The following is a 60,948-nucleotide window of genomic DNA, read 5'->3' on the forward strand; positions in this document are numbered from 1 at the left end:
GGGAGTTCAGAGGGAGATATGGACCAGCAGATAGGGAGGAGAAGCAGGAATAACTTACATTGCATAGGAGGGACAAAGCAGACTTCAAATGTATCAGGAGCGAGTCATCGACCATGTACGGTCACATCTGGCGCTCCCAGGACACCGGCACATGGCTCCGCAGTGTGGGCTTTTTTTAACGTGTCCGCTGCTGACAATAGCGTTGCCATCTGCAATCTTTGCAGTCAACGCATTAGTCGCGGTAAGCCCAACACTCACCTAGGGACGACCTCCTTAAGAAGGCACATGAGCAGTCATCACCGAGCCGAGTGGGAGCAACGGAACACACAAAGCGACACTCCAGGCTCTCACCGTCCAGCCTCGTCTTCTACTTCTCCTTCTCCTCTCTCCTCACAATTGTCCTCCACTCCACCTTCCATCACGCCAAGCTCACGTTTTTCTGCAAAAAGGCAGGCTTCCGTGGGCCTAATGTTCGAGCGTAAAAAAATGATGACGCCGGATAACCCTCTTGCCCAGCGGTTGACGGCTGGCTTGTCAGAACTCATAGCCCGCCAACTACTGCCATATAAACTGGTGGACTCGGAGGCCTTTCGCAAATTTGTGGCCATTGGAACAACACAATGGAAGGTCCCAGGAAGGAAGTATTTCTCAGAGAAGGGCATCCCAGAGCTATATGGCCATGTTCAGCGGCAAGTGAATGTATCTCTGGCACACAGTGTCGGTGCCAAGATACATCTGACCACAGACACGTGGTCTAGCAAACACGGGCAGGGAAGGTATATCACTTTTACTGCCCACTGGGTGAACCTTCTGACGGCTGTCAAGCATGTAACCCGTGGCACCCGTGTAGATTTGGTTTTACCACCACGGATTGCATGCAGGCCTGGCCCTTCTTCTCCTCCTCCTCCTACTCCATCCTCCTCCCTCTCCTCCTCGGCTGACTCCTCCTTTTCCGCTGCTAGCGTCTCTTCAGCTGCGCCGCCCAAGCTCCCCAGAACCTATTCGACATGCCAGGTGAGACGTTGCCATGCCGTGCTGCGTCTGTTGTGCCTGGAAGCCAAGAGCCACACTGGCCCGGCACTCCTTTCAGCTTTGCGTTCACAGGCAGATCAGTGGCTAACACCGCTCAATTTGACAGTTGGTAAAGTGGTGTGTGACAACGGTGCCAATCTGCTTAGTGCATTGAAACAGGGCAAAATCACGCACGTGCCATGCATGGCACACGTCTTAAACTTGGTCGTGCAGCGATTCGTTGTCAAATACCCTGGGGTCCAGGACATTTGCGGCAGGCAAGGAAAATCTCGGCCCATTTCAGAAGATCTTACAGGGCCATGGCTCACCTTGCTGACATTCAGCGGCGACACAATCTGCCGGTCAGACGTCTTATTTGCGATTGCCCGACGCGATGGAACTCAACCTTCTATATGCTTGATAGGCTGCTCCAGCAGAGATGTGCAGTTAACATCTACCTGTATGAACTCTGCGGCAGAACAGGTTCTGGGGAGCTGGGTTTTTTTTCACCGCGCCAGTGGCTGCTCATGCGCGACACATGCAGACTTTTGCGCCCATTTGAGGAGATTACCAAACTGGTCAGTCGCAGCCATTGCGCCATCAGTGACATGGTACCTTATGCCTTCTTTATGGAGCGTGCATTGCGTCGTGTCATTGATCAAGCTGTGGAGGAGCAGGAGCGGGAAGATGAGGAAGTCGCAATGCTGGATGAATTCCCAGAGGGGGCTACTCTATCTGAGACAAGTGAACAACAGGAGTCTGAAGAGGAGTCAGAGGAGGATGGTGCCGGGGCGGATGAGGATGAGCAAGAAGAGCATGCTTTAAACCTTTCTGGGACCCCTGTTGTTGTGCGTGGATGGGGAGAGGAGAATGAAGAGGACGACATTATCCTGGATGATGAGCAGGAGCCAGGCCACCACACCGCTTCCAGTTTAGTGCAAATGGGGGCCTTCATGCTCCAGTGTTTTAATAGGGACCCCCATATAAAAAGCATAACGGTCAAGGACCAGTACTGGGTGGCAACGTACTTAGACCCCCGGTACAAACACAAAATGGCGGAAATGTTACCGCCGTCACAGAGGGCTGGCAGAATGCAGCACTTCCAGGCCTTGCTTCGAGAAATGCTGCATTCTGCTTTTGCGTGCGCTGGCAGAGGAGCAATTCCCACTCCCAGAGAAGGAGTTGCGGGTACCAATCCAACAGCGCCTGCAAGAAGAGGCCGGTTTGAAGATGTGTTGGTGACTTCGGATATGAGGTCATTCTTTCAGCCGACCCATCGACAGGTGTCATCCGGATCCAGCATCAGGGAACGCCTAGACCGTCAGGTGTCCGACTACATCGGGTTAACGGCTGATGTGGACGCTCTGAGGAGTGATGAACCCCTGGACTACTGGGTGGGCAGGCTTGACCTCTGGCCAGAGCTTGCCCAATTTTCCTCGAACTGTTGGCTTGCCCCTCGTCCAGTGTCCTGTTGGAAAGGACGTTCAGCGCAGCAGGGGGGATCGTGACCGATAAGCGTACTCGCCTAGCTCACGACAGTGTTAACTACCTCACATTTCTAAAAATGAATGAGGCATGGATCTCGGAGGAATTCAACACATGTGACCAGTAGACCATGTATATGTCTATAAACAATTTTTTTAATCGAGCACAGAGACCTTCTTTCTTCATTTGGCTTACTTCCTTGTCCAAAAAAAGCACACCGTACTATATGCCCGTACCCTCCTCTTTGAAGAGGTTGAGCGGTGTCATATTTCTACTGGGGCTGCTTATTATGAGGGGCTGCCACCATCCCTGTGCTGTGCTGACATCCTCCTGGGGCTGTACCTCTGCTGTGCATATTATGAGGGGCTCCCACCATCCCTGTGCTATGCTCATTATGAGGGGCTCCCACCATCCCTGTGCTGGGCTGACTTCCTCCTGGGGCTGCTTATTATGAGGGGCTCCCAGCCTCCCACCATCCCTGTGCTGTGCTGACTTCCTCCTGGGGCTGCTTATTATGAGGGGTTCACACCATCCCTGTGCTGTGCTGACTTCCTCCTGGGGCTGCTTATTATGAGGGGCTCACACCATCCCTGTGCTATGCTCATTATGAGGGGCTCCCACCATCCCTGTGCTATGCTCATTATGAGGGGCTCCCACCATCCCTGTGCTGTGCTGACTTCCTCCTGGGGCTGCTTACGGTGCAGGTGTCAGTGAAGTATATCACGCTGCTGATGTCAGTGCTCTCTATCACGGTGCTGCTGTCAGTGCTGTATATCACAGTGCAGCTGTCATTGCTGTATGTCATGCTGCTGATGTCAGTGCTCTCTATCACGGTGCTGCTGTCAGTGCTGTATATCACGGTGCTGGTGTTAGTGCTTTATGTCACGCTGCTGATGTCAGTGCTCTCTATCACGGTGCTGCTGTCAGTGCTGTATATCACCGTGCTGGTGTTAGTGCTTTATGTCACGCTGCTGATGTCAGTGCTCTCTATCACGGTGCTGCTGTCAGTGCTGTATATCACGGTGCTGGTGTTAGTGCTTTATGTCACGCTGCTGATGTCAGTGCTCTCTATCACGGTGCTGTTGTCAGATCACTCTATCACGGTGCAGGTGTCATTGCTGTATGTCACGCTGCTGATGTCAGTGCTCTCTATCACGGTGCTGGTGTCAGATGACTCTATCACGGTGCAGGTGTCATTGCTGTATGTCACGCTGCTGGCGATCATCTCCTGCACCCTCTTCTTTGCCTACCCTGGTCCCTGACCTTCCCTTTCCTCCATTGCCTTCATGCGCTCCACAGTCCTGAATTGTCACAACAATTTCCCATATAAAAAAGAATGCTTGTAGTTGTTGATCCCAGATTCACCTCATACATGTGTTATGTCATTGGCCATGTGGTGGGACTATGTTTGCACAGCTATTAATTATTTTGTGGCTGCAAATTTGACCTGTAGGTTTGCGAAGTTCGCCTCCTATTGAAGTCAATGGGGCCCGCCGCAAACGGTCCGGTTCGCGAAATATCAGCCGCATTCGCGGTCTGCGTTCGCGAAACGTCCCGTCGGAAGTTCATCCATCACTATATATATATATATAGTGAAAATATTAATATATGATGAAAAATGTTGAATAATAAAACGTGTTTAACAATAGTCCCAATAATCCTCTTCACAAGCTGATTATTCAAATCCCACATGCACAAATTCACATCCGTGGTTTAAAAAATTTTTCACCAATTCGTGAAACACCACCACCTTCTGAAATGGACACTCACAAGAAACCAGAAAACATTTCACCTTTGGTTTTTGTACAGGGTTAACCACTCCACTCTTATGGGTATATCTGGGATTTTCCAAATAGGTTGCCAATAGTTACTCCTTACACCTCCACATTAGTCTTGATATCTCATAAAAAGCAGACATCCATCATTGCGCAACATGTTATAAAATGTATTAAATCAATAAGGTAAATATATAAAATTTGCACTCACAAATCTAGTGTCTTAAGACCAGCACTAAGTCTTTCCAGCAGTGTATTTTTGGGGCTAACTCGCGCCGCTTCATCTCCCGGGATCGGCGTGCGATCCAAGCCTCGATCTAGTGTGGGTTAAGTCAGGAACTGAGGCATTTCCCCAGAAGCCTCTATGCGTTTCGCATACAATCGTGCGTCATCAGGAACCATCAATCAGGATGATGCATGATTGTATGCGAAACTAGATTTGTTAGTGCACATTTTATATATTTACCTTATTGATTTAATTAATACATTTTAAAACATGTTGCACAATGATGGATGTCTGCTTTTTATGAGATATCAAGACTAATGTGGAGGTGTAAGGAGTACCTATTGGCAACCTATTTGGAAAATCCCAGATAAACCCATAGGAGTGGAGTGGTTAAACCAAAAGCGGAATATTTTCGGATTTCTTGTGAGTGTCCATTTCAGAAGGTGGTGGTGTTTCATGAATTGGTGAAAAGTTTTTTAAACCACAGATGTGAATTTGTGCATGTGTGATTCGAATAATAAAAGGAATATTGGGACTATTGTTAATTACTTGCTTACTGGGCACTTAAAGCGGGATTCCGCTCTTTTTTTTTTTTTTCTTACCTGTGTCACAGGTGGGCGACTGCTACCTTCGCTTAGCATCCACGTCCGGCGTTTTTTTGACCCCCGGCGCGACGATTCTTTTCCTCGGGATGACTTTTAAAAAAGTGCTCTGGCGTTTTCCATTTTAAGTGTGGGCGTCTGAAGCCCACAGGCATTTACTTCCTGTATATCGATGACGCTCGGCTCCCAGCATGCTCCGCTCCATCTCGCACATGCTCAGTGATAGCAGTGAGCAGCAATGAAAAAGTGCTGTTTCCTTTGTGTGCTTTGTTTTGCTTCCTCGTGTGCAATGGTGGTAATGGCAGATACAGCTGCCTGCCCACTTTAAAAATGGCAAATTCGGACAAGCCCTCGTCACGTGACCGGCCTCCTAACGAAATCTCGCGAGATTTTGCAATTTCATTGTTCCCCCATGGATTCTTGGGAAATAGCTTAGAAATTTCCCAGGGACCATTGCGAGGACGATAGCCACGCCTACTCCCACGGGAGGACAACCCAGAAGTCAGCAGAAACATCTGAAATAAAAGGTAAGTAAAGAATATTTTTTTTTCAGGGTTCATTTAGGTAAGTATTCTATCTGGGGATTTTAATAACATGAAGTTTCATTTTTAGGTACCAAACCACTTTAAACCCCCCTCCTGTCCAGACCAATTTTCAGCTTTCAGCGCTGACGCACTTTGAATGACAATTGCGCGGACATACAACACTGTACCCAAATGAAATTTTTATAATTTTTTCCACACAAATTGAGCTTTCTTTTGGTGGTGTTTGACCACCTCTGCGGTTTTTCTTTTTTTGTTAAAAAAATTGAAAAATACAGAATTTAAAAAAATATATATATATTTTTTAATATTTTGTCATAAAATTTTGAAAACAGGTAATTTTTCTCCTTCATTGATGTACGCTGATGAAGCGGCATTGATGGGTACTGATAGGTGGCAGTGATGGGCACAGATGGGTGGCAGTGATGGGCACTGATCGGTGGCAGTGATGGGCACTGATTGCTTACACTGATAGGTGGCACTGATTGGCACCACTGGTGAGCAATGATAGGTGGCACTTGTGGGTATTGATAGGTGGCACTGGTGGGCACTGTGGGCACTGGCAGATGGCAATAACAGGTGGCACTGTAAGGGGGTACTGAAAGGCACAGATGAGGTGCCTGTGTTCCTTAATCTTTGGGACCGATGTCCCTTTAACGTAAGCCGGTGATCGGCTTTTTTTTCTCCTTAAGCTGACAGCGTGGAGAGTGCAAAATCAGGTGACAAAACAATCGGCAGTCATGCTTCTTTGAAAGCTTTAATTGACCCAACTGACGTTCTAAGCTGATTGGCTACCATGCATAGCTGGACCTGATTGTGCACTCTCCAGTTTTGGAAAATCAACATCACTGTCTTTATTTTTATTTATTTTTGTCACCGCAGCTTTTCCCCCTACTGCCATTGGAGCAAGACTTCCAAGGTCATAATGTTATGGCTTATCGCTGTGTAGGTGAAATGTTTTCACAAACTTGCATGCAAGTATCTTAAACATTTAGTATATGGCAAAACAAAGCAATGTTAACAATGTGGTGTTTATTTTTTTTTGTTTTTTTTGTTTTTTTACTCTATTTTAACTACTTGCTTACTGGATACTTAAACCCCCCTCCTGTCCAGACCAATTTTGAGCTTTCAGCGCACTCACTCTTTGAATGACAATTGTGAAGTCATGTAACACTGTACCCAAATGAAATGTTTATTATTTTTTTCCACACAAATAGAGCTTTCTTTTGGTGGTGTTTGATCACCTCTGTTTTTTTTTTGTTAAAAAAATGAAAAGATAACGATATTTTTGAAAAGAAAAACAAAACAGTTTTATATTTTGTTATAAAATTTTGGAAACAGGAAATTTTTCTCCTTCATTGATGTACGCTGATGAGGCTGCACTGATGGGCACAAATATGTGGTACTGATAAGGCGGCAATAATGGTCACTGAAAAGGCGGCACTGGTGGGCACTGATCAGTAGGCACTGGTGGGCACTGAGAGGTAGCACTGATGGGTGGCACTGATGGGCACTGATGGACGGCACTGAAGGGCATTGATAGGTGGCACTGATAGGCACTGATGGGTGGCAGTAATGGGCACTGGTAGGTGACACTGATAAGCAGCACTGCTAGATGGCACTGATGAGTCACTGCTTGGCATCACTGGTGGGCATTGATCGGTGGCACTCTTGGGCATTGATAGGTGGCACTGATCGATGACACTGATATTAATTGGTGGGCAGCGATTTATGGCACTGTGGGCACTGGCAGGTGGCACTGGTTGACATAGATGAGGCGGCTATGCCTCTTCCTCTTCGGGACCAATGCCCCTTCAACAGAAGCAGGTGATTGGCTTTTTTTCTCCTCACGCTGACGGTGTGAGGATAAAAAAAAACATTGATTACCAAGCTTCTGTTTACATCACGTGATCAGCTGTCATTGGCTGACAGCTGATCACGTAGTAAGGGGCCAGGAACGGCCCCTTACTCCGATCTGTGATCACTCGAGTATCATTGACTCAGTGATCACAGAGCGCACCGTGTGGGACCCACAGGGTGCATGCAGGGAGCAAGGAAAGGGGAGGATGTCTATTGTAGGTCCACGCTGTAGCCGTCATTCGGCTATAGCGTGAACCGGAGGAGGTTAAATAGAGAAGCTGTTTTCAAAATAACAGGTTATCTTCACAATTTAGCCTTGCACAGGTAAGACACAAACCATTTATCTCACTGGGGGTGCTTACAATATTCACATAAATCTCTTCAAAAAAGTTTTATTACCTGCATTGTGTAGTTCAGCTTCATATTGTATGACTCTGCTAGTGCCTTTCCCCCAAGATTATGCTGCTGTGCAATAGTGTCTCTGTGCTCCTTCAAGCATAGTGCAGACACTCTAAACAGGGTGTATTTTACAGCCTATATACCATTTGATGGCAAACCTTGGCACTCCAGATATTTTGGAACTACATTTCCCATTATGCTCAACTACGCTGCAGAGTGCATAAGCCTCATGGGAAATGTAGTTCCAAAACATCTGGGGTGCCAAGGTTCACCATCACTGGCCTATACCATGCTGATGTCCAATGGTGCCTCTGTTTCCCTTGAAGAGTAGACGCAATCTCAATTGGATGCATTCCATTGAAGAGTTATGTTAATGCCTCCAAAGTTTGCTGTCCAATGGTGCCCCTTGTACTCTCTCTTGAGTTTTGCCACAAGCACAATGTTTTTAGTTGATGTTTTTTGTTTATTGGATGTAGCCTTTGTGGGGATGGCTACCAAAAAAACTGTTATGGCACTCAGCCACTTGGCAGGTTTTAATTGCTGTCTATTGGCCCATTAGGCAGATACACGCTCTCTATTTGTCCTGTTTACCATTAGCATAAAAGGTGATAGTGAAGTTAAATATAAACTTTGGCTTGTCCCAGAAAAGTATAGATATCTTACAATGTAGACACTTGCTCTGGTGACAACTAGGGAAGTCTTGACTTTTTATAGGGACTAAATGCTCTCACCTTCTGTTGTGGCAATGGGACAGGAAGAGATGGTATATCTTCCCAATGGGACTCAGATGTCTATTTGACAAACAGTCATGGAGTCCTGTCCATGAGCCTTTATTTTATTTGCAAAAACATTTCTCAGGACAAGCTTTCAGGCTGTGTCCCCTTCATCAAGGACCCAGATCTACTGTTGGACTTTGAGGAAGGGGACACACCCCAAACGTTTGTACTGACAAATTGTATGGGTGCAAATTTAAAAAAAGTATCCTGGACAGGTCTCAATTGTTTCTCAGAAGTGTTCTTGTCTACAATCACCTCAAGCACAAAAAATGAATAAGGGTTCTAATGCTCTAACCAAATAAAAAAATGCCTGGAGTCATATTGTTATCATATGGTGTTATGCGAATTGTAGGGCTTCCCCTTTGGGGTGCTCAGTGGGTCTTTCTGCTGACTTTCATTTGACTACTATAGCCTACAATGAGTGGAGGTCAACAGTAGGACTTGTAGGCAATCCAGGGGTCACAGAAGATCAACAATCCTAGGAGTTTGTCTCATTATAGAGAATTATTGTAAACTGCATTTGCACTTTTTTGGTTTGTTATGCATACGGGTCTTTACATTAGACCCCTTTCACACTGAGGCGCTTTTCAGGCGCGTTCACGCTAAAAAAAGTGCCTGAAAAGCTCACGAAACCTATTTTCATTAAAATCAATGAATACTATTTTATACAGTTTATAAGCTGTTGCGTTTTGGATATATGTTACTATGTAAAACGTTTTCATGCAAAATTTGCACCTGAAATAAATGAAGAATGTTTCAGTACCATATCTTTATTTGTTTTTCATTTTTAATACATACTTTCCACTGGTAATAAATATGCACTTTTATACACAACCCCTATAGGGTTAAAAAATTTGAACAACGCTTCAACCAGCAAGGAATAACAATTAAAAATTGAGTTTTATTGCATAGCAAACATGCCTCCATTTCATTCAGTGGGAAGAAATTATGTCAGATAGTTGATGTCAGTGGGAGGAATGGTGCGCCAAGGGCAAGCAAAGGGTCACATCCGGTGCCCAGGCAGTAATTTGGAGACTTTTGATGGATATGTGTAGACACACTTTTTTACGCTTTTGAATATTGCCATGGAAGTTCTCCCTCTGCTGACATAAAATAATCAGCAAACTGCTCCCTGTAAGCCCATGTACACACGGTCGGACATTCTGCCAACCAAATCCGTCGGATTTTGTCCGTCGGATTTTGCCTGTCGGATCTTGTCCGAAACTGTTGCATACACACGGTCAGACTAAGTTGTCGAAAAATCCGATCATTCAGAACGTGATGACGTAATTTCGTTACAATGGGACTACATTCAGGCTAGTAGCCAATAGCTTTGATGTAGGAATTTGATCTGAGCATGCGTGGCACTTGGTCCGATCAAAATTCTCTACACATGATCAGAGTATATCCGATCGAACCAGTTGGTCGGAAAATATTTCCAACATGTTGGAAAATTGGGTCCGACGAAATCAGTCCGATGCATACCACACACAGTCGGATTATCCGACAACACGGTCCGATAGGGCACATTCCGACGGATTCTCCGACCGTGTTTGTACAAGGGCTTAGTGGATGCCTGTTGGCTACCTCGTGCACTATGCCAATCAACACCTTGAAGATAATGCTCAGGTGAATCCTCCAAATGAATCCCCTCTCTTTGACGTACAATATTGTGGAGGGCACAGGCACTTTTAATAACAGTGTCAACATTGGTGGGATCTAATTGCATTGTACCTCTAAAGATTCTCCATTTATATGCTAATATGCTGAAGATGCACTCGACAAACCACCTAACTCTTGTTAGCTGATGATTAAAGACTTCCCTCTTCAAATCCAAGCCTCTTTTGGGATATGGTTTCATTACTGAAGTATACAGTGAAAATGCCTCATCGGCCGCTAGCACATAGGGTAGGTGCTGTCCATTCTCTGTTATAGGCTGAGGATATGGTACGTTAAATCTTTCTTCCATTATCCTTTTCACATGGGTGAATTGTGAAACACTCGAGAGTCCGCAGAGCTTCCGTAACCACCAACGTCAATTGCAACAAAATTGTAGTTGCTATCAGCAATGGCCATCAGGACTATTGAAAAATATTTTTCATAGTTGAAATACTTGGACCCACTGTTTGGGGGCATTTTTATGCGTATGTGTTTGCCATCCAATACGCCAATGCAGTGAGGAAAGTTGCTGTTTTTAAATTCATTGCTGATTTCCAACCACTGTTCCTCTGTTGGCTCTGGCATTACGATTCCCTTTAGTACCTTCCATATTGCTTCACATGTCTGGTTCTCATGTGTACCAACCAGGGTCAAAGAATTTTCAGCAGTGCGTCAAAGGATGCGACTTTCATGTAGGCATAGTCATAAAACTTCCCATAGTAGGTGCGTAAATCATCATACAGGGCATGAAAGTGCCCCTTAGAATGTTTCTGACAATTGGATGTACCCAGTAGTGCCTGTATGCCCTTCTCCTCTTCCTTTGCTCAGCTAACTGCTCATACATAAGCATCATCTGCAGAAGGCCAAACATGAGATAAAGCCTGGTAAAAGAAATCCATCATGCTGCCGTCCTGAATATAATAGAAGATACACAGGAAACATTCACCATGACAAGCCACACCTCAAAGTTTTTATTTCCTGTAATGTCACTTCCCTTTTAAAATAAAAGAATAGGCGTTGGAGGAGCGGTTTTTACACACATCAAAAGCTTCAAAACCGTGCATAGGGCATTTAGAGAACATTTTTAACACTTGTAAACACCCCATACTAAAGCTCATTGATGCCTGCCTGATGCCCATACTAACGCCATAAAAACGCTATTGGAGCGTTTGTTGAGCGTTTGTAATTTAGTCAAGTGTGAACAAGCCCTAAAAATGTTCTCATTCTTTGTATTCCTCAACTGTGCAGAACGTATACACTCTTTAGGTTAGGTGACCAACTTCTGACCATTCTCGGCTCTATGGTATAAAAATGAAATCCCTTGGACATCCTTTTACAGCTATCTTCAGATACCTAATCACTTCAGCCTCGGGAAGATTTTACCCCCTTCCCGATCAGAGCACTTTTTGCGACTCGGCACTGCGTCGCTTTAACTGACAATTGCACGGTCGTGCAGTGCTTTACCCAAAGAAAATTGACATCCTTTTTTTCCCACAAATAGAGCTTTCTTTTGGTGGTATTTTATCACCTCTGCTGTTTTTATATTTTGCGCTATAAACAAAAAAAGAGCAACAATTTTGAAAAAAAAGCAATATTTTTTACTATAATAAATATTCCCCCAAAAAATAGATAAAAAATGTTTTTTTTCCTCAGTTTGGCCGATAAGTATTCTTCTACATATTTTTGGTTAAAAAAATTGCAATAAGCATATATTGATTGGTTTGTGCAAAAGTTATAGCGTCTACAAAATAGGGGATCGTTTTATGTTTTTTATAAAAAAAAAAATTATTTGTAATAGCGGCAATCTGCATTTTTTGACTGCGACATTATGGCGGACACATCAGACACATCAGACACTTTTGACACTATTTTAGGACATCTGACATTTATACAGCGATCAGTGCTATAAAAATTCACTGATTACTGTGTAAATGACACTGGCAGGGAAGAGGTTAACCACTAGGGGGTGATCAAGGGGTTAAGTGTGTCCTAGGGAGTGATTCTAACTGTGAGGGGGGGCTACCTAGGACATGACAGCGATCACTGCTCCCAATGACAGGGAACAGTAGCTCTGTCATGACACAAGGCAGAACGAGGAAATGCCTTGTTTACAAAGTAATCTCCCTGTTCTACCTCTCCACGGGAACATTGAGTTCCCGGGACCCACAGGCACGCTCCCAAAGGCGGCATATTTAGAGGGATGTATCTGTATGCCCATTTGCCTGCCTATGCCATTCTGCCGATGTACATCTGCGTGCGACAGTCGGCAAACGGTTAACTATACCAGTTCCCAAATTGTGCTGGGGGCGTAACTAGGGTTGCCACTGCCATCCCTTTAAAATCGAACACATATTAATTACATTGGTTCTGGTTACACAGGCTAATTAGGGTAGTAATTAACCACTTGCTTACAGGGCACTTACTTAAACCCCCTTCCTGCCCAGACTAATTTTCAGCTTTTAGCGCTGTCACTCTTTGAATGACAAGTGCGCGGTCATGCTACACTGTACCCAAATGTACCAAATTTTTATCATTTTTTCCCCATAAATAGAACTTTCTTTTGGTGGTATTTGATCACTACTGCGTTTATTTTTTGTTGAAAACTTGAAAAATAACCGAAAATTTAGAAAAAACAAACAAAACAGTTTTTTATTTTGTTATAAAATTTTGCAAACGGGTATTTTTTCTCCTTTATTGTTGATGTACGCTGATGAGGCTGCACTGATGGGCACCGATAGGCTGCACTCATGGGCACTGATAAGGTAGCACTGATGGGCATTGGTGAGCACTGATGAGGTGGCACTGGTGGGCATTGATAGGTGGCATTGAAAGGCATTGATACCCTGTTTCTCTGAAAATAAGACCTAGCCTGATTGTCGGTGATAGCTGCAATATAAGCTCTACCCCCCAAATAAGCCCTAGTTAAAGTCCTTGTAGGTCTTATTTTCAGGGTAGGGCTTATTTGGGGGGTAGGGCTTATATTGCAGCCATCACTGAAAATCACGCTAGGTCTTCTTTTCGGGGAAACAGGGTAGATGGCACTGATAGTTGGCAGTGATGGGCACTTATGGGTGCCAGTGAGGGGTATTGATGGACACTGGTAGGTGACACTGCTAGGTTGCACTGATTGGCACCACTGGTGGTCATTGATAGGTGGCACTGATATGCACTGGTGGGCACTGGCAGGCGGCAATGGTGGGCACAGGTGAGGTGGTTGCGCCTTTTCCTCTTCGGAGCCAATGTACCTTTCACAGAAGCCGGTAATCAGCTTTTTTTCCTCCTCACCCTGTCAGAGTGAGGAGAAAAAAAAACAGATTACCGATCTCCTGCCAATGACAACTGTCATCAAGTGGTAAGGGGCGGGGATCTGACTCGGTGATTACAGAGTGCACCCCCCACAAGAGGTGCGCAGGGAGCGTGCAAGGGGAGGACTTCTAATGACGGCCTCATGGCAATGTAGGTCTGCGCTGTAGCCATAATTCAGCTATACCGCGGACGGGAAGGGGTTAAATTCACTTAGTGCCTTACCTACATTAAATTAGCCCCAGAACCTGTGTAATATGTGTTCAGATTTGAAGGGATGAGGTGGCAACCCTAGACATAACACACATGTGGGTTCACTGTCATATATTTTGGACCTACCTGGGTATCTCATCTTACTGTAAAGAAGTTGACATATCATTTTCCAGCTGGTGGGTCAATCCGTTCTACTTGATCCCATTACACATCTATGCCTCAGTGGGATCCCAAACTGATTACGCATGTTCTATCGGTGAACAGATGACTTTTAGCTCTCAAATCAAAGCAATCCACCCCTCTCACTAAAACAGAATTATATAATTGGATTGAAGAGATCCAGTTGATGGAAACTCTAAAGCCGCGTACACACGTAGCCGTCTGTCCGACGTACTTAGTCTGGCGGACGTCCGCCAGACTGTCCGTCGGAATTTCCGAACGGCTACTTGCCCACACACGGCACTTTTTCAGTGGACTAATACGGCGTACTAAGTCCGCCGTACTATCCGCCGTACTTTCGAAATGAACGGACTCGCCCACACACGCGGAGGAAAGTCCGCTCATTTCGAGCGCGTAGGAGACGTCGCTGGCCCCGCCGCCTGGTATGGACTTAAAGGGGAACCCCCAACGCCGAAAAAAATCGGCGTGGGGGTCCCCCCCAAGTCCACAACAGACCCTTGTCCGAGCACGCTACCCGGCCGGCCAGGAAAGGGGGGCGAGCGAGCGCCCCCCCCCCTCCTGAGCCGTACCAGGCCGCGTGCCCTCAACATGGGGGGTGCCTTGGGGAAGGGGGGGCTGCGCGGTCTTCTGTCGCCGCCGCCGCCTTCCATTCTTCTTCTTCTTCTCCAGGAGATGTTGACTCGACGATCTCTCCGGCTGCAATGCCAGGGACGCCCTGCGCTGCCACTTATATAGGGACAAGGGGCGGTGTCACATGGCTTTATGTCACATGGGTTGGTCACATGGGTTGATGTCACATGGGGACTGTGACATCGTAAGGGGGCGGGGGTCACCATGTGACACCAACCCATGTGACATAAAGCCATGTGACACCGCCCCTTGTCCCTATATAAGTGGCCGCGCAGCGCGTCCCTGGCATTGTGGCCGGAGAGAGCGTCGAGTCAACATCTCCAGGAGAAGAAGGAGAAGAAGAAGAACGGAAGGCGGCGGCGACAGAAGACCGGGCCATCGCCTGTAAAAGAGCTATAAGAAGGCGCGGTGGCCCGGCAGAAGAACCGAAGAGGGGGACAAGACCCCCGAAGTCGGGAGAAGAGGCCGGCGGCGAGGAAGAAAGCCGGACTCCTCCGCTAGCAAAAGAGCTACAAGAAGATAGCGGAGGAGTCCGGCGAGAAGACCCCCGAAGACGGAAGACCCCCGGAGCTGTGCAATAAAGTATTTTATCTCGTGTGTTGTGTTTTTTTGTACTTTATTTTACAGGTGAATGGGTAGGGGTACATTGTACCCCATACTCATTCACATAGGGTGGGGGGCCGGTATCCGGGGGCCCCTTATTAAAGGGGGCTCCCGGATTCCGATAAGCCCCCCGCCCGCAGACCCCGACAACCAACGGCCAGGGTTGTCGGGAAGAGGCCCTTGTCCTCATCAACATGGGGACAAGGTGCTTTGGGGTGGGGGGGCGCGCGGCCCCCCTTCCCCAAGGCACCCCCCCATGTTGAGGGCACGCGGCCTGGTACGGCTCAGGAGGGGGGGCGCTCGCTCGCCCCCCTTTCCTGGCCGGCTGGGTAGCGTGCTCGGACAAGGGTCTGTTGTGGACTTTGGGGGACCCCCACGCCGATTTTTTTCGGCGTTGGGGTTCCCCTTTAAGTCCATACCAGGCGGCGGGGCCAGCGACGTCTCCTTCGCGGGCCCTGCCTACCTGGAGACCCGCTCAAAATGAGCAGACTTTTCTCCGGGCGGGAAAAGTCCGCTCATTTCAAAAGTACAGCGGACTGGCACACACACGGCCGGATTGTCCGCCGAAATGCGAGTACGACGGGCAGATTGGTGTGCAACACGGCATTCTAAGTCCGCCGTACTTTCGGGTCAAAAAAGTATGCCGGACGCTACACACGGGGGGATTGTTTGGCGGACTTAAGTTTGCCGGACTTTTCCACCGGATTGTTTGATCGTGTGTACGCGGCATAAGCCCTTGTACACACGGTCGGACATTCCGACAACCAAATCCATCGGATTTTGTCAGATGGATTTTGTCCGAAACTGTTGCATACACACAGTCGAACAAAGTTGTCAGAAAATCTGATCGTACTTAACGTAATGACGTTATTTCGTTAGGACGGGACGACGTTCAGGCTAGTAGCCAATAGCTTTGGTCTAGGAATTTGATCTGAGCATGCGTGGCGCTTTGTCCGATCGGAATTCTCTACACATGATCGGACAAAGTCCGATCGGATCATGTCGGAAAATTTTATAGCCCAGCTAGAAAACTTGGTCCGTTGGATACTCCGACGGAAACAGTCCGATGGAGCCCACACACTGTCAGATTATTCGACAACACGGTCCTATCGGACATTGCCCATCGGAATGTCCGACCGTGTGTACAAGGGCTAACAGCTAGACTACACAATACACTGTTGTGGCCAAACCAACCCAGATGGAGGAGGGTTACAGAACTGGATTTGTTAGGACTGTATTAGTGTGCAGGGGGCTATCTGAAAATATTTAGGGCAAAATTATACCAAATATTTTCATCAGAGGCAGAATCACCAATATGCAACTGTTATGCCACGTATACACAATCGGAATTATGGTCGGAAAAGGCTCTGATGGTTTTCCTGACGGAATTCCGAGGAATTCTGCTCAAGCTGCCTTGCCTACACACAGTCACACCAAATTCCGACCGCCAAGAAGACGGTGACGTACAACACTACGATGAGCCAAGAAAAAATCAAGTTCAATGCTTCCGAGCATGCGTCGAATTGTTTCCGTATGCGTAGGAATTTTACGCATCGGAATTGCTACAGATGATCGGAATTTCCGTCGGAAAAATTGAGAACTTGCTCTCAAATTTTTGCTGCCGGGAATTCGGCAAGCTCAATTTCGATGGAGCATACACACTATCGCATTTTCCGATTAAAAGCTCTCATCTGTCTTTTGCTGGCTGAAATTCCGATCGTGTGCACGCGGCATAAAATTTTCCAATGTAAATCACTTTCCTACTGGGTAAAATGCTGAAAATGTAGTTCACAATTAATAGATCAATTATAGAGTGTCACCTTATTGGCTCAAGCAGCGGGGTAGCGATGCTACTGGAGAAGGTACGTTTTAACCATTCTGGCACTTGTGAATTGTAGATAATATTACATAAAGTAAGCTTAAAGCAGTTGTAAATTGCTGTGTTTTTTTTCCCCAGACCTGCATCACATTATGTGACACTTACCTGAAAACGAAGCATTCCAGTAATGCAATTTCATCGCTAGAGGCCGCTTCCATCTTCACCTGACTTCCCTCCTGGTCCATGGACTTCGGCTGTGTGACTGGCCGGAGCCGTGATGGCGTCACTCCGGTGCATGTGCGGGGGAGCTGCCGTTCATTGCCCATTATTCTGAAGGAATGGTACAGGTGGCCATTCCTTCAGAGCGCATGCGTCAATGACGTCATCAGGTGCATATACAGTAAATATCTCCTACACAGTGCACATTTAGGAGATATTTACAGTACCTATAGATAAGCCTTATTATAGGCTTACCTGTAGGTACAAGTACGGTAAAAGATTTAAGTTTACAACCACTTTAATAGCTACATGAGGTCATCGCTCCAGCACTTCATAAGCCACCTTTTTCTGAGCACATTCCTTTTTTTACAGTTCTATGTAAAAGTAGAACTTTGCCATTTTGTATTTTATTTTTTTATTTTTATTTTTTTTTTACAATTTTTAGTGCAGAAGTGTGGGAAAGTGTTAGAAACATTATAATTTTTTTATTGTAGGGACTCCATTTCAGTTTTGACTGAGATTAGGTAAACTATTGCTATTGAAACTGGTAAGCTAGGAGATGGAGGTTTGTGAAACATACCACTCTTATGCCTTGTACACACGGTCAGACATTCCGACAACAAAATCCGTCAGATTTTTTCTGACTGATTTTGTCCTAAACATACACACGGTCGGACAAAGCTGTCGGAAAATCTGATCGTTCGGAATGTGATGATGTTTGCTCGTTACGACGGGACTGCATTGAGGCTAGTAGCCAATAGATTCGAAATTCTCTACAAACGTCGGAATTCCGTCAGGAAAACCATCAGAGCTTTTTCCAACCATAATTCCGATTGTGTATACGTGGCATAACACGTGGCATAACATAATATTGGCGATTCTGCCTCTGATGAGAATATTTGGTATAATTTTGCCCCTAATATTTTCAGATAGCCCCCTGCACACTAATACAGTCCTAAAAAATCCAGTTCTGTAACCCTCCTCCATCTGGGTTGGTTTGGCCACAACAGTGTATTGTGTAGTCTAGCTGTTAGCCCTTGTACACACAGTCGGAGATTCCGACAACCAAATCCGTCCGAGTAATTCCGACGGATTAATTCCGGAAGAGGTCCGGAAGTGATGTTGCATACACACGGTCGGACAAAGTTGTCGGAAAATCCGATTGTACATAACGTGATGACGTTATTTCGTTACGACGGGACTACGTTCAGGCTAGTAGCCAATAGCTTTGGTCTAGGAATTTGATCTGAGCATGCGTGGCACTTTGTCCGTCAGAGTAGGCTACACATGATTGGAGTATGTCCGATCGGAGCATTTTGTCGGAAAATTTTACCGGCAAGTTGGAAAAGTTGGTCCGTCGGATATTCCGACGGAAACAGTCCGATGGAGACCACACACAGTCGGAATATCCGACAAAACGGTCCGATAGGACACATTCCGTCGGAATCTCCGACCGTGAGTACAAGGGCTTAGAGTTTTCATCAACTGGATCTCTTCAATCCAATTATATAATTTTGTTTTAGTGAGAGGGGTGGATTGCTTTGATTTGAGAGCTAAAAGGCATCTATTCACTCATACGTCTATTTCCCAAAGACAACCTCTGGATATGACTCTCAGTGTTAACATTAACATTGCATTAGTAAGCAAAAATGCCAGCGCTGCATACGATTCTGCTCTTCCAGGTGGGGGGCATGTGTGCACCGCTTTTACTATGATTAGTCACACTACTAGCCGATCAGTGGGTGTTGACCAATGGATAACTGCCAGCACCCGCTGATCGGCAAGGAGCAAGACAAGACAGAGCACAAGACAGATCGGTCTTGTCAGCGGGATGGGAATAAAAACCAGCATATCCCTTAGTCAAAGCAGCACATAGTACACACATAAACACTGGCTAGGCACACAGTTAAGGCCCCTTTCACACTGGGTTCCCCCTCCAAGAGCATACCAGGCCTTTCGGTCTAGTATAGTGTAGCGCCGGTACTCCTAAAGAGTACGAGCTACGTCTGTAAATTTAGTTTTTCCCAAGACTATAGTTGAGTCTTGGGGTTAATTGCGCTAAATTGTGGTTTTGGCATCAGTTTGGCTGGGCTGTACTAATGTTCTGCATGGTCATAGGTGTAGGTAGCACCTTTGACAGGCATTGAAACGCAGTCTGGTTGGATGCATTGGGTACCAATCTCTCTCTCGGAGCCAATAAGTGGGTGTGTTGTCTTGCTGTGTATTCCGGGAGAGGATACTTAAGGTGCTGAAGTCACGTGGTTCTGGGTTCCGGTCCAGAAGTATGTTCTGACTCCATGGTCCTGGTCCTCCTGACCAGCCCCCAGGGGCCCTCATGGCCTGGGGTGCGGATCCATCCGTTTCCGAGTCTCGGAACTGGCTAGTCCGAGGCACAGTAACTGGAAGGAGGATTCTAAAGTGGTCCGGTGCCATCTCGGGTTTTAGAGAGGCCCAACAACATGTCATGCAACCAGAGGAGGACTCTTCGGAAGAGGGACATGCACGAGGCTGGCTGCTCGGTAAGAGCCTGGATGCTGAGCTGTATGGGCACTAATTGAATCCACATTTCTTACGGTATCGCCAGACCGGCTGCAAGATACTGGTACTGTAAGAAAGTTCCTATTTTCATCCTTCGGTTACAACTAAGTTCCTGTGAGAGACTTTCTGTGTTCATCTAAAGTTTGCAACCAAGTCTGTGGCAGAGACTTTGCTAAGTTTGAGTCATTTGTCGGCTGCTAAATCCATAAACCAGGATTTATCCGACAGTGGAAATATCCAGTTGTGAGTTGCTATTCCCTGGATTACCTAGAGAGAGACATTTATTAAGTGTCAGCCGTTTCCAAAGTGCCGGAGCTTCCATACCTATACCCTCTATTCCCAACTGAGAGACTGTGTTTCTGTTCAACGTATTAAGCAAATAAAAATTCCTAACGTAAATCAAGTGTCGGTCTCTGCAGTTATTGGGCCATCAACCTCGGGAACCCCTAGACAAGAACGACGAGTTACAAGGCGGAGAAGGTAAACGGTAAGCCCAAAAAAAACAGCCGCTCCTTCGGGGGTCAGTGCTACAATAGATTTTAAGGGGAACCCCACGCCGAAAAATGGCATGGGGGTTCCCCCAAAATCCATACCAGACCTTTATCCGAGCACACAGCCCGGCAGGTCAGGAAAGAGGGTGGGGACGAGCGAGGGCCCCCCTCCTGAACAGTTCCAGGCCGCATGCCCTCAACATGGGGGGGGTGGGTGCTTTGGGGCAGAGGGGCCCTGCACTCCCCAACCCAAAGCACCACCCAAACACATGTTGACGAGGACCAGGGCCTCTTCCCCACAGCTCTGGCTGTTGGTTGTCGGGGTCTGCGGGTGGGGAGCTTATCAAAATCTGGAAGTACCCCTACCCATTCACCTAAAAAAAAGTGTTAAAAATAAAACGTTTTTTTAAGGGTTTTTAAAGTAATTTATTAACACAGCTCCGGCGTCTCTTACAACTTCTTCTTCCCTGTCTGGGCCTTCTTCTCTGATGTCTTCTAGCCCTCTCCGGTTCTTCTCTCTCTGTCTGCTGTCTTCTGCCTCTGCGGGTCTTCTCCGCTGTCTCCTCCCTCTGTTCTTCTACGCTCTCTCCCGCTCTAATGCTGGGTGTGCAATGTGCCACTACTTATATTGACATGGGGTGTAGTCACCGGAGGCCCGTCCCTTATGACGTAACAGCCCATCATGCCTTGGGTGGTGACCTCATATGGGGCGACCTCCGGATGATGTCAACCGGGGCCCCAGCCCCATGCCGATATAAGTAGTGGCACACCGCTCACTAAGCATTAGAGTGGGAGAGAGCGTTGAGTCAACATTGGAAGAAGAACAGAGGGGGATGACAGTAGAGAAGACCCAGCAAAAGAGTGATAAGATAGCAGTGAAAGACTCGGCAGAGGCATCAGCCGAGGAGACCCAGAGAGGGAGGAAAATCCGGCAGAGGCAGAAGACATCAGCAGAGGAGGCAGAAGAGCTGCAAGGGGTTAACGTCTAGGGCTTCCAGATTCCGATAAGCTCTCTGCCTGCAGATCCCGACAACCAATGGCCAGGGTTGTCAGGAAGAGGCCTTTGTCCTCATCAACATGGAGACAAGGTGCTTTGGGGTGGGGGGCCCCCCCAGCCCCAAAGCACACCCCCCCATGTTGAGGGCAGGTGGCTTGGTATGGTCCAGGAGGGGGGGGCTCGCTCCTCCCCACCCCCTTTCCTGACCTGCCAGGCTGTGTGCTTGGATAAGGGTCTGATATGGATTTACGGGGGGACTCCCGCGCAGTTTTTTTGGCGTGGGGGTTACCCTTAAAATCCATACCAGACTGAAGGGCCTGGAATGCTCTTGGAGGGGGAACCCATGTTGTTTTTTTTTTTTATTTGGTGTGGAGTTCCCCTTCAAGATCATCAGAGCACAAGTCACATGCCAAAGTTGGATCAGTTAAGACGGCGACGCGACTTTGATCCGACTTCAGTGATATTCAATGGGCTGAAGTAGGATCAAAGTCGGACCAAAGTAGTGCAGGGACTACTTTGAAGTTGGCATGACTTGAAGTCTTACTAATATGAATGGTTGTCATTGGAAATCATGGGGAACGACTTGTCTTGCGACTTTGCAGTCCCAAGTCATAGGACAAGTCGTAGAAGTGTGAAAGGGGTCTAACCCTTTGATCACCCTAGACGTTAACCCCTTCCCAGACAGTTTCATTAGTACAGTGACAGTAAATATTTTTAGCACTGATCACTGTTATTGTCACTGGTTCCCACAAAGTGTCAGTTAGGTGTCCAATTGTCCGCCGCAATATTGCAGTCCCACTATAAGTTGCTGAATTCCGCCATTACTAATATAAAAAAATGTAAAAAATACTAATTTGATGTGATACATTTTGCGCAAACCAATCAATATACGCTTATTGGGATTTTTTACTAAAAACATGTAGCAGAATACATATTGGTCTTATTGGATGTGTTTTATAGCAGAAGGTAAAAAATATTGTTGTCTTTTTTCAAAATTGTTGATATTTTTTCTTTAATAGCACAAAAAACAATGCAGTGGTAATCAAATACCACTAAAAGAAAGCTCTATTTGTGGGGGAAAAAATGATATCAATTTCATTTATGTACAACATTGCATGTCCACACAACTGTCATTTAAAGTAACGCAGTGATGTATAGCAAACAATGGCCTGGTCATGAAGGGGGGGGGGGGTAAATCTTCTGGAGGCCAAGTGGTCAGCACACATAAAAACGCATGTTAACATACATAAGAATGTATATTAATGGAAGGCAATGCACATCCATTCTTTTAAACACTTTCAGGGCCAGTTCACACCATAGAATAGCATTCCAGGTGATAGTGTGCATGTGCATTTTTGATGCAGTCTTTTTCCTTAACCTTAAGCCTAGGTTCACATTTCCAAATTGCCAGCAATTGCTGCCACCTGAATCATTGCGACGCCGCATTGATTCCCAAGAAGTTTCTGTACTACTTTTGCTGACTTCGGAGTGCGATTTCCATAGACATCTGTGCAGCAACCCGCACAGATGTCTCTGAAATCGCCCCCGAAGTTGGGACTGACCTGCGGGAATGAAATTATGCGAGTTCAGCTAAACTCGCATGATTTAATTCCCGCTGTCAGTGTGAACATGAGCTAAGGGCCAGTTCACACCACGTGCAGTCCACTGTGTTTTTTCTGCATCAAGAATGCATGAAAAGTAGATTATATGGTTTTCAATGTTCACACCAGTGCTTGCAGATCCAGGGCGTTCCAGTTCCAGAAAATAAAAGTTGAACATGCTGCATTTTTCCTGCACTGCATTGTACTGGAACGCTGTAAAATGCATCCAAAATGCACTGGAATGCACCAAAAAACGCACTGGAACACGCGTCCTTATTTAAGGTTAAGGGCCAGTTCACACCATATGCAGTCCAGTGCACTTTTTTCTGCAACAAAAACGCATGTAAAGTAAGTTATATGGTTTTCAATGGCATAGTTCACACTAGTGCTTGCAGTTCCAGCGCGGTCAGTTCCAGAAAAAAAAGTAGAACATGCTGTATTTTTTCTGCACTGGACTGTACTGGAACGCTGTAAAACGCATCAAAAACGCACTGGAACGCACCTAAGGGCCAGTTCACACCAGATGCAGTTCCGTGCAGTTCCGTTTTTTCTGCACAAATACAGTCAGTTCCGGTCAGTTTCTGCACCAGACACCAACCAGAAACTGACTGCATGGTGTAAACTAGAGCCATTGGAATACATGGAAAACACTGTGCATGCATTTTTACTGCAGAAAAAAAAAGCACACGGAACTGAACGGAACTGCGTCTGGTGTGAACTGGCCCTAAGCGCACCAAAAACGCACTACAATACACTTGTCCTTATTTAGGGCCAGTTCACACCACATGCAGTCCAGTGCTTTTTCCCCCCCTCTTTTTTCTTAACCTTAAGGGCCAATTCACACCACATGCAGTCCAGTGCGTTTTTTTCTGCATCAAAAACGCATGGAAAGTAGGTTATATGGTTTTCAATGGCATAGTTCACACCAGTGTACCAAAAACGCACTGCAACACACTTGTCCTTATTTAGGGCCAGTTCACACCAGATGCAGTTCCGTTCAGGTCCATGCGCTTTTTTTCTGCACTAAAAATGCATGCACAGTGTTTTCCATGCATTCCAATGGCTCTAGTTCACACCGTGCAGTCAGTTTCCAGTCAGTTTCTGGTGCAGAAACTGACCGGAACTGGCTGTATTGGTGCAGAAAAAACGGAACTGCACAGAACTGCACGGAACTGCGTGGAACTGCATCTGGTGTGAACTGGCCCTTAAGGTTAAGAAAAAAAAGAGGGATGGGGGGGAGCACTGGACTGCATCAAAAACGTGCATGCAGAAAAGCACCCGGAACGCATCCGGACTGCGTTTCTATGGCGTGAACTGGTCCTTAAACTGTACTGGGGTCTGATGCGTTTTACTGCGTTCCAGTACAGTCCAGTGCAGGAAAAATGCAGCATGTGCTACTCTTTTTTCCTGGAACTGGCCGCACTGGTGTGAACTCTTACATTAGAAACCATATAATCTACTATCCATGCGTTTTTGACGCAGAAAAAAAAATGCACCGGACTGCATGTGCTGTTAACCTGCCCTGAAAGAAAAACAGACAATAAGGGCCAGTTCACACCATAGAAACACAGTCTGGATGCGTTCCAGGTGCTTTTCTGCATGAACGTTTTTGATGCAGTCCAATGCTTTTTTTACCCCTTCTTTTTTCTTAACCTTAAATAAGGACAAGTGTGTTGCAGTGCGTTTTTGGTCCATTTAGGTGAGTTCCGGTGCGTTTTTGATGCGTTTTACAGCGTTCCAGTACAGTCCAGTGCAGAAAAAATGCAGCATGTTCTACTTTTTTTCTGGAACTGACCGCACTGGTGTGAACAATGCCATTGAAAACCATATAACCTACTTTCCATGCGTTTTTGATGCAGAAAAAACGCACCTAAATGCACCAAAAACGCACTGCAACAAACTTGTCCTTATTTAAGGTTCAGAAAAAAGAGGGGGGGGAACTGGACTGCACCAAAAACGCATCAAAAATGCACTGGAACACATCGAAAACGTGCATGCGGAAAAGCACCTGGAACGCATCCGGACTGGGTTTCTATGGTGTGAACTGGCCCTGAAAGTTAAGAAAAAAGAGGGGGAAAAAAAGCACTGGACTGCATCAAAAATGCACCTGGAACGCATCAAAAACACACTGGAACGTATCAAAAACGCACATGCAGAAAAGCACCTGGAACGCATCCGGACCTGTGTGAACTGGCCCTAAATAAGGACAAGTGTGTTTCAGTGTGTTTTTTTTGGTGCATTTAGGTGCGTTACTGTGCAATTTTGATGCGTTTTACAGCGTTCCAGTACAGTCCAGGAAAAATGCAGCATGTTCTACTTTTTTTATTATGGACCTGGGACGCACTGGAACTGCAAGCACTGGTGTGAACAATGCCATTGAAAACCATATAACCTACTTTCCATACGTTATTGATGCAGAAAAAAAAACGCACTGGACTGCACGTGGTGTGAACTGGCCCTCAGGCATTTTGATGCACATTTGCGTGTGAACAGGTCCTCACTGAATCCCCCTATCGTGTGACTGAGCCCTTGAAGATGTGTTCTTTTCATCTCTGACTATACGGAATGCTATGTGACCTGTGATGCTGTAACATGAACACTGCATTATATGGAAAAGCTCAGCACACCTCCCAGTAACCCATTCATGTTTATGTGCAGAGTCAGCCCTGTGTTCACAGACAGCACCATACACCTACAGCCTGACCCCGCCCCTCCCTAGCCCCTCCCCTCCTCAGCCCCTCCCCTCCCCGGGGTTTGTTGTGTCCTGGATGTACTTCCATGTGACGGTTGGAGGAATATGGCCACCTTAGCAACCGCAGAGGAGAGGGAAGAGACCAGCCAGCAGGTACACCGTGTAATGATAGTAATAATCAGGGCTCACACTGATAGCGGAGAGCACAGCCTGTGTATATAGGGAATGAATGGAGCTGTTAGTAAACAGACCAACACAGGAAGCCTGATGGGATGGGGCACTGGGGGGACATTCACTTTGGAAAAGCGATCTTGTGCTTTTTATTAAGGGCCAGTTCACACCACATGCAGTCCAGTGCGTTTTTTTTTCTGCATCAAAAAGCGCATGGAAAGTAGGTTATATGGTTTTCAATGGCATAGTTCACACCAGTGCGGTCAGTTCCAGAAAAAAAAGTAGAACATGCTGCATTTTTTCTGCACTGGACTGTACTGGAACACTGTAAAACACATCAAGAACGCACCTAAATGCACCAAAAACACACTGCAACACACTTGTCCTTATTTAGGGTTAAGAAAAAAGAGGGGGTAAAAAAGCATTGGACTGCATGAAAACGCACTGGAACGCATCAAAAACGCGCATGCAGAAAAGCACCTGGAACGCATCCAGACTCTTTTTTTTCTATGGTGTGAACTGGCCCTTATTGTCTGTTTTTCTTTTAGGGCCAGTTAACACCACATGCAGTCCAGTGCGTTTTTTTTTCTGCGTCAAAAACGCATGGATAGTAGATTATATGGCTTCTAATGGCAGAGTTCACACCAGTGCAGTCAGTTCCAGGAAAAAAGAGTAGAACATGCTGCATTTTTCCTGCACTGGACTGTACTGGAACGCAGTAAAACGCATCAGACCCCAGTACAGTTTAAGGGCCAGTTCACGCCATAGAAACGCAGTCCGGATGCGTTCCAGGTGCTTTTCTGCATGCACGTTTTTGATGCAGTCCAGTGCTCCCCCCCCCCCCCCTTTTTTTTTTTTTTCTTAATCACTCCTGGGTTTTTTATTTTTTCCTAAAAACAAAACAAAAAAAAAGACAAAAAATGTTGAAAAAACTTTTGTTTATCTTAGTTTCTGTCAGTAAATTTTGTAAATAAGTAATTTTTCTCCTTCACTGATGGGCACTGATGAGGAAGTATGAATATGCTGCACTGATGAGCCCTGATAGGCGGCACTGGTGGGCAGGTTGGCGGCACTGATGGGCAGCAGTGATGAGCACTGACTGGCATCACTAATGGCTGCTGACTGCTGGCGCTTGTGGGTACAGATTGGTGGCAATTGTGGGCACTGGTTGACACTGATTGCTGGCACTGGTGGGCACTTAATTGTAATCAAGGCACTGAGATGCCGCTGATCAAATCTCCTCTCCCTCTGTCAGTGTGAGGCGAGGAGCGCCAATTCTCGACATCTCCGTGTTTCCATGTGACCGGCTGTGATTGGACACAGCTGATCACATGGTTACACAGATCGGGACATGATCGAGACAAATCTGCTTTACACAGATCGGGACATGACGCGGCCGTAATTGCCACGCGCCCCCGGTGGAGCATGGGAGCAGTTGTTCTGGGATGCCGTCATATGACGTCCACCCAGAACAAGAGGCACACCACCCAGCCATCATTTGACGGTGGCCGGGCGGCAAGTGGTTAAATAAAGTATATACCTTTTGAGGGCTGGTTCACTCCACAAAAACACACTCCAGATCCGTCCCAGATGTGTTTCTGCATGGGTGTTTTTCATGTGTTTCAAAATGCATTCCACATGTTTTCTTACTTGTTAAACTGTAAGGGCCAGTTCACACCATATGCAGTCCAGTGTGTTTTTTCTCTGCAACAAAAACGCATGGAAAGTAGGTTATATGGTTTTCAATGGCATAGTTCAAACTAGTGCTTGCAGTTCCAGTGCGGTCAGTTCCAGGACAAAAAGTAGAACATGCTGCATTTTTTCTGCACTGGACTGTACTGGAACGCTGTAAAACGCATCAAAAACACACTGGAATGCACCTAAATGTACCAAAAACACACTGCAGCACACTTGTCCTTATTTAGGGCCAGTTCACACCACATGCAGTTCCGTTCAGATGCCCACCAGTGCCGCCTATCAGGGCTCATCAGTGCAGCATATTCATACCGCCTCATCAGTGCCCATCAGTGAAGGAGAAAAATTACTTATTTACAAAATTTACTGACAGAAACTAAGAAAAACAAAAGTTTTTTCAAAATTTTTGGTCTTTTTTTTTTTTTTGTTAGGAAAAAATAAAAGACCCAGGAGTGATTACCACCAAAAGAAAGCTCTATCTGTGTGAAGAAAATGATAAACATTTCACATGGTTACAGTGTAGCATGACCGCACAATTGTCATTCAAAGTGTGACAGTGCTGAAACCTGAAAAATGGCCTGGGCAGGAAGGAGGTGTGAGTGCCATGTATTGAGGTGGTTAAAGCAATCTTTAAAGCGGGAGTCCACCGGGACTCCGCGTTTTTTTTTTTTTTTTTTTAAAGCCAGCAGCTACAAATACTGCAGCTGCTGACTTTTAAAATAGTGACACTTACCTGTCCAGCGCGCCCGCGATGTCAGCACCCGAAGCCGATCTCTAGATCGTCTGTAAGGTGCTGCCGCCGCCATCTTGGGTATGGAAATCAGGAAATGGAGCCTTTCGGCTTCATTTCCCGGTTCCCTACTGCGCATGCGCGAATCGCGCTGCGCAATAAGGACGGTCCCCGCTGCCTCTGGGATCTGTGTGTTTCCCAGCAGGCAGCGGGGCACTTGCGGAAAGGGGCGGGCACTTGCAGAAAGGGGCGTAATCTACGCCCCTTTCCGCAGAGAGCTATCCCGGAAGTGGGTGCAGAATACCTGTACTGTACAGGTATCTGCACCCCTCCCCCCTGAAAGGTGCCAATTGTGGCGCCGGAGGGGGGGAGGGTTCCGATGAGCGGAGGTCCACTTTAGGGTGGACCTCCGCTTTAAAAAAGAAATGAGGGGAAGCTCTGCTGATTTTATCATCTTATATTATCTATCATTTGCAAGCTAAAACAAGGGCATTATCATGCATTCCTGCAATACACCTACTCTGTCGCTGTAGATCTGAGAGGGACATGCAAGGAAAATAAAAAACAGAATTTTACCATGCATTGTCACAATGCAGCATTGTGAATGTACCTTGCAGTTGGAAATTTCTGGGTGACAGGCTGGTCCAGCACACATATAGGCCCCTTTCACACGGGCGGATAGAATTATGCTTTTAGCTGCAGATATTATAGTTTTCTACCTCAGCTAAAAGCACACAATGATTTCCTATGGCCCCATTCACACACTGCGTTTAGCTGCGATTTAGTTAAATGCGGTTTGGTGCGGATAGAAAAAATAGAATTGACTGCGTCCAGGAGCGATTTAGCGCAGCTATCTGCACATTACCGTAGGTAATCGCAGTGTACTATTTCACCTGCGGGATAGCAGCATGAGAAAAATAAAAGATATAGATGTAAATAGATGGTTTGAAACGCAGAGGACCCGAAATGCATCATGGGTAGATTCAACGGACCCAAAAAAAAACAATAGGGTTGCTTGCTATGGGAATTACTACCACAGCTAAACACAACCGCATGTAATCGCACTGTACAAATGCAGCTGATCGCAGTGCCTGGAGTCTTGAATTTCACAGAACAAATTCAATGCTTTTAACTGCGGCAGAACAGCCGTCCGTGTGAAAGGGGCCTAAAGGCTCTCTAGGCCCATATGCAACAGCCACATTATTTTATGATGCACAATTAAAAAAAAAAAATCAACACAATAATTGACTCTAGATAGACCTTAACAACTTGGCAACTTATGGAGCTCTGGTAGCACCTGTTGTGTAATACCGGTGGCTGGTTGCACTTCTTTTGGTAAGATGGTGGTTTCCAGATTTTAAATATCCCTGGACATGAGGTGAGTGTGTACATAAAACAGAATATGGGGTCTGCTATTGCTGACCTTTTTCTAAAAATGCTAGTTACATTAGTGCTTTATCATGATTATTAATATGTGGCTTACACAGGATGACGGGAGTTTTTTCAGTGGTGCGGAAAGAGAGTATAATGTGCAAAACTGGAAGATTAAAGCGGAGCAAGCAAAAAAAGCAGAATTCTTCCGTGAAGCTGAAAAACTTAAACATCAGTAAGTGATCAATTCAATCTTGTATGGAACTTAAAATGCATAAAAACATGTCTATTTTCATTTGCCCATCATGTATTTACCACTTTGGTGTTGATAGCTGGTAACTACAGAGTACATAGAGAATGTTGGCAAGTATGTTCCATATCCTTTGGCCATGTCAAGTCAAACCTTTTGTTGAATTGTGTGGTTCTGGCAGCCGGCTGCCTGCCCGGAGACTGACAACTCATGATGCTGATCCAGGGAAAACTGGGTCCTGTGCTTGCAGTATGGTACCCCAGGGAAACCCAAATGGCACCTTGGCTGAGAAACACTACTTTATCTTCTCTGTTGTAAATGTTGCTGTTTGATGTAAGGGCTCTTTCACACTGGCGTACTCCGCCAACAAATCTGCCTGTTCATCATCGGGGGGGGGGGGGCGCTCCACTGATCCCCACTGAGCAGGTGGATGACAGGGCTGTGTCCGCTCCGGTTATGCAGAGTGGACATGGATACAACCCATATTCCTCTATGGGCTGTCAGATATAAATGGACCACCTGTCTGTTTACATCCCTCTGCCATCCAATCTGATCCACCAGACAAATGTGGAATGGATCCCCCTATCTGTCTTTTTTTATCGGATTGGATGTCGGTGGGTGTAAACAGTCAAATCGATATTCCTATCGCACACGTTCCTGGTATCAATGGCTTATAAAGTAGCGGGTGCTGCAGCGATTACCAGTTGGGTTCTGGAAGCATCAAAACAAGCATAAATATTCACCAGCACACCATGGATCAACAAATTTTCATCCAAAAGGTTTAATGAAGAGAATCGCATCACAAGGGAAAAGTGCAACGTTTCTGAGCCGCACAGGACCCCTTCGTCATGCATGTGATACATACAGTATATGTATCACATGTCTGATGAAGGGGTCCTGTGCGGCTCCAAAACGTTGCACTTTTCCTTTGTGATGTGATTCTCTTCATTAAACCTTTTGGACGAAAATTTGTCGATCCATGGTAGAGCTGCCACGACGAGTCAACGTAATCGATTACGTCGACTACAAAAATACGTCAACGTGCGTGCAGGGCGTCGATGCGTCACACTGCTCCGTGTCTCCCGCTCTCCTCCGTTCTGCCGTCCCCCCCTCTCTTCTCCCCCTCCGTGCATCTGTCCCCCTCCGTGCCGCCGCCCCCCTCTCTTCTCCCTCTCCGTGCTGCCGCCCCCCCTCTCTTCTCCCCCTCCGTGCATCTGTCCCCCTCTTTCTTCTCTGTGTCCCCCTCCGTGTATCTGTCCCCCTCTCTCTTCTCTGTGTCCCCCTCCGTGCATCTGTCCCCCTCTTTCTTCTCTGTGTCCCCCTCCGTGTATCTGTCCCCCTCTCTCTTCTCTGTGTCCCCCTCCGTGCATCTGTCCCCCTCTCTCTTCTCCCCCTCCGTGCTGCCACCACCCCCCCCCCCCCCTCGGTATCTTAGGATGGAGAGCGGAGGTAGGAGCCGGTAAACCCGGCTGCTTCGTTTTCTGAATGGACAGAGTCAGCAACCACTGACTCTGTCCATTCACTTAACTGAAACATTGTAACCTGTGATTACGATGTCTCAGTTAATGAATGGAGAGAAGCTGCTGTCTTCTCTCCATTCATTATCAGTGCAGCAGAGGCTGCAGAGAAAGGGACTGGGGTATCTCTGTCCCCAGTCCCTTTCCCTGTCTCAAATGGGAGATGTCAGAGGTCTGTTAAGACCCCTGATATCTTACCATAGCCCCCCCAACAGGGCTGATAAAAAAAAATTGTAAAAAATAATAATAAAAAAAACAAAACACACTGGCATTGTCCCCACACACCCTCCCCCTTAAAAAAAGAAAGCATTGTAAAAAATAAATTATAAACATTCATGAACTTCTGAACAGAAAATAAAAAGCTAAGATTAAGAAAAAAGAAAAAAAATTATATATATATATATATATATATATATATATATATATATATATATATATATATATTCTTTTATCTTAACGTTACAAAAAATAAGTACATAAAAAAAAAAGGTAAGATAAAAGAATATATATATAATATATGTATGTAAGGTACTAGTTATATTCTTTTACCTTAACTTTTTTTTGTAAGGTTATCCAAAGGATTAATTAGCTAATCCAAAAATACCCCACTAGATTAATTAAAAAATAAATAAATAATCTGTATAGTTGATGACTAATCGAAAAAATAATCAATAGATTAGTCGACAGACAAACTAATCGTTAGTTGCAGCTCTAATCCATGGCGTGCTGGCGAATATGTACGCTTGGTGGGTGTAAACAGAGACATGGCCGTTTACATCTGCCGTTTTATAGAGGACAGTGGATGGTCCAATTGGGTTCACCCAAATAACTGACAGGTGGACTTGATCGATCCGCCCCTGTGAAAGGGGCCCTATACTTGTCACTGTTCCCTCTTAAATTAATACCTTTATGGTACAAACAAACATTTATGGTTTGATTCTGTGATTGCTGAATGAATGCTGTTCTGATCATCAGGCAGGCAGGGCCGGATTAACATAGGGGCTATTGGAGCTGCAGCTCCAGGCCCCTTTCTCAAGATAGGCCCATTTGCCCAAAAAAAAAAAAAAAAAACTTTTTTTGGAAAGAAACTGAACTAAAGTGATGCTTTACATTTTTTTTACAGGTTACATGTTTAGAGTTACAGAGGAGGTCTAGTGCTAGAATTATTGCTCTCGCTCTAACGATCGTTGCGTATGTAACCTGTGTGTATCTGGCTCTAATACTAACCAGTGCCTACCCAGGGACTGACTAGTATCTCCCCCAGCCTGTCCCCACACACCCTCTCACCTGCTGACCTGTGAATGGGGGAATCACTCCCGCAGTGTTATTGTGTTCTGCCAGTGAATACAATGATTAGTGTTGCTAACTATAGCTGGCAGCACTGATTGTTTTGAGGAAAACCTGACAGGCTGGTTGTACTCAAGTCAGTTAATAGGTTGACTTGTGTAAAACCAGCTAGCCCATACATAGATCGACTATGGCTGGTCTCTGCTTAATTGGTGTAATTTCAATCCATGTATGGCCCACTTAAACACTACGCAGTCCCTAAACATCCTTCCACAAACCTTTACATTTTTCCTTCCCAGATTACTTCATCCTCCTCTCCTATACATAGTGCCCACTGTGATACTTTCCACACTTCTCTCCTGTACATACTGCTCACTGTCATACCATCCACACTTCTCTCCTATACATAACGCCTGCTGCCATATCCTACACACTCCTCTCTTGCACATAGTGCCTGCTGTCATACACTTCTCTCCTGTACATAGTGCCCACTGTCGTACCCTCCACACGCCTCTCCTATACATAGTGCCCACCGTCATACCAACTCCACTCCTTTGCTGTACATACTACTCACTGTTATACCCTCCACACTCCTCTCCTATACATAGTGCCCACTGCCATACCTCCAACACTTCTCTCCTATACATAGTGCCCACCATCATACCCTCCCTCCACACTCCTCTCCTGTAATTACTGCTTACTGTCCTACTCTCCACACTTCTCTCCTGTACATAGTGCCCACTATCATACCCTCTACACTCTTCTCTTATACATAGTGCCCAATGTCATACCCTCTATACTCCTCTGCTGAGCATACTGCCCACTGTCATACCCTTCACACTCCTCTCCTGTACATAGTGCCTTCTGCCATACCCTCTGCACTCCTCTCATGTACATAGTGCCCACTGTTCGACCCTCCACATTCCTCTCCCTCACCTTCACATACTTCCCACTTTTATACTATCCATACTCCTCCCCTATGCCTCTTACCCACAAAAACTGTTCTTTAAAATTATACTGAATATCCTCAATGTTACCAGCTCTAGAATGGGCACACTTTTGCCAGTTCAACTAAAGGAAATCTCACAGTCCTCATATTTGTTCTGCCCCATTATTAGTACTTATTTAATTTTGTAATTACTATTGTGATGTATAGAGGAACATAGGGGATGTCAGCTACTCTAAATATAGCACTTGTAAAAAAAAGCGTCCCTGAAATTATTTTTGAAATGTTGACAGCCATGCACTTAAGCACTGCCCAAGGGCCACGGGGTCAGTAGGGGGCCCCATGAGAGGCTCCTGTGATATCCCTTACCCCTCACACCTTGATTTATCCCCTCTCTCTCGTTCTTTCTCTCTCTTTCTCTCTCTCTCTCTCTCTCTTTCTCCCTCTCTCTTTCTCTCTCTCTCATCCTTCCTCTCTCTCTTTAATTTAATTTGTTATAACAAAAAATAGTTTGCAATTTTATTTATTTATTGTTTATAAAAGGCCCCACCAAAATCCTCAGCACCAGGCCCATGATGTTCTTAATCTGGCCCTGCAGGCAGGAAGAAATAAGTTGAGTACCACTGCAGTGTAATCAAGTATCTGTCTTTTTGAGAATGTCAAAATCTCACTGTCTGTAGTACTGTGATGAAGCCCTGTGAGTATATTAGTAGTAAGAAGAGTCGACAACGCTGTAATCCTTCAAGTGTCATTTATTGGTACATCAGAGTGACCAAACTGATGCGTTTCGCCAATAGCCTTAGTCGTAGCCAGCTACAACTAAGGCTATTGCTGAAACACGTCAGATTTATTGTTTTATTGTGACTCAGATATACCAATAAACGACACTTCAAGGATTACAGTGTTGCCGGCTCTTCTTACTACTGTTGCATTGGAGTGTGTTGGGACACATTGAGCCTCGGCACCTGTGAGTGGACCTGGTGTATGGATTGAGTTGTCCCTGCAGAGAGCGCTGTTACTTTTCTTCTTTTCCTCTGAATATATTGGCCTGTGAAAGAGGGATGATAGAGGTATGCAAAGGCATCTGTCTTTTGCAGATGTTCATGGGGAAAAAGATGCTGTTGCTGTGACAAGTCAATGATCTCTGTTAGCTGCTGTCTCAGCTTTGCTTTGAAAACAAAGAGGATGGAAGAAACAATGAAAACATCAAACCAATTAATACCCTTATCCTGTTGAAAGGCAGAAGTTTAAAATGGGTTTTTAATGGAATATTTGTTATGTACACATCACCGTTTTTTTTTGTGTTTTATAACGATATTTCTTTTTTCAGAATAACGCTTATTGAGAAAGATAGAAATGGGCTTCTCTATAACAAGAAAAACGACTTCCGGGCTGAGCACAGCTCGCTTGAAGAGTATGAGCAAAAGCTGACAAATGGCAGAAGAGCAGAAAGTAAAGTGTTATCTTACTCTTGGCCTAAAATGCTTATCTTCTCATAATGGTTAAAAGGGATGGGTTCATTGAACTCTAAAGTTGTTGTAAACCCTTACATATACTCATTGAAGTGACTGACCTTATGTTATACACAGGGATGAAACAAAGTTGTACCTGTTTATCTATAGCCTTTTCCTCTCTACAGAAAACACACAGATCAGGCTTTTTTTCAACTCCAGAAGGCAGGGGGCAGGCATCTGATGTCACACAATGCACAGCATAGAGTAGGGAGTTTAGTGTAATCTGTGACCTGAATAGAGGGAATGGACCCCCCCCCCCCCCTTACACAGTCTCATAAGAAAAACATGTATAACGGAAGCTGTCAATCACCTACTGTGTGCTGGAAGGGGGGCATCTCCCATATTGTGTACACATAACCTGTCAGAAGTGACACGTGCAGATGGCAGAGGGAGGAGAGATCTGAACCATACTAGGTGCTTTGGATCAAGGCAAGTACACACTATAGAGGGATATGCTATGTTCATTTTTCACAAAACCACTTAAAATAATATTTCTTTGAGAAATACAGCCAATTCTTGCTGATCCCCTGGTTCCAATATATTATGAATCAATGACTAAGCCTGCAAATCATTAGTTCTGACTTCAGTCTGAATTTGCTTACTGCATGATCATTCCGTATGGGTGATTTTAAGTCTTGAGGCGGGCACCTATCATTTTCAGAAGTAGTAGTTGCAGCCCACTCAATACAAGTAATGTTTAAATGCTACTAATAAAATATAGTAAACCCTATAATACCGTTTCTCTTTTGTGGGTATTTTATAGCAATTATCATATAAATTACAAGCCTTTGATGACAGTTTCCCTTTGAATATTTTATTTTACTTAACAGAAATGAAAACTCAACAGCATCTTTCAAAAATTCATAACCATGTAAAGCGACTCCAACTCCAATTAAAAGATGTGAAGCCCACTTCAGAGTGTAAGTATATTCTTTACTAATGTAATTTACTATATTTATAAAAATACAGATTGGCACTTATCTCTGAGAGTAGCTGAAAGAGGAACTGCTTTCCCTATAACTAATCAGCTTTTCCCTGTCATTTGCAGGGAATTAAGGGGGTAATCTGTTTGGCTGGTAGGAGCAGCACTTACATGTCTTCATTTTAGACATTTTTTAAATGAGGACATTTCCGTGTTTTTTTTTTTTTTTCCCACGTTATTTTGTTCTGCTAATAATACATTATGCCCAATAAAGTGTTTCCAACCCATTATTTGCACTTTTTGGTCTGTTCAGTGTACCACTGAATTTGTTTTATTATACCTGTTAATTATGTTAGAAATTCAGAGCTGTCTTGTGCTCTGGTCCTGTGTTTTCTCAAGAAGTCTACAAATAATAGTTACTGCAAGACTACAATGATTACTCTCTTTGCTGTGGATAATAAGATAGGATGGGGTTGAGAAATTTAGGGAAAGACATTTGAGCTGAGCTGACAACGCTGAGCGGAGTGCGTTTCTGGCATATCAATAGGTATTTCTCTGTGCTTGCAGGGTCTTTAAGGGAATAAAACACAGGTAATGTGTATGTATTGCACATGTATTTTTATTTGACCATGGCATACATTTTAAATGTGTACTTGATCAGTATTAATTATGCATTATATTAATACTGTACCTATTTTTATAGTAGGACTTATGTTGCTTTTTTTTTTCTCTTACAGTTGTAGAGAAACTTAGAGAAATGATGGAAGAAGTAGACAACGCTATAAGTGCCTTTAAAGAAGAACAACGAATAATGTAAGCTATTTAATCTTATCTTTTTTTTTAGAGAGATACTGCAAGTTGATTATTTATTTGTATTTATTGCTTTATACAGGCTTGTGCGTTGCAATGACAGGCAGCAAAATGCCTTTTTAAAGCATTGCATGCGCAGTGGATTGTGGTGCTATTCATTTTGCAACCCAATGCCCCAAGCCAATGCACCACAATACACCCCATCTGAGTGTTGTGGTGTTCAGTGAAAAAAAATGCTGCAGGTACACCTGTGTTGTGGTGCATGGCAGCCTATCCATATTAAAGTGATTTGTAAAGTATTTTTTTTTCCTATTAAAATAATAAATATGTCATTGATACCTGCTCTGTGCAGTAGTTTTGCACAGACCAGCCCAGATCCTCCTATTCTTGGGTCCATGGCTGGAGCAACTGGCTCCTTCCTCCTGTTGAGTGCCCCCACAGCAAGCAGCTTGCTATGTGGGAACCTGAGCCACAGCAACGTGTAGCCGTGACTTGGACATCTCTCTCTCTCTCTCTCTCTCTCTCTCTCTCTCTCTCTCTCTCTCTCTCTCTCTCTCTCTCTCTCTCTCTCTCTCTCTCTCTCTTCTCTCTCTCTCTCTCTCTCTCTCTCTCTCTCTCTCTCTCTCTCTCTCTCTCTCTCTCTCTCTCTCTCTCTCTCTCTCTCTCTCTCTCTCTCTCTCTCTCTCTCTCTCTCTCTCTCTCTCTCTCTCTCCCTCATGGCTGGATCGAAATGGGGCTCAGGTAAGCATTTGGGGGGGGGGGGGGGGCTGCTACGCACAGAAGTTTTTTTTTTTTTTTTTATCTTAATGCACAGAATGGTCAGAGCTGCTGTACTAACAATCCAACGTTAGTACAGTGATCTCCCTCGCTGAGCTGTTGTGTTCTTACAGGGGGACAGCAACCCCCTCCCCGCTAGAACACTCTGATCAGTCATTGGCTGAGACCGTTGATTGGGAGTTGGTTGGCTGCTGGATTTCCAGCATGCACACCTGACAGAAGCCAGCCAAACAGACTGTCGGACTTGCTGGCATACACACAAAGCGAATGTTGGCTGTTTTTTATTGAACTGGCCAATGTCTCCCGACATTCAGCCCCTGTGTATGGGGCTTAACGAATGTGTGATAATGCACCACAAAGCAGCAAGCAGAAGGTTTTTTTGTTTTTTCTTTTTTGCTAGCAGTGGTTGCACCAGCTGTCAGTATTCAGGTGAATACATTGGGGTCGATGTACTAAAGGCAAATATTCTGCGCAGTTGCTCCAGAGCTTAGTAAATCAGGTAAAATTTCACTTTGCAAAGAATAGTCAATCACTTGCAAAAAATAAATAAACTGCATTTTTGCTTGCACATGATTGGAAGTCAGCAGAGCTTCCCCTCATTTCAGAGCTCCCCCTCAGATCTAGAGCGACTGCATTTGCAGTGCGCAGCATATTTGCATTTAGTAAATCAACCTCCTAGTGATATACACGTATATGTGTGCGGTCAGAGCAATATGCTAAGAAGCATCCACATCATGGCACCATCCAGAAAAATGTATAGAAGAAAAAGGGGGGAGGAGGGGAGAAAAGGGGAAAAGAATGTAACCACAAATCACCCAAAAAGAGGCAGAGGGGAGGACAAACAAATTCCTCCCAACAACAAATAAAGGGACTTTAAATGTGCAAAACAATGGGAAGACAAGACAGAAAAAAAATAGACTCAAAAATTTTTTATTAATAAATTCTTTAAAACTATAGCGGTATATTTTTAAAGCAAATTGACAAGATACACTGGTTACACCAAACAGGTAGCATTGGTAAAACCCAAAATACTGTGCAGGTAAGCACATCGATACATTTCGTAAGAAATTGCTTCTTCAGGGATCACACTTGATAATGACCAGCTAAAATATGAGAACCTCAAACTCAAAATAACATAATGGAATACATGCACAGTACAATATATTACAAAAATACGTAAAAAATACTATTCATTTATCTTCTACGAGATAAAAAAATACATATAGATATAATGCAGAGGGGGAAAAAATTATAAATATGAAAAATAATTATAAAAAAAAATTGGAAAGAAAGGAACCTCCTAGTGAACCTACCTAAGGTATTAAGGAGAAGAATTTATTTTTATGCTGAAGCATTAAATCATCCAACATTGTATTTTTAAAATAGTTTAGTTATTACGGATATTTTATAGTTCTAAAAGGATAATGGCCGGCCTACACCAAGCCCAGGCTACATGTACAGTGTTTCCGGTGTAAGCTTTGTGTTTGGAACCACGTTTGTATGCTATACATATTGGTTGGTGATCACAACCTTCTTCAGTCACTTTGGCATTCTCCGTGTTATAGCATAGTACTTAAAGCATATATTGTCCCCTGGTTATCCACCATCTTTATTTTTTTTCTAACCTGAACACGTGGTAGCTTTGTGCCACATAGACAGGTTCAGACATTTTTATAAATAAGACCTTCGGAGTCCTGAGGGAGACTGCATATCAGAATTGTTATACTACCTACCTGTTTAACCTACCGTTTCCATGCAATGAGGCACATTGTGTTAGGCATCCCATTAAAAATGAATGGGCTGCAATTCACATATATATCTCTCACACCCCTCCAACATATTATCTCTGTTTCTTTTACTTTTATTGACTCACTGCGACTAGATTGTTGTGTACACAGGTGTGTATGTGCTCTGTGTTTTACTGCTTTTAAAAAATGTAATTAAAAAAAATCTGTTTTAAAATAAAAAATGTCAGTGCATGCTGCATTTTTCCCAGTTCACAACAAACCTTGTGCAAAACAATCAACATAAATGGCATTGCAAAGCACCAACATGTGCGTTAATGCAGCATGCTGGTGTGAACAAGCCCTTAGTTTAAACCAGAGCTGAAACTAGGGGGACAGAGGGGACCCAGACTCTTCATTGAAAGGGGTGCCGCTGATGGGAGCAGTGACAGCGGTATAACTTCTACTGTCAGCCCAGCGCTGGGAGCGAGGAGGAGAGAGCCAGAGGCAGTGAGGACTGTGTTCTCTCTCCCCCTGTTATTCCCCGCCAGGGCAGCACTTCTGAACCTGCAGAAGGAGTAACTGCAAGCATGCAACACAGGAGGAGGGAGCTCAGGATTACTTTCTCCTAGCCAGGACAAAGGGAGAGGAATGCACGAGGATCTTCTGGCTTCTCCTGACTTACTGAGTGACAGGCAGGGGATTGGTATTGATTCGGACTGTTTTTGGGTCTGCTCACAACCTGTAGCCAGGGGTGAACTTCGGGCACTGCCTGGCGGGAGGGTGAGGGGAGCTCAGTATAGGAGCGGAGGAGAAAGCGGGACGAGCAGGGGACTGACGTTGAGGGGAATGAAGGAGGTGGCATCACCGTACCTGATGCTGGAATTAGCTCACCTGTGAGCGATGCATGCAGCTGATGGAGCCGGTTGGCAGCAGGAACGTGAAAGGAGTCCATGATATTAGATGACAAGACAAAGCACTGACTCCTTCTCCACACATAATGTGGTGATCAGGGATCCCTGCTGATGGCATAGAGGTACATTTCAGGCATCTTAAAGCTGTAATTGTGGGGGGGGGGTCTCCTGGTGTAGTATGGGGGATAGCGAAGTAGTGTCTGTCTCTCTCACACACACACACACACACACACACACACACACTCTCTCTCTCTCTCACTTTCTAATAGGAGTTTGTCAGGTTCTCAGTATAAAAAAAAAAGTGTAGATTTTCCATGTTTTTACAAAGTAATAAAAATTTTAAACTACTGATGCTGTCCACTGCCCTACTGACACCAACCTCTGCCCTATTCACACCAAGTCTTTGCCCTGGGTAAAAGAATGTCTAGCTCACCACTGGTTTAAACTTTAAAGAAAAGAACATTAATGGGTGGTTCTCAGACCAAGTTCTTGTTTACTAACATTTCAGATAAATTGTTTCTTTGCATATGTACCTAGCCAAGTGGATGTAAAAATGAATTTACATAAGAAAAATGTAATTATCTTGGATGGCTTTAGTTATGAAGACCTATTAAAGGAAGAAAAAACAACCTTCATTGAGCTGACTGCCATGGAGAAAAAAATAGAGGCATCGTTCAATAATCCACCTGAAAGATCCTTCAAGGCTCCTTCTGGAAAAGCCCCGCCGGGTGGCAGTCTCTCCAGCCAGCTCCCAGAAGAAGTGGTGGCTTTTGAAAAATTCCTGCAGCAGACTGGAGGCCGTCTGGGAGGATGGGATGACTATGACCACCAGAGCTTCCTGAAAGTGTGGACCAAACACAAATGTAAGCCTGGTTACATGGAAGAGGCCCTGGCATACTTACCTAGCAGGACACGGGAGGACATCCAGCAACACGAGGCCTGGTATCAGGAGCTTCTCTTTTTGGAAGAAAAGAAAAAGGAAGTGAGCAACATTTGACTCTTTTTTTTTTTTTTCTTATTCTGTTAATGTATATTGTTGTACAGTGTGTGTTGCATGTTTAAAGTGTGTTTTATGATAACTTGAGTTTTATATTGACTCAAATGTAGTACTGTAACTGTGCAAACATTTTTTACTATGCAAAATGTGTTCATTTTAGGAAAATCTTCAATTCGGAAATGTAAAATGTAAAGTTTTGTAGCATATCTGTGCATTATAAAGTCTAGGTACTCAATGTTGTAAATAAGTTTTTTTACCTAAAAGGTTTAAAACACTAAGAGGGTTATTTACTAAAGGCAAATCCACTTTACACTGAAAGTGCACTTGGAAGTGCAGTTGCTGTAGGGGGACATGCACAGAAAATAAAAAACAGCATTTTAGCTTGCACACGATTGGATGATAAAATCAGCAGAGCTTCACCTCATTTCAGATGTACCCCTCAGATTTACAGCGACTGCACTTCCAAGTGCATTTGAAGTACAAAAGTGCAAAGTGGATTTGCCTTTTGTAAATAACCCCCAATGTCTCGGTTCACATATATGCGAATTGGATGCATTGTGAACCACATCCGAGTCTCATGATGTGAACCGACCTGGCTCTCTATGGAGCTGGTTCACATATGTTCGGGACGGCTCTAGTCCCTTTTTAAAAAGAGTCCTGTATAAGTTTCAGTCTGGTTCAGGTGCGATTTCAAGTAAAAATGTGCACCTGAATTACACATTAAAGGGGTTGTAAAGGTTTCTTTTTTTTTTTTTTTTAAATAACAAACATACGACACTTACCTCCACTGTGCAGTTTGTTTTGCACAGAGTGGCCCCCCGATGCTCGTTTTCTGGGGTCCCTCGGTGGCTGTCTCAGCTCCTCCCCGCAAGAGCTAACCCCCCTGGGGGAAGTGCTCTCCCAGGGGGGTTAGTTTATGGGCCATAGCCGCCCACTATATCACTCGGCCCCGCCCGCCGTGTCATTGATCTGATTGACAGCGGTGGGAGCCAATGGCTGCACTGATATCAATCATCCAATGAAGAGCCCACAAGAGCTGGAGGTAAGCAATCCGGGATCGCTACTTCGGAGATTCGGGGGTCAGGTATGTAATAAGGGGGCTTGGGGAAGCCGGAGAGTGCAAGGAGTTTTTTCACCTGCATGCATTAGGATGCATTAAGGTGAAAAAACACAAAGCTTTACAACCCCTTTAACCGGTGAACAAAACTGCACAAGAGATGTGTGAACCGTGCTTAAATTTTGGCAGGTTTGTTTACTGAATTGTTCTGCATTTTTTACTGTTAGGCTATTCACAAGTGGAAATCTAGGAAACAGCAAGAAAAACAAGAAATATCAAAAATTCAAGAAAAGACCAAAGAAATAACAGAATCTGATAAGCAACAAAAGGATGAAGGTCAGAAGCAGAAGTTAGAAGAAGAAAGAAGGAAACGGCAGCGGGAAATAGAGGCCTGGAAGAGGCAGAAGGAAATAGAGGCTGCTGCAAAGCTTGAGGCAGAGCTAAAAGAAGAGGAAGATCAGCAGAGAAAACAGAGAAAGGAGCGCCAGCGGCAGCTGGAAGTCAAACTCATAGTGGAAGAACATGCAAGAATCAGGAAGGAGCAAGAAGAGTTTCTACAGATGGAAAGAGAGATGAGGGAAGAAGCTGAGAGGGAGGAGAAGAGAAGGCTGGCTGCAATGGAGATCTATAGATTTCAGGACAGGGTAAATTATTTACGTATACAGTACCAAAAAATATTTTACAGTAGAATTATGGATCATATATGTTAAAGGAGTATTTTGGAAACGAGTTCACTGGCACATATCCCTGTGTAAAACACATGTATCGGAGCAGATAATTCAGAATTGAACTCCTGTCACAGCACCACTATGGTTTTAAGAAACCCCTGCATTTCAGTAGGCTGTTAACAAAATGCCCTATTGTCATTTATAGTTGTTTGTGTTAGTTTATTTGGATAAGCAATAGTTAAAATGAGACCAAATGAAACTACAGTGAAATTTTAACAGTACTGAATTTGAATACATATGCCAAATCAAACATCTCTCTATTGGCTAAGTGAAATCTAAATTGTATTGTGTTAAATCAGCCTGTGTGTGTTTATAAATTTAGTACAGGACACAGACCATAGACAGAGATTTTCAATTAGGCAATACCAATGTGAAGCTGGACATTACTGTAGTAGTAACTGCTACTACAGTGATTGCTGCTAGCTTTTAAGTCCCATGCTGAGCAGTTACACTGTACTTACTGAACACAGGAGGTCGCTCACTCGGCACCTGCACCATAAAGAGAGCACTTTCAATTTTTTAAATAAATGCAGTGTCATCTTGATTGAATGAGGTGGGGATTGGGACGCCACTGCCTTGCATCTCCGCCTCATCCAGGAATGCTTTTCCTGTTGCATCGCTTGGACAGAAAGTGAAGGGAAATCTCTACAATGGGACACTGAAAGAAAAAATAAACCAACAAGTGTTTTTCTGGACTTCTAAGAGTAATCGCATCTCTCACTGGGATATTTTCGTTTTTTTAAAAGTAAAGGTACATTTATATTTCTTCTGCCACAAAGATATTTTTCAGAATTTTAATGACTGTTATGTAATCCTGTTCCAGGATCAGAGAAAAATTGAGGAAAAAGTGCAAGAAAAAAGAGCCAAAGAAGAAGAAGTGAAAGAAAAAGAGAAGCGACTGGAGAAATTAAAAGAAAAGGTAACATGATATGAAGTTAGTGATTGTAAAATTTAGGGTTTTTTTTCTCTAAAAATAACAAACATGTTATACTTACCTGCCCTGTGCAGGGGATTTGCACAGAGCAGCCCAGATCCTCCTCTTCTCGGGTCCCTCTTCTGTGCTCCTGGCCCCTCTCTCCTGTTGACTGCCCCCACAGCAAGCAGCTTGCTATGGAGGCACCCGAGCCGAGTCACAGCTCTCTGTGTCCATTCAGACATGGAGCCCTAGTTCAGCCCTGCCCACTTATTGGCTAACTGACTTTCTCAGCAGTGGGAGCCAAGGGCACCACTGCTGTGTCTCAGCCAATCAGGAAGAGAGTCCCAGACCACTGAGGCACTCGTGGACATCACTGGGCAGAGGTGGGGCTCAGGTAAGTATTGGGGGGGGGGGGGGGGGGCTGCTGCACACAGTAGGTTTTTTTATGTTAATGCATTAAGATAAAAAAACTCCTGACTTTAAAACCCCTTGTAAAGTCAAGGTGGGCATCAGTCCAGGCACCTGGCGGATCCAGACTCCCATTTTCGAGTTGATGCGGTGCCTGGACTGATATCAGTGAGCAGACTTGCACTCGTGTGACCCACATGAGAAGCCCAGCCAAACGAGCCTAGGCTGGACTTCCCCGTTAATGTGGAATTTTGCATAGACTATAACAGGTTAAAGTGGAGCTTCAGTCAGCTGTGCAAAACTTAAGTCAGCAGCTACAAAAAACTGTAGCTGCTGACTTTTAATAAACAGACACTCACCTGTCCAAGGATCCAGCGCCTGGACTGATTCTTCGCCTGTCTTCGAGTCCTCAACGCTGGGCAGCCACCTGTGACGCCTGCATTTTGTGAATGGTCCCACAGCCTTTTGGGACCTGTAGCGTGTCCTAGAAGGTTGTGGTTGGGGGTGGGTGTACTTCTGCTGGAACTGCCTTTGCAACCTGCGCAGAAGTAGAAGCAGGTACTTATCAAAGCCTAGGAGCAACTCTCAAGGTTTTTATTTTAATCCACATTCTAAAATTCTATTTTTATTATAGGTACAAGTTCATGTTGATCGAGATCCTTCCAGGCTATGTAAGCTTACAAAAGGATGGGAAGAGCGCTTCAAAAATACAGGGCCATCAGGAACAACTCCACTTTTACACATCCCTCATCGGTAATTGTATATATAATTAATAATCTATGGCAGCTGACACGTTAAACAGCTGAACTGCAAGTGCAACAATTAACCTGTTCCCACCAGTTGTATGCATATATATGGAGTATCGACGGGTGGGCTTTAACACAGAGAGACCACATATATGCGTCCCAAATGTAAACAATTCTGTGCTCAGAGCGCACTTACCAGTTCGGAAATGGAAAGTCCTAAATGCCTATTTGCACGTGGGAGCTTTCCGGTCATGTGACCGCTGTGACAGCCAATCATAGTGGTCACATGACCAGAATGCCCGCCTCCTGGCATTTAGAACTCGTAAAGGCCGGGGGCGGTCGGCGGGAAGGGGTTAATGTATGTGTGCAATAGTCCTCTCCTACTTGAAACATGCTCTGGTTTCTTCAAAATTGACCATAAATCTATTAATGATAAGACCAAGTTAAACTTATTTGGTTCAGATGGTGTCAACCATGTGTGGCGGAAACCAGGTGAGGAGTACAAAGACAAGTGTGTCTTGCCTACAGTCAAGCATGGTGGTAAGAGTGTCAAAGTCTGGGGCTGCATGAGTGCTGCTGGTACTGGGGAGCTAAAGTTCACTGAGGGAACCATGAATGCCAACATGTACTGTGACATACTGAAGCAGAGCATGATCCCCCTCCCTTCAGAAATGGCCACAGGGCAGTATTCTAACATAACGACCCCAAACTCACCTCCAAGACAACCATTGTCTTGCTAAAGAAGCTAAGGGTGAAGGTTATGAACTGACCAAGCATGTCTCCAGACCTAAACCCTATTGAGTATCTGTGGGGCATCCTCAAACAGAAGGTGGAGGAGCGCAAGGTCTCTAACATCCACCAGCTCTGTGATGTCATCATAGAGGAGTGGAAGAGGACTGCAGTGGCAACCTGTGAAGCTCTGGTGAACTCCATACCCAAGAGGGTTAAGGCAGTGCTGGAAAATAATGGTGGCCACACAAAATATTGACACTCTGGGTCCAATTTGGACATTTTCACTTAGGGCTGTACTCACTTTTGTTGCCAGCGGTTTAGACATTAATGGCTGTGTGTTGAGTTATTTTGAGGGGACAGCAAATTTACTCTGTTATACAAGCTGTACACTCACTACTTTACATTGTTACATGAAAAGATATAATAAAATATTTACTGTGAGGGGTATACTCACTTTTGTGAAATACTGTGTGTGTGTGTGTGTGTGTGTGTGTGTGTGTGTGTGTGTGTGTGTAAATATATATATTTATTTATGGACTTTTTGATGATCGCACTGCAGTATACAGTTTTATTTTCTTTTTCTTTCACATATTTACAATTGTACTAATTTGCCCTATATATATATCATTACAACAAACAGTCACATTTTTTCATGAGTGTGTTTAACCACTTAAGGATCTCCTCACGCCGATATACATCAACAGAATGACACGGCTAGGCACAGGCACGTTGCCCTTTAAGAGCCCAGCCGCGTGTCGCGCGCCGCTGGCGGCACATTTGTGACCCGATCACCGCCGGTGTCCTGCGATCAGGTCACAGAGCTGAAGAACGGGGAAAGGTAAGTGTAAACAAACTTCTCCCCGTGCTTCCTAGTGAGCTTGTCACTGATCGTCTGTTCCCTGTCATAGGGAAAGACTATCAGTGATGTCACACACCAAGCCACGCCCCCCAACAGTGAAAAAAAAAACACTCACACTTAACCCCTACACTGCCCCCTAGTGGTTAACCCCTTCACTGCCAGTGACATTTTTACAGTAATCAGTGCATTTTTAATCGCGCTGATCGCTGTATCAATGCCAATGGTCCCAAAAATGTGTCAAAATTGTCCAACATGTCTGCCATAATGTCGCAGTCACAATAAAAATCGCTGATCGCCGCCATTACTAGTAAAAAAACAAAACAAAAAAAATTATTAATAAAAATGCCATAAAACTATCCCCTATTTTGTAGACGCTATAACTTTTGCGCAAACCAATCAATAATTGCAATTTTTTTTTTTTTTTTTTTTTTTACCAAAAATATGTAGAAGAATACGTATCGGCACATAAACTGAGGGGAAAAAAATTTATACATTTTTTGGGGATATTTATTATAGCAAAAAGTAAAAAATATTGAATTTTTTAAAAATTGTTGCAGAGGTGATCAAATACCACCAAAAGAAAGCTCTATTTGTGGGGAAATAAAGGTTGCCAATTTTGTTTGGGAGCCACGTCACACGTCCGTGCAATTGTCAGTTAAAGTGACGCAGTGCCGAATCGCAAAAAGGGGCCTGGTCCTTAAGCCCCGGACCATTTTCCAGCTAAAGTGGTTAATGTATATTTAGTTTATTTATCGATATTAATTTTGCAGGTATATCGGCCCTTCTTTTATCATAAATGCTAAACTGGCCAAATACATAGATGAAATGCATATAAGGAAGCTCTTTTACCTGCCAAATAATTAGTATTTCTATTCATGCAGTCCTGAGAGTTATACACAGAACACTCGGGCCACACAGAACAACCAACAGGATAAAACTACTTTCTGTTACTCTTAAGAAAGAACAATGGAGTTAACACACCAACCTGTTGACTGAACATTGCAGGTGTAGCAAGGGACTGACCAGGTCATCGCTCCTATCTATACCTTGTTGGCACATTTGTATGTGGCAACCCTAATTGGATCCCAGTGCCCTTTCCTCTTCCAGTCTGCTGGGAATGCAAGAGGCTGATATCAAATAAATTCAGGTACTTTTCACTAGTTGCATTCAATAAAAAAACATTCAAGTTTTAACTACAGAGCTCTATTAAAGTGGTTGTAATCCTTTGCATATAACCAGTGAAGTGATTGGCCTCAGGTGATACACAGATTTAACAAATCCTCCTACATAGGCTGTACCTGTTCATAAATGATGGACTTTGAAGTGATGTAGAGAAGAGAAGACTGCAGATAAAGTGTCTCTGAGCTGTCAGAAAAAGTGGGGGAGTGGAAAGTTGAAGTTACTCTACAGAGTTCAGTGAGGATAACTCTGAGAGTTATCCTCACAGGAACAGAGGTGAGGTTGTCAATCAGCTGGAGCTCCCTCCCCTGTCACCATTTTTCTCTTGTTGTCAGGAACACATGTTAGAAGTGATTCATGCTGATAGCAGAGGAACGAAGCAGCAGACAGAAAAGACACTTAGTGCTTCTGATTGAGACAAGTACACACTATGGAGGAATATGCTTTGGTTCGGTTGCATGTCTGAACATTTTTAACCACTTTAATGTATCTCTTTTATATCTGCCTGCAGTCCACGTTTAAAAGAGAAGTATGGGAATTTATTTTTAGTCATATTTACCTGGGTGGATGCAGCATTGGTCCAATACTGCATCTGTCTCTCGCCGGCTCTAAAGATGAGAACCGAGCAATCCAACATGGTCAGTCACCGGCTCTCTGCTCTGCACCCCAACTTCCCCTTTAAGCATTTCATGTAATGGCATTGGGTAGGGGAGAAATGGCAAAGTCCAGCAGATCTGAAGTAAAATTGCACTTTTCTGTATGTCTGCGAAGGTTCTCATTTATCCAGGTCATTATATATCTAGTAGTAGTTAGTCACATTCAACTGGAATAATACATTTCTTAGCTCGTCCCAGCCACTTCTTCAGTTAAACATTACAGAACAAGTCCAGCTAAATGTGACTAACTACTAGATATTTGCAGTCTTTTATGCTGTAGGAGATTGGTAGCATATACTACTAATCTTAATGCTGTATAATTGTATATTGAATTTGTTATAGTGCAGAATAACTCTGCAGTACTGTACAGAGTACATAAATCATTCACATCAGATCCTCAAGAAGCTAACAGTATAATCTTCCTAGGCAAGGCAAACCGATATGCACACCATGATTAAAGCTGCATTATCCTATCAATATTGGTAGGAAGAAACTCAGAATACATAGATTAAACCCACGCTACCAATGGAGAGAACATTCCAAGTCCACGCAGATAGTGTTTCTGGTGTAAATTAAATCCTAGCACAGCAAAGCAGTTTTCATCACTTACCTATCAGGCTGCCTTGGTGACTTAATGCTGAGTATGCGGTGTTATAACTGGAAATTTTTAGATGGTGACATACAATTTAATCACATGTTGATTATTATTAATTATACTTTCTGTATTTTTTTTCAGGGCTGTCCCATCATGGAGGCAAGGCTTATAGTTAGAACTGTGCCTAACATTTGATCCCCATGACTAAGTTCCGAGGGGCAGAGTGAAACGCATTGGGGCCGTGACCTGGTTGGAGTCCAGACAGAGGTTGCCATTCACATACCCAGCATAGGGACAGGACAGATGTGCGGCTCCAGGGAGTCTTCCTTCATTTTCACCTAACATTTGATATTGTTCAATATGACTATTTTAAGTGCCAACAATCCCTGCCCTGATGTTGATGCAAGTGAATGGACTTTTGTTGACTGCATTTGTAAGTGGCTTGTTTGTGAACTCTCTTCCTCTGTGCTTTCACCAGACCAGTTGGCACTACTTTACTAAGGCTCCATTCACACTTGTACAACTCCAAATAACATAACTTATGGAGTGTAACTTTGATGCAACTTTAAAACCCCATTCACACTTGTGTGACTTGTCATGCAACTTTGGACATCAAAGTCACTCGCGTCTCCTCCTCGCATCGGTAAACCCCCTAGGAGAAGCGCTCTCCCTGGGGGTTACCTTGCCGGCACACTCACAAGTCCAGCATTTGCTTCCATAGACACAGAATGCTAGACTCGGTCATTGGATTTTATTGACAGCAGCGGGAGCCAATGGCTGCACTGCTATCAATCTAGCCAATCAAGGGCCGAGGACCCCAGGCAGAGAAGTACAGCGCGTCTCTGCCGAGGGAACGAATGAGCTCTGGTGAGTAAAATGGAGGGGCTGGGGGTCTGGACAGTCAGTTTTTTTCACCTTAATAGGATGTAACTCTCAAAAGTTACGTGAACGTTATACTTGAATGTTTTACATGCAACAGTGGTTCAATAGTAGGTCTGACTTTTGAGAGGGACAGGTCACATCCACGTTGCTCCCATCCAAAGTTATGTGACTTTGGAGTCTTATATCTAAAGGAAAACTCCACCCAAAGGTCTAGGGTGCAGAAGATGAAGACATATGTTACTAGAACTTTGCTGAGATCTGCCAACCAGAAGATCTTATGGCAGGCACTTGGAACATTACACCTGCCAAGCTTGTCTAGAATAAATCCAAGCAGTCTTCTCTAGACGTAAATAGGAAAATCTTCTAAGTGCACTTAAAAGGTAGACAAAATATGCAGTGAAAACACCTAGAGAGGGACTTGCAAATTTCAATAACAGAGGTAACATGTATTTGTAAATCATCTTTGTCTTGATCCGCTAAGTCAGTATGGATCTCATTTCTCCCTCTCCCTCTCCTATAAACTTATGGTCAAGTTGGGGCTTGGGGGGGCTTAGTAAATGTGTTTTACTAAGCTCCCCAAAACCCCCCACTGTAGTACAGTGGATAAAGGCAGCAATCGCTCCTATATTATTATTATTGTACACGATTTTATATAGCGCCAACAGTTTACTTAGCGCTTTACAATGTATAGGGGGGACAACACAATTACAGTACAGTTCAATACAAAAGGTATGGGAGGGCCCTGCTCGTAGAGCTTACATTCTAAAGGGAGGAGGTGGTGGTACAAAATGTAATAGCTGCAGAGAATGATTTGATAGGGGTGGCTCGGGGACAGTTAGGTGGGTGTGGGATAGGCTTCCCTGAATAAATGAGTTTTCAGGGATCTCCTAAAGGTGGACAGGGTAGGTTCTGATCAGATATACTGGGACAGGGAGTTCCAGAGGATGGGAGAGGCTCTGGAGAAGTCTTGAAGATGCGCATGGGAGGAGGTAACAAGGGAGCTAGAGAGCAGGAGGTCCTGGGAGGAGCGGAGAGGACGATTTGGGCGATATCTGCAGATGAGGTTGGTGATGTAGATGGAGGCGATGTGAATGGCCTTGTATGTTATGGTTAGCATTTAGAATTTTACACGGTGGGGTAGGGGGAGCCAGTGAAGGGATTGGCAGAGAGGAGCAGCAGTCACGGAACGGTTAGTGAGGTGTATTAGTCTAGCAGCAGAATTCATAATAGACTGAACGGGGGGGATAGCCTGCTTAAGAGTAGGCCATTAAGGAGAGATATCAATATGTCTCAGTCTCAGAAAAATAAATATCGGGGTCTGTTTGGACCTCTGATATCTCACCAAAGACCACCCCCCCCCCAAAAAGTTTTTTTTTAATTTAACTTTTTTTTTAACCACTTCAATACCAGGCAATTAGACACCTTCCTGCCCAAGCCAATTTTCAGCTTTCAGCGCTGTCGCAATTTGAATGACAATTGTACGGTCATACAACACTGTACCGAAACAAATTTTTATAATTTTGTTTCCACAAATAGAGCTTTCTTTTGGTGGTATTTGATCACCTCTGCGGTTTTTAATTTTTTTGCGCAACAAATAAAAAAAGACTGAAAATTTTTAAAAAAAACAAGTATTTTTTTCTTTGTTTCTGTTAAAAATTTTTGCAAATAAGTATGTTTTCTTCTTCAATGACAGGCACTGATATGGCTGCACTGATAAGGTGGCACTGATAGGTCACACTGATGGGTACTTATGGGTGGCACTGACACTGAATGGCACTGATGACACTGCTGGGCATCATGTTATATAATGGTATCAGTCAGTGCCCATTTGTGGGCACTGGCACAGATTGGGCATCATTTGCACATGTGGATGGCCATGGGGTACATACCTGGCCATCCACATGCTGCCCCCTTCCCTGGTGGTCCTGACGGCTCTCCTGGTGGTCTAGTGTAGGCATCCGAGGGGGGGAAGTCGGAAGACAGTAGCGAATATTAATTTACTATTGTCACAAGTGGGTGGGTTGAGCCCAACCCTCTTCAAGCTAATTAGAGCCGAGGCTCTAATCATGTTGCTTAAAAAAAAAATATACAAACGTATGAGTTCGGTACCCTGCGGGGGGGGCCCCCTAATAGACTGGCTGCTCCTGGTAAGATCTCTTTCACGTGGAGCGGACTCTGTCAAGCAGATTTGCCTGCTTAGCAGGGGATCTCTCTGCTGATCCCTGCTGAGCAGGCGGATGACAGGTCCGTGTCCGCTCCGCTGATACATGTTAAGTTTTTATGTTAAGTAGGATTTTAGCAGGAATTTGGTAAAATTTGCTGTGTTTGTATCTGCTAATAATGATTTTAGTGTATTTTTGGTAAACGTTTTGCAGAAATACTGTGGGGCCTTAAAAATCAGTGGCACCTTCTTTTTATTCTACTGGTCCTATGCTTTCAGAAAATATATGGTTTAGGAGGGGTCGTTCACAAATTCTGAATACTGTAAGGAAACAATGAAAACCTTAAAGCCCCGTACACACGAGAGGACTTATGTCCGACAGACTTCCGAAGGAGTTCCGACAGAGTTCTGACGGACTTTTCGACTGAGCGGACTTGGCCACACACAATCACACCAAACTCCGACGGATTCGAACGTGATGACGTACGACTGGACTCGAATAAGGAAGTTCATAGCCAGTAGCCAATAGCTGCCCTAGCGTCGGTTTTAGTCCGTCGGAATAGCATACACACGAGCGAATTTTTCGGTAGGAACTGGGTCCGGCGGAGTTCCGTTGGAAAAATTTGAAGCATGTTCCATTTTCTAAAGTCCGTCAGACTTTTGCGAATCAAAAGTCTGTTGCAGCCCACACATGATCGAATAGTCTGACGGAATCATTCCGTCGGACTTTGGATGTTGAAAAGTCCGCTCGTGTGTACGGGGCTTTAGATTGGAAAAATGCATATATTTACATTTTTGTGCACGTTCAATTTTTACCATTTTGCAAAAAGGCACTATTTAAAATTTACAAATATTTGTTATTTATTAACTCCATACAGGTTAAGCTTTTATATTTAGCAGGAATTTTGTAAAATTAGCTGTGTTTTTATCTGCTAATAATGGTTTTAGCCCTTGTACACACGGTCAGACATTCTGACAACCAAATCCGTTGGATTTTGTCCGAAACTGTTGCATACATACGGTCGGACAAAGTTGTCGGAAAATCCGATTGTACATAACGTGATGACGTTATTTCATTACGACAGGACTACGTTCAGGCTAGTAGCCAATAGCTTTGGTGGTCTAGGAATTTGATCTGAGCATGCGTGGCACTTTGTCCGTCGGAGTAGGCTACACATGATCGGAGTATGTCCGATCGGAGCATTTTGTCAGAAAATGTTACCAGCAAGTTGGAAAAGTTGGTCCATCGGATATTCCGAGGGAAACAGTCCGATGGAGACCACACACAGTCGGAATATCCGACAAAACGGTCCGATAGGACACATTCCGTCGGAATCTCCGACCATGTGTACAAGGGCTTAGTGTATTTTTGTGAATATATTGGTTTGATAAACATTTGCGCAAATACCGCGGGGGTCTAAAAATCAGTATCACCTTCTTTTTATTCTAGAGGTCATATCCTTTCAGAAAATATGGTTTTGGGGTCTTTCACAAATTCTGAAAGCTGTAAGGAAAAAATTAAAACCTTCAGATTTTTGGAGAAATTTGTATATTTACACTTTTGCGTCTGTTCTATTTTCACCATTTTGCAAAAAGGCGCAATTTAAAAGTCACAAATATTTGTTATTTATTAACTCAATACAAAGCTTTTATATTTAGTAGGGATTTAGCAGGTATTTCATGTTTTTATCTCCTATTAATGGTTTTAGTATATTTTTTTGCAAATATATTGGTTTGATAAACATTTGCGCAAATAGCACAGGGTCTAAAAAAAATCATTAGCACCTTATTTTTAGTCTACTGATCATGTGCTTTCAGAAAATATATGGTTTGGAGGTTCTTTTACAACCTAAAGCTATAATAGTCTGGCCACCTGAGTGTGCAAAATGGAGCACAGGGCCTGGCAGCGAAAGGGTTAAACAACAGCAAACATTTATTATATTGCAGCTTACCTATTCTTAGATGTGATGTCATTCATTTTCTTTTTTTAGTCTTTTTTTTTTCCTTTATTTTCACCTGGTAATTCAGCCAGTAATTATTTTTTTTTTTTTAAAAGAACAAGCTTTCTTCCAGATGTATGAGTTTACAGGGATGAGAGAAACCATTTAACACTGACAGGAGAGCTTACATTGATCAGCTTTTATTTATGTAAATGTTTATCCTAAAGGGGAAAAAAACACAGCTGTAACTGATTATAATATGTTAGCTGGAGTTTGGCCTCAGTTTGATAGTGTATTTAAAGGCCAAGTTCACTTTTTTCCCCTAAAATCCAGCTCCCTTATGTACCTCTGTTGCACAAAAATACAAGTTTTCTTTGGTTTTGAAGACCAGGCCTCATCCCCATCCATGGCTGTAGTTTACAGATCACATTTGGAAACTTCCTGGTAGACAGAGGACAGACGCACAGGACGGATCAGCCAGTATGATCCAGGAAAGAGTTTACCAGCTGTCCTCTTTAGCACACCATCACACATCAACTAAGTTTTCACAGCATCCCCGGCCTTCCTCCCTTCGGATGGGCTCAGGGTGCATGCTAAATTCCCTGGGGCCACATGCAGCCCACAGGACATCCCTGATGTAGTGCAAGTGTCTGCCTGATTGGATTGATGGTGTCTCCTCCTATTATATAGTTTTGGTAAATCTAAAGGAGATTGTAAAGAGATTGTATAATCATATTGTATAGTGTATGACCACATTTATACACATAAAATTACCTAGTTGTGCTTTCAGTGTCATTCATTTTTAACGGCACACCAAACACAGAAGAAAACACACATTTTGCCACATAAAAAAAAAAACGTGACAAATTTAGTAACAAATTTACAAAAATGTCCTATGAGCTACTTTGCCAGGTGGAACGCAACCCATTCAAATCGACTGGCTGCCCTATGTGTGTCACTGGAAAAACGAGCCAAAAAACATGCACTCCCACTACTCTAGGTGTAAATGGGGCCTGAAAGTGAAATTGGTGTGTTTACAGAAGAGCAATGAGGCTCCATTTACATCCGTGTGTGTTTCCAAACGCATGTCAAACTGCACAGAAAATTTGCACTTTGCCATACGTTTCATAAATGCTGCAAATATGCATCATGTTTGCGTTGTCATCACATGTTAAAGGCTCCCCAAGTGCAGCAAACACACTGAAAACTGCGGTAACATACCATGCGCTGCTCCAAAAATAGTCCTGGAGCCTCTCTGGGGCGATTGTTGCGCATAGGGCAGTCTATTCAAGTGAATGGGCTGCCCTATGCGTGATGAGTGAAAACACTCCAAAATGCACAAAATAAACACATGCGGAACACACCCTATCATGGCCTCCTCTGTGATGCAACAAGGAAGTGATGGCTTCTGGGAGATGACCTAACAGGAAGTGAATGCTGATACAAGCTACAGGAAATGATGGCATCTGAAAATCCATTCAAAGATACAACACTGACAAGATTCTAAATACATACCTCCCAACATTGAGATAAGAATTAGGGACAACCACTAACAAACAAGACTTAACATGCAGTAACAGGAATATTCTTTTTCTACAGTAGCTTAATGCTTTTTTTTCCAGACAAAATGAATTACATGTATCCTCTTTAACAGAGTATCAGTATCACTTGCAGGGATCAAAAGTTCTAAAATGTAAGGAAATGGGGACAAGCCTTTCCAATGGGCCAAGGTCCCCTTCTGCATTAATGCTAGGGGAAGCTTAAGATAGGTCAATAGAGATCATATGATCTAGGAATCTTCTAGAATCAAGATAGGTAATTTAAGGTCATCTGGCCTCCATGAACATTCTGAAATTGCTTGGGGTTCTTATATAAAGGGTCTCTTCTGCAGGTCTATCACTATTTGCCTGAAGAGGGCTCACCAGTGGAGCTTGACCTTTAATACTGACTCTGGAGCTATAAAATGGGAGCCCACTTGTAGCTTCCTCTTCAGTGACACAATGACACTCCTGCAGCAGCTGTTAGAGCAGGCCAAAGCAAAGAATGGAGACTCCTGGCTGAAGAAGTGCCTCGCTTTACTGTTAGATCAAGAAGTCCCTGGCATCGCCAAGGAAGAAGCTGGCTGGATGGTCTGCAAGAAATTAAAAGGAGCTGCCAGCAGAAGTCTTCAATCAAGTGGCAGATGCAGGAACTCTCTGAAGATGATCGGGGTTAGAGCAGCGCTGTCACTGAGGATGGCAGGGCAAAGGCTTCCAAGGTGGCCAAGAGGAGCCGCCTTCAGCGCCAAAAACTCAGCCCATCAACACCCAGAGCTGGCCCTACCTCTCCAAGGAGGCAGTGACCAGAAAACGTAGAGGCGGTTTGTGGAGAATGTGTGAAGCAGAGCTCATGGCAGCTGGCTTCTCAGGTAAGAACCGGCCAAGATTCAAACCATGTATGGGCAGGCTGATTGTACCCAAGTTGATCGATCAATCAACTTTGTTACAATCGGCCTGTCTGATTTTTCATGAGATTTGTGGCTTCATCCTCTGAACATAATGACTGTATGTTCTCCCGGCTGAGATGGCTTTTCCTGCCCCCTCCGTTGGGAGAACACAATAGCTCAGTGGGAAGGATTCCCCCATCAACATTGACTATCCTTTTCTTAAAGGCAGCCTTACCTGTGAGGCTGTCAAAAATGCTCCCATGGTTTAAAGTGACACTGAAGGTCATTTTTTTTAATATAACAAACATGTTATACTTGCCTCCACTGTGCAGCTCATTTTGCACATAGTGGCCCAGATCCTGGTCTTCTGGGGTCCCTCAGCAGCTATCTCAGTTCCTCCCCCGCATCAGATAACCCCTTGGGAGAAGCGCTCACCCGGGGGTCGCCTTGCGGGCACGCTCCCAAGTCCAGCATTCAGCGTCCATATACCCCTGGAGCCAATGTCTGCGCTGCTATCAATCTATCCAATCAACAGCCGAGAACCCCCTAGCAGAGAGAAGGCGCGTCCCCGTGGGACAAGTTCGAGGGTTCAGGTAAGTAAATGGGGGGGGGGGGGGGGCTGGGGGCTGGTAACGGGCAGATGTTTTTTCAGCTTCATGCATAGTATGCACGAAGCTGAAAATACACAAACCTTTACAACTCCTTTAATGGCTTACCCAAAGCAGCAGAAACATATCTTCTAATTGACAGGACAGCAGAAGGTTTTCTTCTCCCTGCCTTTCAGGGTTCTGATTGTGGTGGTATTTAATCATCTGAGTTTTTTATTTTAATCACTGAGTTTTTTTTTTGCTAAACAAATGAAAAAAAGAAAGTTGTTAGTTTCTGTTACAAAAATGTATAATTATTTAACCTTTCTGCTACCAGAGCCGTTTTTGCACAGGTTTAAAAAATTATTTTAGCCCTAAAAATGATATGAAACCTCCAAACATTGTGTATAGTTCCAACTTTTTATGTCAAACGATATTACGGCAAAGGTCTAGGCAATGCAAAATTTCAGTAAAGTGAATTTTGGGGCACACCAATCCAAATTTTTGGAACAATATAAAAGACGTGTAAATAGATACCCAACATACCAAACCTTAACCACCTCAATACAGTGCAGTTACACCCCCTTCCTGACCAGACCAATTTTCAGCTTTCAGCGCTCTCACAGTTTGAATGACAATTACTCAGTCATCCAACACTGTATCCATATGAAACTTGCGTCCTTTTTTCCACACAAATAGAGCTTTCTTTTAGTGGTATTTAATCACTAGTGTGTTTTTTATTTTTTGTGCTATAAATAAAATAAAACGTAAATTTTGTGAAAAAAATGCCTTTTTCTTTGTTTCTGTCATAAATTTTTGCTAACTAGTAATTTTTCTTCTAAAATTTTGGCCAAAATTTATACTGCTACATATCTTTGGTAAAAATAACCCACATTAGTATATATTATTTGGTCTTTGTGAAAGTTATAGAGTCTACAAACTATGGTGCCAATCACTGAAAATTGATCACTTCTGATCAGGCCTTCAGTACATCAGGTGTGCCTCATTTCTTGAGACACTAACAAGTCAGGAAAGTACAAATACCCCCCAAATGACCCCTTTTTACAAAGTAGACATCCCAAGGTATTAAGTAAGTAGCATGGTGAGTTTTTTTAAGTTGTCATTTTTTCCCACAATTCTTTGCAAAATGAAGAATTTTATTTTTTTTTTTATTTTATTTTTTTTACTAAATTGTCATATTATCAGGTTATTTCTCACACACAGCATATGCATACAACAAATTACACCCCAAAATACATTCTGCTACTCTTCCCGAGTATGGCGATACCACATGTGTGAGACTTTTACACAGCCTGGCCACATACAGAGCACCAACATTGATGTAGTACCTTCAGACACTCTACGAGCAAAAATGACGCATCTCATTTCTCAACCACCTATTACACTTTTGAAGGCCCTGGAGTACCAGGACAATGGAATTTCCCATAAAATGACCCCATTTTGGAAAGCAAACACCCCAACGTATAATCTGTGAGGCATAATGAGTCTTTTGAATGGTTAATTTTTTTCCAGAAGTTTTTGGAATATGTGGATAAAAATTAAAACGCATTTTTTTTTTTTATACAAAATTGTCAATTTATAAGATATTTCTAACACATAGCATGTATATAGCAAAACTTACACCCCAAAATACATTCTGCTACTCCTCCCGAGTATGGCGATACTACATGTGTAGGACTTTTACACAGCCTGGCCACATAGAGAGGCCGAACATTGAAGTAGTATGTTCAGGCGTTCTAGGAGCATAAATGACACATCTCATTTCATTCCTACCCATCACACTTTTGAAGGTCCTGAACCACCAGGACAGTGAAATTACCCACAAAATGACCCCATTTTGGAAAGCAAACACCCCAACGTATATTCTATGAGACATGGGCTGCAAATAGGTACTCGAGTACTCTGATGGGCTGGAGATAGGTACTCGGGTACTCTGATGGCCTGGTGACAGGTGCTCGGGTACTCTGATGGCCTGGTGACAGGTACTCGGGTACTCTGATGGCCTGGTGACAGGTACTCGGGTACTCTGATGGCCTGGTGACAGGTACTCGGGTACTCTGATGGCCTGGTGACAGGTACTCTGATGGTTTGGTGACTGGTATTTGGGTACTCTGAAGGGCGGTGACAGGTACTCATATGGACTGTGACAGGTACTCGGGTACTCAGATGAACTGTGACAGGTACTCGGGTACTCAGATGGACTGTGACAGGTACTCTGGTACACAGATGGACTGTGACAGGTACTCGGGTACTCAGATGGACTGGAACAGGTACTCGGGTACTCAGATGGGCTGTGACAGGTATTCGGGTACCCTGATGGACTGTGACAGGTACTCGGTACTCTAATGGACTGTGACAGATACTCGGTACTCTAATGGACTGTGACAGGTACTCGGGTACCCTGATGGACTGTGACAGGTACTCGGGTACCCTGATGGACCGTGACAGGTACTCGGGTACCCTGATGGGCCGTGACAGGTACTCGTGTACCCTGACGGGCTGTGACAGGTACTCGGGTACCCTGATGGGCCGTGACAGGTACTCGGGTACCCTGATGGGCCGTGACAGGTACTCGGGTGTGCCGTGACAGGTACTCGGGTACTCTGATGTGCCGTGACAGGTACTCGGGTACTCTGATGTGCCGTGACGGGTACTCGGGTACTCTGATGTGCCGTGACAGGTACTCGGGTACTCATATGGGCTGGGACAGGTACTCGGGTACTCTGATGGGCTGGGACAGGTACTCGGGTACTCTGATGGGCTGTGACAGGTACTCGGGTACTCTGATGGGTCGGGACAGGTACTCGGGTACTCTGATAGGCTGGGACAGGTACTCGGGTGTGCCGTGACAGGTACTCGGGTACTCTGATGGGCTGGGACAGGTACTCGGGTACTCAGATGAACTGTGACAGGTACTCGGGTACTCAGATGGGCTGGGACAGGTACTCGGGTACTCTGATGGGCTGGGACAGGTACTCGGGTACTCTGATGGGCTGTGACAGGTACTCAGGTACTCTGATGGGTCGGGACAGGTACTCGGGTACTCTGATGGGCTGGGACAGGTACTCTGATGGACTGTGATTGACAGGTACTATGAGGGGTGGCTACAGGTACTATGAGGGGTGGCTACAGGTCCTCTTTATTGGGGGGGGGCAGGCAGGCAATCAGTGTGATTGGTGTACACTAGGCGCAACCCGGTAACATCTCGTTACCGCGGTTTGTTTACATTTTAGTGATCGGCTGTGAAAGGATCACAGCCGATCACGTGGGTAAACAGCCGGCCAATGGCTGTTTACCAGCTTCAGTGACGAGCAGTGTTCCCGGGGAACACGCCGCCACTGACGTGCACACGCAGCGCGCTAACGATCGCGCGCATGCGCCGTGCACAGCCGGGGTGTGACCATCTGTGATCGCCCGTGACTTCATCACGGCCGATCACGTGGTAAACAGCCATAACCAATGGCTGTTCACCCCCCTTCGGTGGCGAGCGGTGTCTCCGTGACACGCCGCCACCGAAGAAACAGGGATGCGCGCGCAAGATCACGCGCATTCCCTGTTTAAACGGGAGGCCGTCATATGACGGCCTCCCGCCACAATAGGTGCGCCGCCTGGCCGTCATTTGACGGCCAGGGTCGGCATCTAGTTAAATTTGTATGCACCCGTGCAATTGCAACAAGCTTCAGTACCCTTTCTCTTGGCAACGCTTCAAAAGCCCCCTATAGGTATCGGTTTAGTGTTAAGGGGGAGGTCTTGTGCTAGACTTAGACGTTGCAATCGACATTTTGAATCGTAGGCGCCCCAACGCATGCA

At 44.5% G+C, this 60,948-nt stretch overlaps 1 protein-coding gene across 2 annotated transcripts; it reads left to right on the top strand.

Annotated features, from left to right (window-relative positions):
- The first annotated feature begins 25,663 nt into the window (after positions 1–25,663).
- Positions 25,664–53,721, top strand: CCDC112 (coiled-coil domain containing 112). 2 transcript variants are annotated; one of them, XM_077462253.1, is made up of 10 exons: positions 25,670–25,774; positions 29,705–29,823; positions 34,919–35,040; positions 35,933–36,022; positions 36,762–36,837; positions 40,847–41,231; positions 42,531–42,947; positions 43,855–43,950; positions 44,990–45,108; positions 49,264–53,721. In XM_077462253.1, exons 1-10 carry the CDS (start codon positions 25,727–25,729, stop codon positions 49,292–49,294), a joined length of 1,503 nt encoding a protein of 500 aa, XP_077318379.1. In that variant the 5' UTR covers positions 25,670–25,726; the 3' UTR covers positions 49,295–53,721. The 2 variants fall into 2 exon arrangements, with proteins under 2 accessions (XP_077318380.1, XP_077318379.1); XM_077462254.1 differs by lacking the exon at positions 34,919–35,040 and having other exon boundaries at positions 25,664–25,774.
- Positions 53,722–60,948: the final 7,227 nt, after the last annotated feature.

The sequence above is a fragment of the Lithobates pipiens genome, unplaced genomic scaffold (assembly GCF_037356315.1).
Source record: "Lithobates pipiens isolate NorthernLeopardFrog02 unplaced genomic scaffold, aLitPip1_a1.2 Scaffold_3, whole genome shotgun sequence".
NCBI lineage: Eukaryota > Metazoa > Chordata > Amphibia > Anura > Ranidae > Lithobates > Lithobates pipiens.

Bases quoted from the DNA above. Each gene is read 5' to 3' on its own strand.
- CCDC112 (XM_077462253.1), top strand. From the start codon at position 25,727: ATGGCCACCTTAGCAACCGCAGAGGAGAGGGAAGAGACCAGCCAGCAG. The intron at 35,041-35,932 runs GTAAAGTGTTAT...TTTACTTAACAG, and splicing joins AAATGGCAGAAGAGCAGAAA to AAATGAAAACTCAACAGCAT. The intron at 42,948-43,854 runs GTAAATTATTTA...ATCCTGTTCCAG, and splicing joins TCTATAGATTTCAGGACAGG to GATCAGAGAAAAATTGAGGA.